This window comes from Acipenser ruthenus, chromosome 32 (genome assembly GCF_902713425.1).
Source record: "Acipenser ruthenus chromosome 32, fAciRut3.2 maternal haplotype, whole genome shotgun sequence".
NCBI lineage: Eukaryota > Metazoa > Chordata > Actinopteri > Acipenseriformes > Acipenseridae > Acipenser > Acipenser ruthenus.
Window position 1 is genome coordinate 2,129,636 of NC_081220.1, and position 72,089 is coordinate 2,201,724.

The 72,089-nt window shown below is 43.1% G+C and overlaps 1 protein-coding gene across 1 annotated transcript; it reads right to left on the reverse strand.

The window, feature by feature from the left end:
* Positions 1-1,598: 1,598 nt before the first annotated feature.
* On the reverse strand, positions 1,599-9,103 carry LOC131703164 (E3 ubiquitin-protein ligase TRIM35-like). Its single transcript, XM_059006125.1, has 6 exons — positions 8,247-9,103; positions 7,793-7,888; positions 7,469-7,699; positions 6,312-6,334; positions 6,107-6,225; positions 1,599-3,517 (listed from the first exon to the last, which is right to left on the reverse strand). The coding sequence occupies exons 1-6, from the start codon at positions 8,649-8,651 to the stop codon at positions 2,961-2,963; spliced, it is 1,431 nt and encodes a 476-aa protein (XP_058862108.1). The 5' UTR covers positions 8,652-9,103; the 3' UTR covers positions 1,599-2,960.
* Between the last annotated feature and the right edge of the window lie 62,986 nt (positions 9,104-72,089).

Sequence of the window (72,089 nt, forward strand, 5' to 3'; positions counted from 1 at the left end):
GTACTAGCTCTCCCCTCCCCTCAATCCTCAGTACTAGCTCTCCCCTCCCCTCAATCCTCAGTACTAGCTCTCCCCTCCCCTCAATCCTCAGAACTAGCTCTCCCCCCTCAATCCTCTGTACTAGCTCTCCCCCCCTCAATCCTCAGTACTAGCTCTCCCTCCTCAATCCTCAGTACTAGCTCTCCCTCCCCTCAATCCTCAGTACTAGCTCTCCCCACCTCAATCCTCAGTACTAGCTCTCCCTCCCCTCAATCCTCAGTACTAGCTCTCCCCTCCCCTCAATCCTCAGTACTAGCTCTCCCCCCTCAATCCTCAGTACTAGCTCTCCCCTTCCCTCAATCCTCAGTACTAGCTCTCCCTCCCCTCAATCCTCAGTACTAGCTCTCCCTCCCCTCAATCCTCAGTACTAGCTCTCCCTCCCCTCAATCCTCAGTACTAGCTCTACCCCCTCAATCCTCAGTACTAGCTCTCCCCCCTCAATCCTCAGTACTAGCTCTCCCCCCTCAATCCTCAGTACTAGCTCTCCCTCCCCTCAATCCTCAGTACTAGCTCTCCCCACCTCAATCCTCAGTACTAGCTCTCCCTCCCCTCAATCCTCAGTACTAGCTCTCCCCTCCCCTCAATCCTCAGTACTATCTCTCCCCCCTCAATCCTCAGTACTAGCTCTCCCCCCCTCAATCCTCAGTACTAGCTCTCCCCACCTCAATCCTCAGTACTTTCTCTCCCTCCCCTCAATCCTCAGTACTAGCTCTCCCCTCCCCTCAATCCTCAGTACTAGCTCTCCCCCCTCAATCCTCAGTACTAGCTCTCCCCCCCTCAATCCTCAGTACTAGCTCTCCCCCCTCAATCCTCAGTACTAGCTCTCCCCTCCCCTCAATCCTCAGTACTAGCTCTCCCCTCCCCTCAATCCTCAGTACTAGCTCTCCCCTCCCCTCAATCCTCAGTACTAGCTCTCCCCTCCCCTCAATCCTTGGCACTTTCATTTTTTAAACAAAACATCCCCCTCTCCTCAGGCTTTATGCCTAATTACAATCTTAAAGGGACATGCACCACTAAAGACTCTAGCCTGCATTAAAGTATGTTCATTACAGATTGAAAACAAACATGGTTTAAACTTTATCACAGGATATAAGAACATAATGAAATATTTACCTGGCCAGGCATAATATCAGTTTAAATTAAACACTGGCAAGTGATGCAATTCTAGCACCACACATTGTTTTGTGATGCCACTTCATTACCATCCTTTAACCATGGCTCCATGAAAGAGCGAACTCGCCCCCACCAGATAATAGGGTTGACAATTGCAGAATCGGGAATGAGAGTGTTGTGGTTGGACAAAGAGGTACTAGAATTGATTACAATCGAGGCAAATGACATTATTCAGAGTGTAAATGAGCCCTCCTTCGCAAAAAAATAAAAATATATTAGCCCCCCTCCCCCCTCACCTTGATTGTGTTTTGCATAAGCTGCTTTATATGTCCTTCTTCATTTGTTCAAAGGTTTTACTTAAATGTGAAACAATGTTTTAGAATGTTGTACTGATTTTTCTGCTTCCAACAATTTGACATTTTAACAAGGAACACTTGATACAGCACCAAACCTTACATTCTTTTAATTTCATTTTGGCACAAATTCCAGGGACTCTCGCAGACACGGCTAAAGTATTTTCATAAGTTTTGATGTGTAACGCAACTATAGGGTCTGCAAACTGAAAATGAATAGATTACATAATGACTTAACTTTCAAGTCTGCCGGGGTCCATGTAGAACTGCAGTTATCTGTGATCAAATGCAATGCATACAGAAAGAACTGGCACCATTGACCATAAGCACATTTTTACATGATTTCTACCCAAATATTTATTCTTTCTTTATTATGTTATAAATTCTACTCAATTTTTAAAAATCATTCACCTGAATTAAAAAAAACACCCAAAAATCAGAATTCCTAGTAATAACCCATCATTCTGATTTATCAGTAAACACTACCCCCTTGTGGACATATATAGACATGAAAATTCAAATAAATGTGTACTCATGTCAGCTTCATTTTTAAATACAAAATTACTTGTTTAATTTTTAAGTGTTTTGTTTTTCTAGTTGATTCTATATTCTCAAACAAAAATATTATTGGGTAAGAGATAGATGTGTCTGTATCAAAGAGGTAATACAAGACAATAGAAACTTCTGTCTCTAATTTCAGACAGTAAAACACAGGTTTTCCATACATAGATTGATTTTATGTTTTCTAGTCATAGTTTGAAAAATTGACATGAACATCTGCACAGGTTTAGTAATCACTTTTCAAAATGTATCAATGTAGTAATAAGTAAACAAAATATATTATTTAACAATTGGTAATATATTAAGTGCTGTTTTCTTTAACATTCACTTAAACCAAATCGAAACCCATTTCACTCATGTGATGAACTTGTTTAACCTGGAAATGATAAACACAATGCTGTTTAAAAAAATCCAACAAAACATTAAACTAATTTTTGTTTACATGTTAGTAAGCTAGTTATGAATGGTACTAATGCCCTTTGTTAGTGTGTTGTAAATGAACTCCATACACACCTGCAGAATATTTACCAAATAATTTAAATGATAATTTTCTTCACTCCATTGAGTTTAAAAGTTTAGATTAAAATAATCTTAATTTCTCTCACAATCCCCTGATATATAACAGCAATGACCCCCCCCCATATCCATACCCATATACACAAACCCCCAGCACCTTTAGTAAACTACAAAACAACTGAAACTCTTGACCTGGAACTGCCACACCTCACCCCCCCCCATCAGTGTGCAGCGGCCAGCAGGGGCACAGCTTCATTATTATTATTATTTATATTATTATTATTCATAATATTATTATTATTATTATTATTATTATTATTATTATTATTATTATTATTATTATTAGGCATCCCTTTTGTTTATACTGAACACAGTGGGCTAGTCCACTTTTATAACTGCCTTCACAGGGCAGATTCTGAGGGGGACAGAGGTAGGAAAGCCAGGACAGAACAATGGAAATATTCTCCCTGTAAATCTCTGTTTAAAAGTGTAGATGGGTGTCATATCACTGGCATCAAAGAATGCCACCTCCCCCCCATCACAGTCAAGCTGAACTCTGATCTTCTGGGGTTTCTTCTCCAGAGTGAGTCGTGTCCATGGTGAGGTCCTTGCCCAGTACTGATCCCCCTTCAGCAGGGTTATAACCCAGTATCCTGCTCCTAGGTTTGCAGTGAAATGCCCTTTCCTCTGGCTGGACTCTTCCATCACACCCAGAAAGCAGTCCATTTTGTTTCCAACATCGATTTCCCAGTAGTGTTTCCCTGAAGTGAATCCCTCAGAACCCAGCACACAAGGAAGCTCATTGAACCGCTCTGTGTTGTCAGGAAGCTGCTGCCACTCATCACATTTTCTCTGAAAGCTGTCTCGCACACCTGTTAGATCCTCAGACACAATCAATTTAGGGTGTGCTGTATTGGGATCCAGAGTCACTGGAGCTGAGAGAGGAAATAAGAGATTTGAATACATTAGGAGGCAGGAGTATGTATGTAGGTGTATTCCACTTAGCATTATAATACAACAGATATTATTCAACATCAATTATACCCTGTTAGCCAATTAGCCTGTTAAATCAGATTAATTCACAGTGTGTAAAAACCATGCCCTGATTGGCTGAGAGGAGGAACAGTATATTAATACTGAACTAATGGATTATTTGAGTAGAACTCTGTATCCTGTAGGTTTATTCCTGAAACTGTGAACTTAACGCAGGAGTTGGGCTGAGAATTTGCAATGTAAATAATTCACATGGAAACACATTAAGCTGTAAAGCACGATGTATCAGTCGTTCTTCGTACCAAACATGGATATGTAAATATCCCCTCCTGTATATTAATATTAATCAGGTCATTTGCATTGGTGTGTGCCGTTTCTCTTCTTAAAACAAAAATGCATGGAAACACATTTCCTAAAACGTATGAAAAAAGCAGTGTTTGTCCATGTAAACCCCAACAATGTCTTAAAGGAAAAGACAACCCTTCATACATACAGTATTGACCTCTATTGATAGATTACACTTTAAATAAGTTATTAAAATTAAATTAAGATATTGTTGGGCTCATGGAGACTGACGTATTTGCATTCTGTTGAAGTCAGTGGACCATTGCATGTCAGAGCAAATCTAAACAAAACAAACACACAGATTTGTCACAGACTTTAAACTGGGCTTAGCACCCCCAAACCTATTGCTAATTTCTAAACTTTTCTTTAGTCTTGGCACAAACAATTAGCTGTATTTCAGTTTCAGTACCATTTTTCACAGAATATTACTGACAGTATAAGCAACCAGTATTTTTCTTTTAATGCACAGATACTTGAGGTGTGTCATGATGTGAAAATAGTTCTTTTGTTTTGTGGCATCATTACTAAATTGGACTACACGTGTTGGATTTTTGGATTATAAATAACTGTGTCAGAGCTCTATTGGATCTAAAAATTGTAGTGCTGGGAAGAATATCCGAACAAATATTTTTTTAGATGTATTCGGACATAAAAATATGATGTTTGTATTCATCAGAAATTACAGAAATCAAAAATGCATTTTTTTTTGTAACAATATCCGAAGTGGCAGTGTAACTGCAACATTAGTGTCGGCTAGAAATGACATCATTCAAAACAGACGGAAATGAGCATCACATGTTTTCTAAAAAAAACAAAAAAAAAAACAACTAAGTCTTTTTTTCCAACATCTTTCTTGTTATCTATGGACTATAAAGTGAACAACTTAACAGTGAGTTTAATTCTACAAAGCCGTTTGTTAAACACTTGTTGCGAGATTAGTACATTTATATATTGGTTGTCCGCTTAGTCTTATCAGTTACACAAGGCCTGAAGCACTGCAGTAATGCTAAAAACACGCTAAGTGTAGAGTCCAATGCAAGTGCAGAGTCCAATGCAAGTGCAGAGTCCAAGGCAAGTGCAGAGTCCAAGGCAAGTGCAGAGTCCAAGGCAAGTGCAGAGTCCAAGGCAAGTGCAGAGTCCAAGGCAAGTGCAGAGTCTGTGGCAGTGTTCTTCACTAATTTTCAGAGGGGGGCCACTGTCACCGATAAGACATCAGTGTGAGAGCCACCACACCGCTTTTTTCACATTTGTGTATTGTCGGGAGCCGCACGTCAGGGGCCTGCACTGAAGTCCACCAGTGGCCCGCGGGCCTTGCAATGAAGAACACTGGTCTATGGCAAGTGTAGAGTCCAATGCAAGTGTAGAGTCTACGGCAAGTGCGTTTTTTTTTCTCTCAGAAATGTTTGTTTAGCTACTGTTTGTTAACCAACGAATATTCAAATGAATATTTAAATCTTGGCCAGATACCTAAACATGAAAATGCCATGTTCATCCCAGCACTAAAAAATTGCACCACTGACTAATGGTAAGTTTTTTTTTTTTAAAGTGCATTTTTTCCTTGTCATTGCAAAGGTTTTCTTATCTGTTGAAGGAAATGGTTCTTATAGTAATGGTAATTCTAACATAAATGGACTTAAACAGACATAACCAGAGATAGCGGCAAGTGGTCAAAAATAATATGCAGCAAACAAGAAGCCCTGTTGTTGGTGATGTTTACTATCAGTTGGTCTAATGTGGGGCTCAGTGCCAATACAGTGAATATTGTAAAGTGCACTGCGCGTTTAAGTTGAAGCATATCTAAAGTATGATGTCACAGAGAGCTGCAAAGTTTGAATAAAAACATTTCTGACTGGTTGAAAATAAAAGATGGTCACACCAACGAAAAACAGCAGATGACATCTTAAAGTTATAACATTTATAAATCTTTAATTTTTCAACTTTTATTAAATAAAAGGTTGTATTTAGTTTTCAGTTATAGTGTGTTTTAAGATAAGACCTTGCAAGGGTTGTTGAGCTTAAAGATGATCTCTTCGATGGATATAACTGTACTGCTACAGGTACATTTCATTGTGCATTATTATTAATTGTAGATAACTGTATCTTGCTAATACACACATTGTCAATTGTGCTTCTATGTATGCCCTCTCCTTCCTCCCCTCCTTTGTGATGCTGCCCACAGTACTCACTGTATTGAACAATCCCAAGCATGTTCTCCCACACTTTGTACTTGAGAGAGCCCAGGTGCTCGGCTACATCTATCAGCGCACCTGAAACACACTGTGGATCCTGCAGTGTGCACTCGGCTCTGCAATCATATTCAGGAGTTAGTGCTGCTCTGTGTTTGCATTCAATACAATACGAAACAGGAACACAGGCCAGATGCTTACATACCTGCTCTTTGTGCTTTTGTAGGTCTGAAATAAAGCAGAAAAAGAACTGGACTGAATACATTTCAAACCAAAACTCTCAGGAGATCTTTAGAGGAGCTGTTGTGCCTGTGTTGAACATTTTCAACTGCAGTTCCCTTCTGGTCCACTAGGAGGTGCTGTCCCACTCTGACACCAAGTTGTGGTAGAAAGGGTCCAGAACCACTTTCATTAGGCAATTAGGCAAACGGTTAGTTTAATTGAGTATTAAATAAAGAAATTGAGTTGAACAAAGTAACAGCAGACACAGGGGAGTCCCCAGGACTGAGGTCCACTCTTCTAAGGCAGTGGTTTTCAACCTATATAACCCAAAGACCCACCAGCAAACATAAAAATGAAATGTGTCCCACTTTAACTTTGACTAATGAGAAAATGTTATTTTAGAAGTCTGTTTTCTTTTGAATGTGACCTGAAGACTGTGCAGCAGACTGATTGGAACATGAATTACAGTGCTTTGGCTCAGGGCAACAAGGATTATTGCACAAGTCTGGGGTTGCCAAGAAATGTTAGAATTATATGGTAATAATAATTGTTAAATATAATCTTCTTAACAGCCAAATTGTGGTGACCCACCTGAGCATGCCTCACCACCCACAGGTTCAAAATCACTGTTCTGAGGCATATAGGCTGTTTCAGAGGACCTTTGAATCCTCAGCAACCCGCTGATCTGCCTAGTGGTGATGAACTCACCTTCTGTACCAGTTCAGCAGTGTGTGCTGGAGAGCCTGGTCAGAACATGGGTGAGGTAAGAGTAAAGTGGCAGTTTTACCTGACAATTTCCCATCTTTTTCAACTTTGTCTGCTCTTCCTGTCACTTAAAATGTTGTTTTTTGTTTTTAATAATACTTTTCATTGTACTTGAGCTGAAAACTGAATTTGGTGTTACTGTAACTTCAATAAAAACTAACAAAATGCCCTTGGCTTAGACTCCTGATAATTAGAAATACCGATCAGATACAATGTTTTATTATCCCTCGAAGTTCATATTAATCAGAGTTGACTATATATTCCACAATAAGGAATGTAATAAAACTACTTTAAATGATCACTTACGAACATTAGATACAACCTCGTCATAAAAGTTTGAAAAATTGAAAGCAAATTAAGTTACGTGATCAATACCTGCAGGAATAAGATGTCTTCAGCTTCCAGCTCCTGTTCTATCACTCTGATTGTGTCTGAAAGGGATGAGATTTCTCTTGTAAGTTTTTCAATCTTCTCTTTCATGATTCTTCCCTTTTGTTCCTCTTCCCCCCTCAGTGCAGCTATCCTGGACTTTTCTTCATCTCGTAGAAACTGGTGAAGTTTCTCAAACTCCTCCTTTATCTGCCTCTCTGTTTGCTGGGCTTGTTTCTAGAACGGGACAAAGAAAAACACTTTAGAATTGGACTGGGTGTCCAGTGAAAATGGATGTTTTGTATTTTTTAAATCAGTAATCTAGTTTACCTTGATGTGCTCTGCTGTTTTATCACATTCTTCATTAACTTTATTAACATGTTCAAGCTTGTCCTGCAAGGGCCTCAGTGCAGTCTTGAGTTTTCCCTGAAATGAAATGAGGAAGAAGAATGTAGTGTCTGAGAATTATATTGTGTGTCTGAATTATACTGTGTATCTGTGAGATGCTTTTGTAAATAGTTTGCACTAAATAATATTTAAACCTGATGAACTTGATATAAACTAGTGGTCTGTATTGAATAATTGATATAGTACTTACAGGTAATATTTCAACACACATGTGAATAAACAAAAAAAAGATTAACAATACTTAACTGTAGGACCCTCTGTTTTCACAACTTTTTAACTTATATTAATGTTCCACTGTAAACCACACTCACTGTCCCCCAGTTCAATCAACCACAAGGCTTAGCTGGTGTTTAAAGATAAAAATAGTGACTTTTACCTTATAATCCTGAGCAATTTCCTGGACTGGACGGAGCTTGTGATTCTCATGTTTCTCTGAAGTTTGACAAATAAGACAGACGGGCTCTTCATCATCCACACAGAACAGCTTCAGTTTTTCATCATGTAGACTGCAGAGTATTCCAGGAGGAGCTGCAGGTTTGTGACTGTGTTCTTTTAGGAAGGACTCCACAATATTCCTGAGCCTGAAATCCACAGCAAGCCACTCAATTGAAGATCTTCTCCTGCACACCGGACACTCCCGAGCTCCATTCTCTTTCCAGCACTGATTCAGACATGCTTTACAGAAACTGTGGTTACAATGAAGAGTTACAGGATCCTTGAAAATCTCACAGCACACAGCACAGGAGAGCTCTTCTTCCAGACGAGGAGTGTTTGCTGCCATTTCTTTACAAAGTCACACCCTGTTTTGCTATCTCTAATGCGAAGGATAAATATTACTCAACATTTAAGACACTTTCACTTCCACTTTTGAGTTTCACTCAGATGTATTTCACACCAGAGAATTCATCAGAACATTCTGTGTCAACTGAAAACATGTCGTAACACACTTGTTTTTGTTATTTTATTCTGATAAAATAGTTTACTGTTTATTTTTTTTTCAAAACAGCCTGAATGTTACTGCCGCGTCTGATTGAGCCACCCCTACTGGATTATGGGATTGGTTTGAAATCCAGGAGATTACCAACAGTACTGGGGCAGCAGGTGTAACGTCTCACGGTCTTCAACCCGGTTGTCTGTCCCCATTCACTGGTCTTCTTTCACACAGCAGACAGTCTCAGCAATCCCCTGCGGCAATAAATCACAGACGCCAGGTTTGTTTGTGATCTGACCGGTGGAAACATATAAAAGTGACTGGACATGAAGGCACACACAACTACAGGGGTGGGAGAGTGAACTAAAATAAAATCACTAAACAATAATATGCCACTACACGATTCAAAACCCCACTTATTTACACCAATACATTTTATAAGCTCTGTTTCATTAGTGAGACACCTAAAAACAGTTAACATATTATTTTCATCCATTACTTTGTTCATAAACTAACCCCTTTTTCTTAGATGATAGGTTGGTACATTCCAGTCAGTTGCATATGTAATACACATATTCCACCAGCAGGTGTCTCTAAACCCAAAGTCTGTTGGAAAGCTACTGATTTGCAGCAGAATTTAACAACATACAATATACTTTAATACAGATATTTTATCTCCGTTACACAAGCATTGGCTTTGCTACCTGTGAATCTATTAAAGAAAAGACTGCAAGTCCTCCTATGGCAGCAATCCCAGTGCAGACCCTGTTACTGACACTTGGAACTAAACTGTGATCTGGAAGAATCTGGTAGAACTCCTCGATCAGAACAGCTGCCAGTTCACCAAGGGATTGAGGGGCGGATAGTTCTGATCTTCAAACGGGATCTAAAACATCCCAGTGTGTTTCATTGGGATTGAGGAAAGGTTCAGAACATCCCAGTGTGTTTCATTGGGATAGAGGAAAGGTTCAGAACTGGCCTCTTCACATTTGCAATCAGTAGTAGTAGTAATATTTGTTTCTTTATTTTCATAGCAAATACTTTTTACCATGGTAACCTATCAATTCCAAAGATGAACTGTAAAAGCTGTCATTATTTGACATTATTTGTTTTGATCCCAAGATAATATATATTATTTCTTCTATAAGTTTTCTATTGACCGAATTTTCCTTTCTGTAAATATTATTTTGGATAATCTTTTATTGTCTGAATTAATGGCTAATTGCTTTTTCTTGATATCTTGCTTAATTGAAGAACACAAATGAATTCATTAAAGAAGTATTCCTCATTTCCTTATTTACTAACATGCCTAGGAGTAAATGTTATGTTTTAAGTTGTATTAAGATCTCTAAAATAATAAGTAGGGTTTCATTTGAAAACTGTGGTAGGATTTACTTACCTGGCATCCGAACATGAATTAAACGCTGTAAAAAAATGAGCAAAATCATTACACAGTGGTTACAAAATATCATATTAAAGTTAGGAGGAAGTACAAATACAAAGTACAGTAATAGTCAGAGCCAGTGCAGTGTACAGCAAGTGTCGTTACACTTAAGAGCAATTTCCAGCAATTGAAATGAATTCCAAATACAGAATTAGTGTACTGAAATTCTTCCACTTACATTCAAATCTCTTCACAGCTCCGGCCCTGCAGACTTGTCCTCCTTGTATGTCTCCTCTGCTTTGTCCCACAGGTGACTTGAGATCCTCTGACTCCGGCCGGCCTCCTAGCTATTCCTAAATCAAAGCGTAGGTCTCTTGGTGGTGTTCTTTCAGCTGTGCAGCTTCTACGCTCTGGAATAACCTTTCCATCTCTGTCCATGCCACTACCTACCACCCTCTCACCGTTCAAATCCAAACTAAAACACACACTGGCTTTCTCTGAATCTTTTCATGCTGTAACTGCTTTGCTGTTTTTTTACTTAAAATGTTGTTAATTCTCCTTTTATCTTTTTATTATTCATTGTATTTAGGTTTTATTATATTTTTGAAGTCTTCCCATTGTACTGAACTGTTTTAATGTCAAGCGCTTTGTCAAGCTGGCCCACCTTGAAAGGCACTATATAAAATCAAGTGTGATTGATTGACAAGTGAGTGCAAAGTGAGGAGTAGAAGGGTCAGTGAGAAGGAGTTGCAGAGGGGGTGGGGAGGGAGCAGGCAGGGCTGGCTGGGGAGAGGGGAGGTGTGATTTTGGAGCAGTAGAAAGTTGTGATAGAGGAGGGAGGAGATGGTATAGTTCACAGGGGTGTTAGTAGGAGAATTGATGTTACTTTGGAAATGGGGGCATTTGGCAATTTTTTTCCTGGCATAATTGATCCAGGAAAAGATATTCATGTTGCACTTTACTTTAGTGGCTGATGATCATTGTACTGTACTTTAGTGGCTTATGATCACTGTACTGTACTTTAGTGGCTGATGATCACTGTACTGTAGTTTAGTGGCTGATGATCATTGTACTGTAGTTTAGTGGCTGATGATCATTGTACTGTAGTTTAGTGGCTGATGATCATTGTACTGTAGTTTAGTAGCTGATGATCATTGTACTGTACTTTAGTGGCTGATGATCACTGTATTGTTATGTGCTTTGTTTTGCTGGTTGATTCTATATTATTAAACAAAAATGTTACCAGATAGGAGATAAATGTCTAGTCTGTGTGGCATACGAGTGGATCAAACAGCTAATACAAGACAATGGAAGCATCTGTCTCTAATTTCAAACAGTGAAATTGCACAGGTTTTCTATGCATATACAGTACTGTGCAAAAGTTTTAGGCAGGTGTGAAAAAATGCTGTAAAGTAAGAATGCTTTCAAAAATAGACATGTTAATAGTTTATATTTATCAATTAACAAAATGCAAAGTGAGTGAACAGAAGAAAAATCTACATCAAATCAATATTTGGTGTGACCACCCTTTGCCTTCAAAACAGCATCAATTCTTCTAGGTACACTTGCACACAGTTTTTGAAGGAACTCGGCAGGTAGGTTGGCCCAAACATCTTGGAGAACTAACCACAGTTCTTCTGTGGATTTAGGCAGCCTCAGTTGCTTCTCTCTCTTCATGTAATCCCAGACAGACTCGATGTTGAGATCAGGGCTCTGTGGGGGCCATACCATCACTTCCAGGACTCCTTGTTCTTCTTTACGCTGAAGATAGTTCTTAATGACTTTGGCTGTATGTTTGTTTGGGGTCGTTGTCATGCTGCAGAATAAATTTGGGGCCAATCAGATGCCTCCCTGATGTTATTGCATGATGGATAAGTATCTGCCTGTACTTCTCAGCATTGAGGAGACCATTAATTCTGACCAAATCCCCAACTCTATTTGCAGAAATGCAGCCCCAAACTTGCAAGGAACCTCCACCATGCTTCACTGTTGCCTGCAGACACTCATTTGTGTACCGCTCTCCAGCCCTTCCGCGAACAAACTGCCTTCTGCTACAGCCAAATATTTCAAATTTTGACTCATCAGTCCAGAGCACCTGCTGCCATTTTTCTGCACCCCAGTTCATGTATTTTCGTGCATATTTGAGTCACTTTGCCTTGTTTCCACGTCTGAGGTATGGCTTTTTGGCCGCAAGTCTTCCATGAAGGCCACTTCTGACCAGACTTCTCCGGACAGTAGATGGGTGTACCAGGATCTCACTGTTCTGCCAATTCTGAGCTGATGGCACTGCTGGACATCTTCAGATTGCGAAGGGAAGTAAGCATGATGTGTCTTTAATCTGCTGCAGTAAGTTTCCTTGGCCGACCACTGCGTCTACGGTCCTCAACGTTGTCCGTTTCTTTGTGCTTCTTCAAAAGAGCTTGGACTGCACATCTGGAAACCCCTGTCTGCCTTGAAATTTCTGCCTGGGAGAGACCTTGCTGATGCAGTATAACTACCTTGTGTGTTGTTGCTGTGCTCAATCTTGCCATGGTGTATGACTTTTGACAGTAAACTGTCTTCAGCAACCTCACCTTGTTAGCTGAGTTTGGCTGTTCCTCACCCAGTTTTATTCCTCCTACACAGCTGTTTCTGTTTCAGTTAATGATTGTGTTTCAACCTACATATTGAATTGATAATCATTAGCACCTGTTTGGTATAATTGTTTAATCATACACCTGACTATATGCCTACAAAATCCCTGACTTTGTGCAAGTGTACCTAGAAGAATTGATGCTGTTTTGAAGGCAAAGGGTGGTCACACCAAATATGGATTTGATTTAGATTTTTCTTCTGTTCACTCACTTTGCATTTAATTAATTGATAGATATAATCTATTAACATGTCTATTTTTGAAAGCATTCTTACTTTACAGCATTTTTTCAAACCTGCCTAAAACTTTTGCACAGTACTAATATATATATACAATAATTTGACTACACCACCTCGTGTTTATTGAGGACAAGGACCTCGAGTGGTTGGTTCCCACAAATTATTTTATCCAGGAGAAACCAAACAATCATACATCAAGCGTAACCTTTACAAGTTTTTAATAGTAATAATTGTTTTAAAAAATCTCTCAAACACATTAACAATAATGTAAACCATATGACAATGCCACCTTCAGTTCACAGTCTATAACAATTGTCTTATATATAGGGAAGATACAATAAAACAAACTCTAATCTGTTTCTTGTAGTGAAGTTAATTAAACTAGTTACAACAGATTGTATTATTGCAGCTTGTATAAAATACTTGGATCTATCAGTTTCTTATAGTAAAGTTAATTAACCACTACAGCAGATCTGTTCCCTTTTTGATGCATACAAAGCGGACAACAACGTCAGCAATTGAATGGCCTCGTTACAAACTCGATTTGTAAAGTACACAGTACCAAAGTCCCCCAATCTATTTAAAAGTAATATATAAAACAGCTGTGTGCACGCAAGAATAAAATAAAATATAACAAATAAACCAGAGGACTCCTTGCTGCAGGAGCGGGACAGCTATCAAATAAACCACACAACGTTAACAATAAACTAACAGGCTCGCTGACCGGGGAACCCCAACACGCTGCACCTCGTGTTGGAAATGATACCCTCACGGTGAAACACATCCTTCCTGGTGTGGTACACAAAATTATAAAGTCTCTCCATGTTCCAGCTCCAATCTGCAACAAGGAATCTCCTTCACAAATCAGGATCTAATTTCTCTCACAGTCGTCTTCCACATTTTTAAAGGCAGTAGATAATTGGCAGGGCGGGGTGTTCGAACAGCATGTATTGATTTATTTATTGATAAATAAATAAATACATACACAATACACATTTATCAAATAATAATCTAAGAACACAATCCACACTTAAATTATTATAAAATAATAAGACCCTACTACGTGTATGTGTGTATTAATTCATTCATTCATTCATTACAGAATGGTATATATAATTTTATTTTATGTTTGTCTCAAGTTTTGTTCAACAGTTGAAAATTTATCTTTTCAATCGTTGATGGTATTATGTGCACTCTCTTTTATAGGTTATTAATCGACCACACATACAGATAAAATGTAAAAGTCCTTGAATGTAATATCTTTTATTTCTGGATCGTAATGTATTTTATTTCTGTAAACATGCATACATTTGCATCTTAGTCACAGAAGTGTGGGCAGCAGTGTGGAGTAGTGGTTAGGGCTCTGGACTCTTGACCGGAGGGTCGTGGGTTCAATCCCAGGTGGGGGACACTGCTGTTGTACCCTTGAGCAAGGTACTTTAGCTAGATTGCTCCAGTAAAAACCCAACTGTATAAATGGGTAATTGTATGTAAAAATAATGTGATGTCTTGTAACAATTGTAAGTCGCCCTGGATAAGGGCGTCTGCTAAGAAATAAATAATAATAATAATAAAAGTACATTTAATAAAATACTCCCGGTATAATTGATGGGAAAAAGCCGGAAGGAGACGGAACGGCACTTTAATGAATTCAATTGCTTTAAAAAACAGCAGAAAAATTTACAGACACATGAGGAGAATATTTTAGCAATCAGAACTGATTAATAACGCGCTGTCATTAACCCGTTCCGGGCCAGAACCCTCTTTTTATCACCAAAAAGATCCCGGAACACTGGGTTCCGAAGGTGCAAAGACGACAATACAACTAAGTGAGGGCATCATAACACTATTGAAAAAAACCCACCGAACAGACCTTTCATTTCCCATTCCGTGCAATAAACAGCTGTATAGAAAAAACCGACCGGAACACACGGTTCCGAATCTGCACAGAGTATGAAAATGATACACAAAATACAACTAAGTGAGAACAACATAACACTACTGGGGGGAAAAAAAAAAACACCGAACCGACCTTTAACTGCCCATTCCGTGCAATAAACAGCTTGATTAATAAAGCTGCACAGGAGACGAAAAAAAGATACATCTGACACAATACAGTTAGTAACATACTTAGAAATCATACTTAGAGTGTTGTACTCTCAGGAAAACAAAATTGAGCAAAAACGATTCTATGTCTTAGATGTGGAAACGTTTAGAACATAAGAACAGAAAGTTTACAAACGAGAGGACGCCATTCAGCCCATCTTGCTCGTTTGGTTGTTAGTAGCTTATTGATCCCAGAATCTCATCAAGCAGCTTCTTGAAGGATCCCAGGGTGTCGGCTTCAACAACATTATTGGGGAGTTGGTTCCAGACCCTCACAATTCTCTGTGTAAAAAAGTGCCTCCTATTTTCTGTTTTGAATGACCCTTTATCTAATTTCCATTTGTGACCCCTGGTCCTTGTTTCTTTTTTCAGGTCAATAAAGTCCCCTGGGTTGACATTGTCTACACCTTTTAGGATTTTGAATGTAATCAGATCGCCGCGTAGTCTTCTTTGTTCAAGACTGAATAGATTCAATTCTTTTAGCCTGTCTGCATATGACATGCCTTTTAAACCCGAGATAATTCTGGTTGCTCTTCTTTGCACTCTTTCTAGAGCAGCAATATCCTTTTTGTAACAAGGTGACCAGAACTGAACATAATATTCTAGGTGAGGTCTTACTAATGCATTGTAAATTTTTAACATTACTTCCCTTGATTTAAATTCAACACTTTTCAGAATATATCTAAGCAACTTGTTGGTCTTTTTTATAGCTTCCCCGCATTGTAGACATTTGAGTCAACATAGACTCCTAGATCTTTTACATAGATTCCTTCATTAATTTCAGTATCTCCCATATGATATTTATAATGCACATTTGTATTGCCTGCGTGCAATACTTTACACTTTTTCTGTACTAAATGTCATTTGCCATGTGTTTGCCCAGTTCTGAATGCTGTCTAGATCATTTTGAATGACCTTTGCTGCTGCAACAGTGTTTGCCACTTCTCCTATTTTTGTGTTGTTTGTAAATAACAAGTTTGCTTACTATATTATTATTATTATTATTATTATTATTATTATTATTATTATTATTATTATTATTATTATTATTATTATTATTATTTATTTCTTAGCTGACGCCCTTATCCAGGGCGACTTACAATTGTTACAAGATATCACATTATTTTTACATACAATTACATTATTTTTTTACACATTATCTTTACATACAATTACCCATTTATACAGTTGGGTTTTTACTGGAGCAATCTAGGTAAAGTACCTTGCTCAAGGGCACAGCCTATTTAATGGCCGGTAATAAACTGCGCCGGCCGCCTATTGGCAGTCGGCGCACCAGCTGCCCGAAGGCAGCCGGTGAAAAGATTCAGTTTGGCACCCCCTATTCAAAAGGGGGTGCCAACAAAAAACGGCCGTTAATTAAGCCAGTTTTTTTTTTCAAAATTAAATATTCAAAACAAAGGGGGGGGTGGTACAGAGCACGCCACCCAGAGCCCACTGGTCGACAAAAGCCGCCATGTCGCCAGTGGACTCCGCGTCGGCGTGCTCCAACGCCACCCGGGAACGAAGGAGGGCCCTGAACATGGCCCCACAGTCAAAGAGACCCTCCCCGGTGATCTTACGCTTCCTGGTCTTGTAGATGGTAAGTTTGCCAAGAGCCAGGAGCAGATTCACCAGGAGGTCCCTCTTCCTAGTGGAGCCACGAACAGGGTGCCCGAAAATAAAAAGGGTGGGGGAAAAATGCAGCCAGAACTGCAGCAGGAGGTTCTTTAGGAACAAAAAGAACGGCTGCAGCCTGGCGCAAAGGAAATAAATGTGGAAGACCGACTCGGACTCACCGCAGAAAGGGCATGCAGGGTCCGAGTCGGTGAAGTGACGCAGGACCTCTCCTGACGCGAGCGCTCCATGTAGCACTCTCCATCCCAGGTCCCCAGCGCCTCTGGGGACCAGCGGGGAGTACAAGGCCTCCCACTGGGTACTCTCGCCCTCCGGGGGTTGGAGGGGCTCCCGCCAAGCAGTGTCTCGGCGGGAGACGAGGGCGAGGAAGTGGAGGGTGTGGAGCGCCATCGCGTACAGGGTCCTCCTCGACACGGAACGAAGGGGGGTCGAGGAGAACTGCGAGATCCTGCTCAGGTGATTCTCGAGGGGAGGCTGAGGGGGGGCCCGATCCTTTGGTTTGATCAGCAGGACCGGAGAGCCGGGGGTAGGGAGGGACGATGGCTCCCCGGTCCTGAGGACCCCCTCGAGATACCCGACAGAGTCTGGGTGCAAAGCTGCTTTGCACTCCCGGATCGCTCGGCGGGCCGTTCTGACGGTCCCCCGAGTCACCCTGGCGACCAGCGACTCAGCCACGCCGAGCGTTGGTGGTCCAGGAGATCCCAGACTCTGGTCACCTTGGCCGAGATCAACAGGCTCCGCACCGCGGGGGATTCCAATGCCTGCGCACCTAGATGGGGGTTGTGCAGCAGGGGCTCCAGAAGGAATTCCTCCCCCTCGGTCGGAACCGCGTCTCGGCCGATGTCGAACATGCTCCGGGTCTTGAGCAGGTCCCTGTAAAAGACCGGCAGCTCGGGGAGACGGATCCCCGGGAGGTCGAGCCAGAACAGCTGCCGGTCGTAGCCCAAGCGGTGCAGCTGGCGCAGGAGGAGGGAGGCCAGCGCGCACCACTGCGGGGCCGGGTCTGCGTACAGGTATCTCTGCAGGGTCTGGAGGCGGAAGGTGTGCACCTGAGTCCTGATGCACACCAACCCTTGTCCTCCCTTGGCCAGAGGGAGGCTCAGCACCCCTGCAGAGACCCAATGCTTTCCGGCCCAGAAGAAGTCCGTCAGCTTCCTCTGGACCCTGGCCACAAACTCAGGGGGCGGGCTCAGGACGGTGAGTCGATGCCAGAGCATCGACGCCACCAGTTGGTTAATCACTAAAGCCCGTCCCCTGAAGGAAAGCAGTTTCAGCAGACCCGACCACGACCTCAGCCTAGCAGCCACCTTATCCTCCAACTCCACCCAGTTGGCTGCGACCGAGGTCTCCGCGGGGCTCAGGTGGACTCCCAGATATTTAAAACCATCCACGCTCCACTGGAACTGCTGGAGCGCGACAGGGAGGGAGTCCACCCGCCAGGGACCCACCAATAACCCGGAGCACTTGTCCCGGTTGATCCTGGCAGAGGAAGCGGCAGAGTAGACGCTCTGGCAGCTCTGCATCCTCTCCAGGTCAACCGGGTCGGAGGCCACCAGGAGCACATCGTCAGCGTAGGCCGACAGGACCACCCTCGTGTCCGACGCGCCGAGCGCCAACCCCGTGAGCCTCCTGCGAAGGAGGCAGAGGAAGGGCTCGATGCACAACGCGTACAGTTGTCCGGACAGAGGGCAGCCCTGACGCACTCCTCTCCCAAACACGAGGGGCGCGGTCAGGGACCAGTTGACCTTCACGAGGCACTCGGCAGAGGCGTAGAGCATCCGGAACAGGCCGACAAAACGCGGCCCGAATCCGAACGCTCGCAGGGTTCCAAAGAGATACTCGTGATCCACCCGGTCGAACGCCTTCTCTTGGTCGAGAGACAAGTCCTCCTGCAGTAGTGCAGCAGGTCCCGAACCAGGAAGATGTTATTGAAAATCGTCCGGTTCGGGACCGTGTAGGACTGGTCGGGGTGGATCACGTCTGCCAGCACGGACTTGAGCCTCAAGGAGGCGGCCTTGGCCACGATTTTATAGTCCGTGCATAGCAGCGAGACCGGGCGCCAGTTCTTCAGGCAGCGGAGATCCCCCTTCTTGGGCAGGAGCGTGATCACCGCCCGCCTCATCGAAAGGGGCATCTCCCCGGTCTCGTAGGCTTCCGCCAGGACCCGCGCAAAGGCGTGCCCCAGCAAGTCCCAAAACTTCTTGAAGAACTCCACGGTCAGCCCGTCGATGCCCGGCGATTTGTTATAGGGCATCTGACTGAGGGCGTCGGAGAGCTCGGCCAGGGTCAGCTGGCCCTCGAACTCATCCCTGACGCCCTCGCTGACCGTGTGAAGCCCATCCCACAGAACCCTGCACGCGTCGGAGTCGACGGGATCCGGAGAGAAGAGGTCAGAGTAAAAGGCTCTGGCCCTCTCGTTCACGCTCTCCGGATCCGTCAGAAGAGAGCCGTCGTCTGCCAGAAGGCAGGTGATGTTCCTGCGGTCTCCCTTCTTTTTCTCCAACGCGTAGAAGAAGTGTGAGCCGCGGTCCATCTCCCGAAGGAACTGGATCCGCGAGTGCACAAACGCCCCCCGGGACCGCTGGAGCTGCAGGTCCCGCAGGGTGCTCTTCTTCTCTACGTACGCGCTCTGCTCGAGTGGGTCCCCGTGAGCCAGGCGGCTCTCCAGATCGAGCAGCTCCCTTTCCAGCCGCTCGATCCGTGAGTCCCTCCGTCTGCTCGCGCCCCTCGTGTACTCCTGACAGAAGATCTTGATCTGCGCTTTCCCCACGTCCCACCACTGACGCCACGTGGGGAAGCGAGATCGTCTGCCGTGCCAGACCGTCCAAAAGTCCCGGAAAGACCGCTCAAAGCGCTCGTCCTCCAACAATTCGTTGTTAAAGTGCCAGTAGGCGGAGGCGTGCCCGACTGGCACCAGGGCCACCGCCACGGCCACCAGGTTGTGGTCCGTGAACGGCGCCGGCCTGATGTCAGAGGAGCGAACGCAGTGAGCGTGGTTCCTGGTGACATAGAACCTGTTGATCCGGGACTGAGACACCCGCCCCTCCCTCACCCTGGTGAAGGTGAAGGCGGGGACGTCCGGGTGATGCCAACGCCAGATGTTGACCAGAGAGAGCTGAGCGGTCAGCTCTCTCAGAGCTGCCGACGAGAGAGGGTAGTGTTCTTGACCCCCCACCCTGTCCGCTGCCTCGAGGGTGCAGTTGAAATCACCCCCGAGGACCACGCACTCGTCGGCGCTGATGTTGTTCATGTAGGTCGACATCCGGCGAAAGAACTGGACCCTCGCCAGACCCGTGGACGACGCGTACACGTTCACCAGGTGAACGATACTGTCGCCGTCCCGGATCCGGTGGTGTAACAGACGGCCCGGCTCGACGTCTACCACATCGAGTACCGTGGGAAGAAAGGACCCGGAGAAGAGCGTCGCCACCCCACAGGAGGTGCCGGTGAGATGGCTGAACGACACTCTCCCCCCCCACTCCAGAAGCCAGTTGGCTTCCGTCTCTGGAGTCGTGTGGGTTTCCTGCAGGAAGCACACAGAGTAACCCCCTTTTTTCAGGAAGGAGATTACCTGGGCCCTGCGGAAAGGGTCCCTACACCCGTTGATGTTCACGGTACCGATGTGATACATGATCCTCTGTCAGGAGTTGTTGGTGACGCTCACGGGAGATCCTGAGTTCTCCCGAAGCTCACCAACTGGTCGTGTAACTTTTGGGCCCGAATGTGCACTTCCGAGCCCGAAGTTTTGTTGGCGTGGCTGGCCCTGAGGAAGGACCTCACAGAGGTTAGGATCCTCTGGAAGTCCCCCCATTTGTCCAGGGCCAGCTGTACCTTGTCCCTCCGGTGGATGGTGGCCTCCAAGAACTCCAGGAGATCCGCCGCAGGGATGTCAGGGAGAGAGACGGACGGAACCTCCGAGCCCACGCTGCCCGTGGACTCAGTATCCTCCTCCCTCTCCCTCAGCTCTCCATCGCCCCCCTCGCGATGGTAAAGCACAACGCACTCCCGTTGGTGGGTGAGCGCGTTGCGCCTTATCTTGAGCTTCACCGGTCCTCCCAGCGCCCCACCCCCTGGGGACGCGATGGGAGAGATCGGCGGAGGGATCCTCGCGGAGACCGTCTGCACCCTGGATTTCGGGGGCGCAGACGGGCGCTCGGCGTACGCCGCCGAGCCAGATGGTTTGGTCTCAGGCCCGTCCTCTTTCCTCGAAGGAAGGGGATCCACCCTCTCGGGTCCTTCCCCTCCCTCCCCTAGAGAAAGGGGATACACCCTTTCGGGTCCTTCCCCTTCCCCTGCATCAGCCACCGGGACCGCCTCGGGCGATGTTTCCCTCCCGACGGACGCGCAAGGGCCGGAGCCCTCGTTGCCGCCGGAAAGGGAAGCTCGAGGCGGTTGGTCTTTCAGGGGCTCCTCCCGCGCCCCCTCGGTGACTGGAACCGGTCCCTCGGTGTTGGGTCGGGGACCGGTTTTTTGGCCCCGTTGCACTTGGGGGAGGGGATCTACCTCGAGGGCACCACCTTCTGCCCTCTCTGGTTCTTCCCCTCCCTTCCGCGCTCCGGAGACCAATGTAAGCACGGGCTCCGCAGAACCCGCTTCTGCCTCAGGGGGTATTTCCTTCTCCCCCTCCGCGGCAGCACGAGGGCCGAAACCCCCGTCGCCGCAAGAGAGGGAAGTCTGAGGCAGATCTTGTTCTTGGGGGGGCTGTTCTTCCCCCCCTCCGACCCCTCGGCGGGGGTCGCTTGCATGGGCTCCACGTTGTTTGCGGAGCCCACGCTTGCCTCGGGGGCCGGATCCGCCTCCTCCCCGGAGACGGGAGCCAGAGGCAGTTCTTTTTATGGGAGGGGTTGTTCTTCCCCCCCCTCCGGCCCCTCGGCGGAGGTCGTCTGCATGGGCTCCGCGGAAGCTGTTTCCGCCGCCCCCTCCTCGGCAACACAGGGTTCCGGACCCGTGTCGCCTCCGGAGGAAGGCGGTGCCCGAGGCAGCTGTTGTTTCGGGGGCCCCTCCTGCGCCCCCTCGGCGACCTCCGCTGCGGCCGGCCCCTCGATGGTACAGTCGGGGCCGGCTTCCGAGTTCTGTTGTGTGACGGGGAGGGGATCTACCCGAAGGGCTTCACTTGCCCTCACGGGTTCCTCCCTCCCCTTTGGCCTCTCGGCGGGGGCCTCTTCCATGGGCTCCGCTGTTTCTTCCGCGGAGCCCCGGACCGCCTCGGGGGATGGATCCTTCTCCCCCTCTGTGGCATTACGAGGGCCGGGGCCCTCATTGCCGGCAGAGGGGGGATGCCGAGGCGGTCGCTTTGGTTTTAGGGGGCCCTCTTTCGCCCCCCCGGGGACCCCCACCAAGAAGCCTGTACGTGTGCACTTGCGTGCACACGGGTGGAGGCGCGCCTGCGCCTTCCTCTTCCCCCTGAGGCCGCCGGAGGCTGTCCCCTGCCCTGCCACGGCGACGGGGAGCCCACCTCCGGCAGCGCTTCTCTCCTCGCCCTCTGGGGGGAGGAGGTGTTTGGTTTTACGGGCGGCTTTGCCGCCCTGCCTCGCGGGGGGTGCCGTGGGGGGAGTCTCCTTATCAGGGACTCCCCCTAACCCACCACCAGATGGTGTGGCGGCGGGCTTCATCTCCCCCCGCTTGGCCTCCCCCGTGGACCTGGCCGCCACCTTCTTTTTGCGGCGGGCGACCAAGGTCCATTCAGCGGCCTTCTCCCCCTGCGCGCTTTCAGGAGGCGCGGAGGGTCCGGCCACCTCGGGGGCCTTCTCTCCCTTTCCCCCCTCAGATGTTCCTGGGAGGGGGGTGGGTACTGTTTTGCCCCCCCCTGCGGGCCTTTTGGAGGGCCCCGGGGGCGAGGTGGACTCGGAGGGGCGCGGTGCGGGCGCGGGTGGTTTTGCGCCCTGCTGGAGCTTGGGGCACCTCTTTTTCTGGTGCCCCAGCTCCTTGCAGTGATAGCACCGCACCTCCTCCGAGGAATAAAAGATTACATAGTTGGTCCCCTAAAAGGGGACCACAAAACTGCCCTCCACGGCGTCCCTCCCCGCCAGGTGGATGGTTACCTGGCGTCGGAAGGACAGCACGTGGCGGAGGGGTTGGTCCTTGCAACCTAGGGGGATTGGGGTGGATGCCTGTTTTTAACTCCCCTAGGGCCTGAAGATGGGGCTTCAGGAGGTCATCTTTCAAGAATGGCGGGACGTTCGAGAGGACGACCCTGCTGCCCAACCCCTCCAAGGGTTCAATGGGGATGTATATCCCCCCGACCGCGAGACCCCTCTCGATAGCGGTGTGCGTGGCGGCCTCAGATTTTAAAAAGAAGACGGCCTTGCCGTACATCTTTGAGGCCGCCACGATGGTCGATGGCCCGACCACCTTGGCCATGGCTTTCACCATGGCCTCTATCGAGAGGGTATCTCGGAGGAGGCACCTGACCCAGTGCCTCCTCGTCATATTTTTAAAGGGGGCTGCAGTCTCCCCTGCAGCCACCTGTGCCCACTTTCTTGGGGCCTGTGGAGCTTGCCCACTCATGATTTTAATTTTATTTGTTTATTTATTTATCTATTTATTTATTAAAAAAACAAACAAACAATAAATCAAAATAAAACAAACAGAATTGCACACCCCTGCACTCCAATAGTGCAGGGCACACAGAACACAAAGGTTTTTTTTTTTTTTAAATAATTAAATAAATGAAAAAATAAAACAAACAAACAAAAATGATTTACTTACTTTTAAAACAACAGAAAATAAAATTCACACACCCACCCTGCACTCCAATTGTGCAGGGACACACTCACACAAAAATAAAGAAAAATAAAACAATCAAAAACACAAAGTTTTTTTTTTTGTTTGTTTTTTTGTTTGTTTGTTTTTTGTTTGTTTTTTTGTTTGTTTTTTGACCAAACAAACGTATTTTATTTATTTTTTAATAAATAAACAAATACAAAATCACACACCCCTGCACTCCAATAGTGCAGGGGTAAAAGAAAAATTCAGAAATAAATTGAAGTTCAAAACTAAAAAAAAAATAGTTCTAAACTAAAAAAAGAATGAAAAAACAAACTAAGGGCAAACAAAGGAGCACATGGCCTGTGCTCCTTGCCTGCCCTTCCCCCACTCTGCACAAGGCAGAAGCAGGGGATTAAAACAAAAGGATTTTTAAAACTAAAACTAAAACAGTGTAATTATTAAAAATGATTTTAAAATAAACTAAAGAAAGTGTTCTTCAATAAAAAATTAAAAAGCAAAGAAAATAAACTAGTTTAAATGAAATAAAAATAAAAGAACAAAGCAAACAAAGCAAGTGTATGAGAACAAAAGAAATAAATGTGTTTTAAAACAAAAAATAAAAGTTTTAATTAACAAAAAAGGTGCCCTGCTGCTTTAGAAAAAAGATTAAATAAAAAGATTTTGAAAATAAAAAGTTGAATACACTGTTTTATAAACTCTGAGCAGGAGCTCTCCTCACACACGTCTGCTCTTGCTCAAGGGCACAGCCTATTTAAGGGCCGGTAGAAAACTGCGTCGGCTGCCTATTGGCAGCCGACGCACCAGCTGCCCAAAGGCAGCCGGTGAAAAGATTCAGTTTGGCATCCCCTAATCAAAAGGGGGGCCAACAAAAACCAGCCGTTAACTAAGCCAGTAAATTAAATTAAACGTTCAAAACAAAGGGGGGGTGGTGCAGAGCACGCCACCCAGAGCCCACTGGTCGACAAAAGTCGTCATGTCGCCAGTGGACTCCGCGTTGGCGTGCTCCAACGCCACCCGGGAACGGAGGAGGGCCCTGAACATGGCCCCACAGTCAAAGAGACCCTCCCCGGTGATCTTACGCTTCCTGGTCTTGTAGATGGTAAGTTTGGCTCAAGGGCACAGCAGCAGTGTCCCCACCGGGGATTGAACCCACGACCCTCCGGTCAAGAGTCTAGAGCCCTAACCACTACTCCACACTGCTGCCCTATACCAGAATCTAAGTCATTAATGTAGATCAGGAATAGCAGAGGACCTAATACTGATCCCTGTGGTACACCACTGGTTACCTCACTCCATTTTGAGGTTTCTCCTCTAATCAGTACTTTCTGTTTTCTACATGTTAACCACTCCCTAATCCATGTGCATGCATTTCCTTGAATCCCTACTGCCTTCACTTTGAGGATTAATCTTTTATGCAGGACTTTGTCAAAACTTTCTGGAAATCTAAATAAACCATGTTGTATGCTTTGCAATTATCCATTGTTGATGTTGCAGCCTCAAAAAAATCAAGCAGGTTAGTTAGACACGATCTCCCTTTCCTAAAACCATGCTGACTGTCTCCCAGGATACTGTTACCATATAGGTCATTTTCCATTTTGGATCTTATTATAGTTTACATATAATAGAACTCAGGCTTATTGGTCTGTAGTTACGTGGTTCGTTTTTGTCCCTCCCCTATGTATTTATTTATGTCTCCCTTTTTGTTGATTGATGGGCTACATTTGCGTTAAGTGTCTGATTATTACTAATACCTTCCGGGAATTTTCTTAAATATATTTGTGAGGTTTAAAAATCTTACACTCTTGAAAGTTATTTCAAGAAACCGTATTTCAGGGGTTCCAAATAGTATAAAAATAACCTTTTTAAACAGCAGGCTAAACAACCAGAAATAAACGTTGAAATCTCAAAGGATTAATAAGAAACCGTAAAACTACCAAAAATAACCCCCAGGGGTTCTAATCTATATAGCCTTCTAATACTGAAAAGCCATGCAAATTGATTAAAAATCACAGGTTTTGTGCATGGCTCCACATTTGAAAGCCATATATTCAATTAGACTTCAACAGTAAATACCGCGTTGGTGACTAAACATTCCCCTACTTACTAGCAATAAAGGCCACACTGTAGCGAGGGCTAAACTGGGTTTAAAATATAATTTATGGTAGCAGTCTACACCACTGAAGGCACTACCTTCAGATTAAGTTAAATATTTTAGGTTGTTTGCACCAGGTTCTTTTATTTGGGCCAGAGGAAAAGGTCTTGACCAAGTACAACACAAACACACAATAAAAATGCCAGGGATGTCAAATTTATTTAAAACACTTTCGTTTCAATTCTCATATTGCACAAACTAGTGCTGTCTGTTTGTTACAGCCTTTCAGCCAAATACTTCAATTCGATACATTGTTTCAAGGGTTCTGTTCTTTCTCAGGGATTACACTGTTCATAATTTAATATAGCAGCAACTCATTTAGAGCAAGAATACATTGTTTTATTTCTCTCTCGTATTCACACACACACACCACTAGACAAGACAGGAGGTTCCCAAATTAAACAGACATAAAAACAAAACTGTTTGTTTGTTTATTCATTTATTCTGTTTATTATTTTTTTATTTATGTATGACACACAATGTAAACTAATTTTTTTGAAAAAGAAAATGGGAAATGCATCAAGGTTTCTGTTTTTGAAATCATCCTGCGTAATATTAAAATCTAAACTGTTTTGCAGTGTTTGCTCATTTTTCCTTACATGTTGTAAACTACATAATTGTAAGGTAGTGTGTTTGCTTGCCTTTGCACTGTAATTGCATTGTATCCATTTTGTATCAAATATAGCCTATGTACATATATGAATATGTTAAATACATTTAAATATTTTTTTTATCATTGTAAGAAAGAACCAAAAAGTTGTGCAAAAAATAAATGTTGTGAAACTGTTGCAGCTATATACATTTTTTATTATTATTATTATTATTATTATTATTATTATTATTATTATTATTATTATTATTATTATTATTATTATTATTATTATTATCACATACAACTTTTAGAGTTAGGGGCTACCAGCAATTCAGTAGCAAACCTGGTCTCACTAGAAAAGCGTCGACTCAGTAGCACAATTTGTCTTTCAATTTACGTTTCTGTGAGCACGCATTCTTGCCGCTACCAACAATGCATCTGTTTTTACCACGGAATCTTCCGATGTACTGCGAAATGAAACGAAAATCTTCTCCGAAAATCAGCCATTTTCCAATCTAAAACAAAAACATTGTCAATGTAAAAAAAACAAGTTAGAAAAACGCAACAGCCGTTTTAAAGTGGTGATATCAAACACAAAAGTCCAAGTTAGGAGAAGCAATTGGGGCAACCTTGTCAAGCATCAAGCAAATAGGCACAATTGGAAAGGTGCTGGAGCCCAAGATTCACACAATTCTTGTTTCTAACTTGGCGCCTTTTTTGATCGCTTTGCTCCACTTTATCGCTCTACTTGAAATGCTCTTTGTATGACTTAAAGTGACTGAGACACACATTCACACACTGAGACACACTCGCACACTCACACACTGAGGCACACCCACATAAACTGACAGTCACAATGACACATACACACACTGAGAAACACACACACACACTGAGACACACACTGAAACACACACACATACACTGAGAAACACACACACTACAACACACAAAGTCTCAGTGTGTGAGTGTGTGTCTCAGTCACTACAAGTCATACAAAGAGCATTTCAAGTGGTTTGAACTTTCAACATGATGTTCTTGAAGAGCACACAACTTTAGCCCGCTGCGCCACTGAGCATTTCAATTGGAGCGATAAAGTGGAGAGAAGCGATCAAAAAAAGGCGCCAAGTTAGAAGCAAGAATTGTGTGAATCTTGGGCTCCAGCACCTTTCCAATTGTGCCTATTTGCTTGATGCTTGACAAGGTTGCCCCAATTGCTTCTCCTAACTTGGACTTTTGTGTTTGATATCACCCCTTTAAACGGCTGTTGCGTTTTTCTAACTTGTTTTTTTTTACATTGACAATGTTTTTGTTATAGATATCACTTCTTTTTTACTTCATCAAATAATGAATAAAGTGAGGGAAAAATATTCGAGTGTGTATGGTAAATAGACAGACAAACATTACAAGAGAATAATAAGTAGAGTAATATAAGAGAAATGAGAAAATATTTGAAAGTAAAATAATGGTAGAAGGGACTTTTGGACAGTATTGAAAGTGTAAACATTGTATTCTTATAGTTGCATGAACAATATGTCTATTTCGGTAGGTATTGATATTTACGTAGGTACAAAACTACATTGTTATAAATGGTTCAAAAGGTACATATGTGGGGCTCCCGAGTGGCGCATCCAGTAAAGGCGCTCCACGTGAGTGCAGGATGCGCTCTATAGTCTGCAAGTCGCGAGTTCGAATCCAGGCTATTCCTTTGCCGATCGAGGACGGGAGCTCTCAGGGGGCGGCGCTCAATTGGCCGAGCGTCGCCCGGGGGGAGGGAGGGTTAGGTCGGCCAGGGTGTCCTCGGCTCACCGCGCACCAGCGACCCCTGTAGTCTGGCCGGGCACCTGCAGGCTTGCCTGTAGCTGCCCGAGAGCTGTGTTGTCCGCCGACGCTGTAGCTCTGAGGCGGCTGCACGGTGAGTTTGCAGTGTGAAAAAAAGCGGTCGGCTTGACGGCACAAGCTTCGGAGGACAGCGTGTGTTCATCTTCGCCCTCCCGAGTCAGAGCAGAGGTGGTAGCGGTGAGCCGACCGTAATAAATAATTGGCCATTCCAAATTGGGAGAAAATAATAAAAATTGGCAACTACTAAAATTAAAAAAAAGGTACATATGCATGTCTATGCTAAAGGGTAGTATACAAACACATTTTAATGCTGGAAATAAAAACATAATTCGCCTTCATATATTGGTATTATGAACTTGGGCTAAGCCATATAAAGGCCATATACATTTCGTTTGCATTTCTTGACCATGGTTTGACTTCAATAAGTGCATCATTTGCATGCACCATTTTCCAGTAGCACCCACAGCAAGAACAGACACATAGTGTCCTGAAGTAACATCCTGTCCTTGGTGTATGATAATGGAAGCTAATTGGTAATTCCTGTTGTCCACAGTAATTGTGCTCTTCTGTACAGCAGTAAACTTAGCATTGTGTCACTTTGTAACGGTCCCATCTGGTTTGGTTTCCCAAACCATAAGTTGGACTGCAATCAGTCTCCCTGCTCATTGAATAAGTCCACGTTTCATGATTGGAGAAGTTTTGCATTGCCTACATATGCTACCAGGAATCATTGCCCATTTGTCATTTCTATAAATGAGTTCTTCCAAACACATAGAATCTGTACCAGCAGGTACATGTAGAGGATAAACATGCAATACCTCTTGGTTTGATGAGCAGTAGTTACATGTAGTACATAGAATGTCATGACTTATTGTGACTGAAACCATGCAAGATACTTCAGGACAAATTTCAGACAATTTGGTGAGAAACTCTGCAACATGTTGCTGCTCATGTTGCTGCTCACAACATGTTGCTGCTCACCTCTATTGAAAGGTTCTCCTAAGTGACAAATATCCACAGTAGTTAGAGATGCAGTGGATGGCAAGTGATCATATTTGTGAACAAAGCTCCTGATAGCCTCATGTTGACTGTGTTTTAATGAATCCTTCAGAGGTTGCAAGTGAAGAAGGCACTGCAATGTTGCATTTGCATAGCATGAGGTGAAATTGGGGTTGCTCAAGCCTCTGAATGGATGTGTAAGTGCAAGTGTTCTCTTAGAAGATTTGAGGCTTTTGCTGTTCCTGAACATTAATGATGGCTCAGTGAATGAAATGCGCATGATCTTTTACCTTGTGTCCCTTGTGCGTGTTAGTCTCCTTCAAGCTTTTTAACTTCGGACAATAAAGCCCTCTGAGCCGGTGGTAGTCTTCAACTGCAGTTTGACATGCATAGATGCAGGTGGGGTCAAAGTTGATAAGGTGGATACCGCTTAAGGAAGTAACTGTGGAAAGTGCAATGAAACTTTGTCCATAGGAGAAAATGGAGTTACCACAATCCATCATAACTGTTTTTAGAGTCATCCCCTGACATTTGTGAACGGTGATTGCATGAGCACCAATGACTGGGAACTGCTCTCAAACAATGTAGACTCTATCCATGATTTCAAACTTTGAGCATAAATGTTGAAAGGTATGGGTGACTCCATTGTTAAATGTGATGGTTATGGTTTTGAGCATACTTGTGTTTTCCAGATAGTAGGACACTGATGAGTCCAGTGGCAATGTCAATGTTCTTGTGAATTTGCTTAATACAAATGCAAATGTGATACATTTACTACCAAACTAAACACAAATGCAAATATGTGACAAATGCTGAATGGACTTCAAATACTTTCCCCATATAACAAATGTTAAATTTGGCAGAGGCCTTTATCCAAGGTGATACACAAGGAAAGCAGTTTATATAATAACAACATGAACACAGTAATCACGTAGTTCATAATAATGAACAGGTATGTACCAATATAGGAAGCAAGTTACATAAAACAGTGTTTCCCAGTCTTGGTCCTGAGGACCCAGTGTTTGCTGATTTGTGTTCCAGCTGAGCTTTAAATTATGAATTGAACCCTCAATTAAATGAATAAAATGTCTAATCAGAGCATTTGAATTATTTTTAGAAATGGCTGGCTGCACAGGCCTCAATTAACACTAATCTAGGACTACCTAATGTTAACTCAGGTTAGATAGTCCAAGATTAGTGCTGATCGGGGTTTGTGAAAGCAGCCAAAAGAGTTGGATATTTCAAGTTATTTCTAACATTGCATTAAGTCACTAATTGTTAGTTCAATTGGGGGATCAATTTAATAATTGAGAACTCGGCTGGAACACAAACAGCAGACACAGTGGCCCCGCAGGACCAGATTTGTAAAAAACTAACATCAATGATGAGCTATATGTATATATTTATATATGTGTGCATTGCATAATTATTATTTTTACTTGTTTTCTTTGTTATGTTTAATAAACATGAAGTTCTCAAAAGTGTCCTTTAGTTTGCATCTTTCAGGTTAATCAACTTTACCAGCAATACTGAAAAGTGTCTCTACTTTATTATGAGCATTATTTTTGAAAAGTGTTTAAAATTGAAATATTTGTGAAGCTTTTCCATGATTTGAATTTCAAATGCAAATTATATTTCAGAATATACAAATACCAGGTCAAATGCAAATAGTTCAGCAGATTGCATTTAAATTATTTATTTTTTTAGCAGTCACCCTTATCCAGGGCAACTTACAATTGTCACAATTATCTCACATTATGTTTACATACAATTACCAATTTATCCAGTTTATACTGAATCTATGTAAAATACCTTGCTCAAGGGTACAACAGCAGTGTCCCTCACCTGGGATTGAACCCACAACCCTCCGGTCAGGAGTCCAGGTATAATGAGGTATAAACACTGCTGTTTAGGAATAGAGCACTTTGTTTTTTACTATACACACATTCCATTTACATACAAATGTTTCACACGTCTGGTTTTACAGACGAGGCTGAAGTTGGCTTCTTAGTCGCCAGCTTCTCATTCGCTCAGAATCTCATTCGCTGGCTTTTAGTGCATAAATGTATTTGTCTATGTTGAAGAAGTAGCCTAGAATTTAACTGGTTAAATCACTTTAGGCCACCGATTTCTCTGCTGGTACCTGACAAGGGGCAACCCCTCTGCAAGCCCCACTTATATTTCGCCCGGCCCAACGTGGTTTACTGGGGAAGAACAGCGTGTAAATATGCCACATATGCCAATTGCTCAGCATCTTATTTGCTCTTTATGTATCTACGTTGAATATGTATCTTTACATTTAACAGGTTAAATCATGTTGGATCGCTGATTTCTCTGCAGGTACCCAGCGAAGGGCATCCCCTCTGCAAGCTACACTTGTATTTAGCCCAGTCCAACGTGGCTTACTAGTGCAGAACAGAGGGCAAACATGCCACATATACCAATTGCACAGGTTCTTCGCTGGAAAAAGCCTTGCATTTAAAGGGTTAAATCACTTTGGGCCGCCGATTTCTCTGCCGGTACCTGACAAGAGGCAACCCCTCTGCAAGCCCCACTTGTATGTAGCCCGGCTCAACGTGGTTTACTGGGGAAGAACAGCGAGTAAATCTGCCAATCGCTCAGCTTCTTATTCGCTTTATGTATCTATGTTGAATAAGTAGCCTTGCATTTAACAGGTTAAATCATGTCGGGCCGCTGATTTCCACTAAAAAAATATCCTAAACTTTGAACTTCCCCTGAGCACCGTTAAATCCATTAATAAATGAAAAGAATTGTGGGATATGTTGTTTTAAAACCTTGAAATATACCTTCACTTCTGACTCGCTCCCACATATCCTACAATTCTTTTCAACGTCCCGTCCCTGCCTATTGGCTGAGCGCCGCAGAGCAAACAGGGGTGGCAGTTTCAAATTTCAAACTACGCAGAAACACGGAGCACTTAGCTTAAATGTGTTTAAGATACTGACTGTCTCTAAACCGAATACTGGTTTGTTGTTACCTGTATTTTTATTTTCATCGGCGGACGCGCTCTGGATGCAAGTACAGTGCTGACACGTCTACAATTGTATTAAGGGAGGTTTCGTGTAAATGTATAAAGAAAAAATGCAGTGTATATTTTAGCACTAGTACAACAAGCCCATGTATGGAATTAAAATGAAAGGACAAAGAATAGTCTTTTTTAGATTTTTTTTTTGTAAAAATTTAATTGGTTTAAAATCAAACAAATTGGGCATTCTAAATCAGATAATCGGTATAAATGCAACAATTGGAATATACCTTTCGAAAACATTCTGCTGGGAAAATGGCTGATTTTCGTTTCATTTCGCAGTACATCGGAAGATTCAGTGGTAAAAACAGCCGCGATGCATTGTTGGTAGCAGCAAGAATGCGTGCTCACAGGAACGTAAATTGAAAGACAAATTGTGCTACTGAGTCGACGCTTTTCTAGTGAGACCAGGTTGGCAATTCTATACCTTTGCAATGGTTCTACTTGTGCAAATACTGTTACTTTATCACCTCTTTCCCTGCAAAGTAGAAAGAATGCCTCACTATATTCTGCTATAAAGAAAAGAGAAAAACTATGTTAAATATGGTTCTACTAAAATAATAGAGAGAAGATCATATAAAAACAAAATAAATACATTAATAAATTACCCGGAATGGGCAGTTAAAGGTGGGTTCAGTGTTTTTTTTCAGCAGTGTTATGTTCTCACTTAGTTGTATTTTGTGTATCATTTTCATACTCTGTGCAGCTTCAGAACCCCGTGTTCCGGACGGTTTTGTCTATACAGCTGTTTATTGCACGGAATGGGCAGTTAAAGGTTGGTTCGGTGGTTGGTTGTCGTTCTGGTGAGACGCTGATTTTGGTACCCCATGGAATTCAGTATCCCCTGTAATTTCACGCTTGCGCAGATGCGTTTTTGTTTTTTTCTAAAGACGGCTGAATTGAAAAGTCAAATATATCTGTGTTTACGAGCCACACTATTTCCTCCCAATAAAACCGTGATGTAGACGACAGGCTTGTTGTTTGACTTCGTTTGAGGCATGAAAGCATCACATTATATTTATTTTTAGCAATTCTATATATTGTTTTTGACATGTGAAATTGTAAATGTAAACTAATAAATGAGGTATCACTGTCCAAAAAGACTTCGATAATATTTAATAAGCAATGAATAGAAGTCAAACCAAGTAAAACATAACATAAATACTGGGCAGCATGTCTTTTTTATTGGTTTTACTCTTCTGTTTGGTTAAAGCTCTTTTTATCCCTCAGTGTAGACTGCAAAGAAATATTTGGCTGCGTTCACATTACTCCTAAAAAGTCTGCGTTGCAGTCGGGAGTCATGTGTTTTTGTACAGACTGTCTAGTGATGTATGTATTCAATTGTATTAAACACTGGGGTCCCCCAATATTCTACATGGGTGGTAGTACAGTATTCCATAGCTATTGAGAAGCCATAGAATTCTGTATCCCCTCACCATGTAATCAAAACACCAGTTTAATGGATCATGGTATATGTTTTTTGTACAGATTGTACTCAATAGCTATCTGCGAGGCCCTACAGACTAGGCTGAAAGAGGCTCGTCTGGAGAGAGCCAGGAGAGAGAGCTCCTCGTCCTCTGCGGCAGGGCCGTCGGTGGCCGTAGGTGCCCCAGACTCCCGGTCCCAGGACTCCCTGCCCAGATGGCCCAGGTCCTGGAGCTACTGACCAAGCAGGCTCCAGCAGTCCCGGCCCCCGTCCAGGCCCCGCTGCAGCCTCTGGTACCATACCCCCCTCCCTGCAGGGAGCGCAAGTGGGGTGTGAAAGGTCGCCTCAGCTGGCACAGGAGGACATGCTATCCATAGCGGCCTCAGGTGATGCAGCATCGTTCTCCTCCGACATGCAAGTGGGGGACACCCTTGCGGGGGAGGAATCCGGCTCTGAGTGTGTCAGAAGCCAATACCCAGCTCGGGCTCGGCTCTCATGGAACATGCTGCAGCGTTCCTGCAGGTTCCCTGTACACCTGCGGAAGAACCACGCCGGTCCGTGTTCCAGATGCAGGCGCTGGCTCCTTGCCCGCAGAGATTCCCAGCCTTCCCAGACTTTATGGAGGAAGTACGCTCCTCCTGGGATAGGCCAGCTTCGGGTCCTAGCGTTTTCAAACAGACTACACCGCTCGCCTCCTTGGAGGGTGCGGATAAGCTCGGCCTGGCGGGGTTCCCCCCGGTAGACTCCACCGTCGCGGCCCTGGTGAGGGCCCCGCCGGTGGGTGGGCTTGCTAGAGACCCGATGCCTCCTAACCCTCAGTGCAGGGTGACAGACACATTTAAACAGAGCGTACGCAGCAGAAGCGCAGGCAACCCGCTTGGCTAACACAGCGAGTGTGCGCGTATTTGGACGGAGTGTTGCAGGAGGCCCCGCTCCTGGAGCCAGTGGCCTCAGAGCTGCGTCTCCTGTCCGATACACTGCTGCAGATCTCCGGTCTTCAAGGGCAAGCCCTGGGCAGGAGCCCGGCTAATTTAATTGTGGCGCGTTGACACCTGTGGCTGTCACAAGCCAGGGTCCCTGATGCAAACGAGGCTGCGCTGCTGGATGCACCCATATCCCCGGGACACACGTTTGGGCCAGCTGTGGAGGAGATTCTGCAGAAATCTCACTGGGAACGCGAGGCGTCCCATCAGGTGGCTGCGCTGCTCCCTCCCTGTGCTCCGGCGTGGGGTAGGTTGAGCTGTTGGCAGGCTCCCCAGACTCGAACTGTCACCAGAACAGTTCCAGTTCCCACAGCTCCGCGGGGTGACCTAAGGCATCGCCTTCAGGGTAACTGAGCCCAAGCAGCAGGCAGAGGGAACGCAGGTCGTGGTTGATCCACATACCAGCGTCCCAGGGGTCGTTTTCAGGGCCAGCGCGCTACGTGCTCACCCCAAACTGCCCAGCCTCAGCCTCAGCAGCCCCAGCAGGGCCCCTGAAGGCTGACAGCCTCAGACCCCTGTTCGGCAAAACAGCTTCAGTACTGGCGTGCTTGCACCACAGATGCCTGGGTGCTCACAACCGTGCAAACTGGCTATGTGCTTCAGTTTCGCTTGGGACATCCTCCCTTTCGAGGTGTCAAACACCTCAGTACTTCAGGAAGAAGTGGCTGCCTTGCTGGAAGTGGCTGCCTTGGTTCACAACTGTGGACTTATGGGACGCATACTTTCATATTTCCATTCGTCCAGAGCATAGGAAGTATTTGCACTTTACCTTTCTAGAAAGCGCGTACGAGTTTGCTGTGCTGCAGCACAACAGAAGTAGCATATATCAACCACCAGGGAGACCTTTGGACCCCGGGGTTGCATCGCATAGCTTTCAAGCTGTTAATATTGGCTCAGAGGAACCTGCTGTCCCTGCGGGCAACGCACATTCCGGGAGTGGTGAACTGGGCAACGGATCTCCTCTCCAGGAGAGGTCCGCATCCTTCAGAGTGGCGTCTCCACCCTCAGATGGTGGAGCGCATTTGGGAACGGTTCGGGAAGGCGCATATACCGACATATATATATATATATATATATATATATATATATATATATATATATATATATGAATTTGACCGGCGTATTCAAAACAACATAAATATTATAATGAAAGGGCAAACAATTGAATACACGTCACAGTTCTATTCAGGAATGTCATATAAAGCATCTACACAACCAAAGCATTGTAAATAAACGGACATTTGATCAGAAATGTGTTTACATACAGACATATTACATAACGTGCATCCTCAAAAAACAGTAAAAATGAAATTAACAATATTTGAAAATAAATGTGTGTATATACAGATATATCATGTACATACAACTGAAACTATGTAAATAAGTATCACATTTTTTAAATAAATTGTGTTTATATTGCCTACATAACAAAGCGCATACACTCAACTGTAGCTATGTGTTTATACACAGACATACTATAGTCGAAATGACATGAATAAATAAGCATTTGAACAGAATGGGCTTCATTTACAATCGTTTACAAAGTCTAAGTCCTGGCACAAATCACACAGATCTTGCGCTTTTCAACATATCCAGTCCCCTTACCGCAGACTGTCTTTGCGCATTTGGCACAGCTATCAACAGTAACCCAGGCTTCTGGCACCAAATGCTCCACAGGCATGTACTAGTGCAATGAAAGCTTCAATTCCTCCATGGACATTGACCAGGATTCATCTTGTAATTGTCGGTGGGCTTCTGCTTCAGTGCAGCGTTGCATGTGGTGAAGCGTATGCATGTCAATCAATAGGTGAAAAACACTCAATGCGCTCTCATCAACGTTGTGTTTTGCATATGCTGTGGGCCTGGAACTTCCCTCAAAATATTATGTTCACCCCTTCTACCTGCAACTTAACACCAGGATTTATAGTGTTCCAAACAGTGCCATCATCACCATCCTCTTGAGTGCTAGGTGGTGCTGGCACTACTGCTGGAGAAGCGGCTGCCTCAGGTCAAGTAGCAGCTGGATCACATGCAGAAGCTGATGCAGTGAAGTGGCTGGCATCTTTGCAGGGGCTGCCACAGGATTGCTTCTTCTCCCACAGGATCTCCTACACTCTTGGTGTCACTGCTGCTGGAAGATTCATCTTCGTTAACCCAGTCTGCTTCAGAGCCAGATTCATCATTATCCATCTCTGCTGCATCACAATCGTTATTTGCTAAAATTTGTTGGAAGCTGAAAGTGGGACAGTTAAAGCCCCTTCCACCTCTGCATGAATCCAACACAGTAAAGCTGCAGACTCTGAGGCTATCGGAGGTCAGAGGTAGTGATAACTCCGACTGTAAAAACACTCTTTATTTACTCCTAAGACATGTATTGAATCACTTGCATTTTACAATGGTTGTAGTCAATGTATGCAAGCGCAAAAGGTGGTATTTTTGGGACAGTGAACAACAATCTCTTTTTCGAATGAAGTGATGTCACACGGCAGTCCGAAACATGAAGGAAGTCTTTGATGAATCCAAAGCAGCTGGAAAACTGTCAGAAAACCATCCTTAATAGATTGATTAATAGAAGTCATGACAGCATATCCTTAACTTTAACGTGATGTGTCATATTTTTTCTTATTTATAGAACAACATTCTGTAAGATTTCAGTAAAAAATGCAGATACTCAAAGCCTTTTCAGTGTTTCTCATATTTTAACTGTTACTTTCTAAAAATACTATTTTCATTAAACAGTTTTAACCATCATAGTAATGCTGTATTACAGAACATGTACAGCCATGGGCATTCCATAGTTCCGAGACTGATGATTGACAAGCTCTGTTGGGTTTTGGAATGTTCATAACACAAGTGTTCTAATCTGGGGGCTGATGATTTGAAGAAACACAGATTACATTTTTAAAACCTTAATATCTTAAAAAAAAAAAAAAAAAAAAAAAAAAAGAATTGCCAATAGGCTCGATTCCTGCATGTTTATACACCTCGCAGTTTTTGAGCTATGGGTGGCAGAAACAGGAATTTTACAAATCTTTAGGCGCCCTCTTTAAGTCAAAGTACAAAACGGAGAGTTCAACCCTTTTCCAATTTCAGAGACAATCTGGATGACTGTGTATTTACTGAGTTTCATACTTAAACTGCTTTTAAACCCTATTCAGATCACAAATGTCATGTTTATAATGGGAGCTTCAACACAATTTACCAACAGAGGGACTACCACGCCTCTATGACAATGGTACTTAAGCTATGATTTAAATATTCTTGAAATATAATAACTTGCACGAGTGCTGCAGTTACTTTAAAAACATAGTTTAAAAAAACTAATAAAAAAATATCTTCATTTCCAGGTGGTTTTATTTTTTTAGATGAAAAAGAAGAAGCCTTCACACTGCCATTTAATGAAAACAGCTGCAACTGGCAGAAAAATAACACCTGCAACAAACTGAAACAATACACTGAAAGGGAGGGAAGCTTCTGGAACAAATAAAGTGCAAAATGCAAATACCATCTCGCAAATACCATCTCCAGCCCCGGCTCTCCTTCGTGCTCCACTCGGCTCATACCGAACTGCGCTCTGCTGAAAGGAAATGAAAGAAAACCAATCTCCCTGCTGCCTTGGATCTCTATCGCTCGCTCCTCTTTTCTCTTCTACACTCACCTCTGCCAAAAGCTCCTACTTCCACTATCATTCAGTCTGCTATCTCGTAAACTTTTCTCTACCTTCTCCTCCCTCCTTAGCCACCCCCCCTCTTCCACACTCCTCTATCTCGGCTGATGACTTTGCCTCCTTCTTCTCCTCCGAAATCACCGACATTCGCAAACTCTTTAATACCTTGCCTCCTTCCCCACCCCCCCACTGTCCTCTGCTCACTTACTTCCCATCACCATATGCAACCCCTATCAACCTACCCTCCTTCTCACCCCTCTCAGAATCTGATCTTTGTTCCCTGCTCCAGAGCCATAAACCCACCACGTGTGCTCTGGACCCCTTCCCCACTCACCTCTTCCAGGCAGCTGCCCCTGCTCTCCTCCCTTTCATTTCCTTTCTTCTCAACATCTCTCTACTCTCTGGCTGTTTCCCCTCTGCCTTCAAACAGGCCTGCATCACCCCCATCTTAAAAAATCCCTCCCTTGATCCATCATCCATCCAGAACTACTGTCCTGTCTCCCTTCTCCCATTCCTCTCTAAAACCCTTGAGCAAGCGGTACACTGCCCTCTCTCTGCTTTCCTGTCAACACACTCTCTTCTTGACCCCCTCCAATCTGGTTTTTGCCCAGCACACTCCCCTGAAACTGCTCTTCTCTGTCACAAACTCTCTGCTCTCTGCCCGTGCTGCCTCTTTCTCTCCTCTGTCCTAATTCTCCTCAACCTCTCTGCTACATTTGACAGTCAACAATTCTATTTTCATGTCCTCCCTCGCTGACCTGGGACTCTCTAGCACTGCTCTTGTCTGGTTCTCTGCCTACCTCACTAATCGCATGCACGATCCGCCTCTTGCTGTCTTTCGACAGGTGCCACCCCCCCCCAAGGCTCAGTCCTGGGACCCCTCTTGTTTTCTCTCTTCACCCGCTCCCTGGGTCCCCTCATCAACTCCCATGGTTTCTTGTTTCATTTCAATGCTGACAATGCCCAGATCTTCCTCTCCCCCCCTCTGACTCTGTGTGACAGAAATATAATGAGTTCTGGTTGTAAATCTCCCTCCCGACCTGTGAGGGCGCTAAGCAGTGAGGACAGAGTTCTTTTGACGGGCTGGACTGACAGTTCTTTCCTGGGTCAGGGAGTTGGCCAGTCTGGAAGAAGGCGAGTCTCTGTTGCAAGAATGTATTGACCCGGAAGGTAAACAATGTAGCACCCGCTGATTGTAAGGCAGCTGCATTAGTTTACCAAGGGGTCATGCGTGACAGCATAAAAAGGGGACAGAGACTTGTAATCGGTTCTTTCGCTTGGTTTCAGAGACGCACAGACCTGGATGGACCGGGAGAATTCCCAAAAATAAATAATAAATATTCGTGAGTGTTTTGTTTGTTTGTTGCATGGTTAGTAATTGTCTTTTGTTTGTAAATTCACTAAACGGCTAACACGTCTCCGGAGCTGTCGCCTTGGGCCAGCACTACCCGGAACAACAACACAGTGGGATTATGGATCACGCAGCACTTACAACACTGCTGGAAGCACTGGACAGCAGACGCGATGCTACAGAGAGACAGAGAGAGGAGCGGTACACAGCGTTGGTGGAGAAAATCACTCTGGCGATCCAGACAACAGTACCAACGGCACCCGTGATGATGCCCCCGAAGGCGAGGGCACTGAAAATGACGGCGGAGGACGACACTGAGACTTACCTGGTCGCTTTCGAGCGGCTGGCTACCATCGCGTCATGGCCCAGGATGTACTGGGCAAGCCAGCTGGGATCCTGCCTGATCGGGGAGGCTCAGGCAGCGTATCAAGCCATGACGGACACTGAAGCCACAGACTACGACCTGGTAAAGCGAGCCATCCTACGCCGGCTCAACATCACAGGGGAAACGCACAGGGTACGATTCCGGGAGTACCGAAGTTTCCCAGATACACGCCCCAGGGTGGTTGCGCAGCAGTTGTATGACCACATGGTTCACTGGCTAAGCCCCACCCAGAAAAAGGGTCTGCAAATGGGCGAAGCTATAGCAGTGGAGCAATTCTGCCATGTGGTTGGCGCCAAAACCCAGGTATGGATACGGCGCCACAACCCCGCCACCCTGGAGGCAGCAATAAAGCGGGAGGAGGATTTTGAGGACTCCTTGGTCTCAGCCCACCCCAACCTGGCCACAGCTCCCGTCCACCAGAGCAGCGGCACACCACCTCCTCTCTCTGCTCCATCTACAGCACCGGGACCGAGACCTCCTAGATCTCCGGCCCCTATGGGCAACCTTGCCCCCTCTTCATGGAGATCAAGGTTGGCCCCCAGCTGGGGTAGAAATGTTGCCCCTGCCCCATTGTCATACCAACAACGGGACAAAGATTTAACCATTGTTCCCTCTGTCCCCCCAACTTGTTTTAGGTGCAACCAACAGGGACATCTGGCCAGGTCATGCCCCGCTGCCATGGAGTGTGACGTGGTCTCATATAATTGGGCACCTGAGATAGGTAAGCGCGGGGAAAACGGTCGGGAGGGGCCTTGTATGATTGATGTGGTTTTAGGCAATGCGAAAACCCACGCATTAGTGGACACAGGATGTGAGCAAACCTTAATTAGAACAGCTCTCTTGGGCGGTGTGTCGTCGCGGCCACAAGGTCAGATGGCCATCTCCTGTATCCATGGAGACATGGCGGCATACCCCACACTAAAAGTATATTTATCGGTAGGACCGATAAAACGTCACCTGGTAGTAGGGGTGGTGGAAAGGTTGTCACATCCAGTTATTCTGGGCCGAGACTGGCCAAAATCTAAAGAATTAGCTTAATTAATGGCAGTCTCGACCAAGGACATAAACGTGGCAGAGAAACAAGAAATGGAAATGATTGGAGATGTTTTTCCCTTTCAAGCTGAAATGTTTTCCTCTCATTTTTGTCCCAGAAAAACTAATAGAGAGAGATGGATTGAAAAATGGGATGATGCATTAAGAAGACAAGGCTGGGGTTTGATGGGAGACTATATTAATGTTAACAAATGCAAGTCAAAGAGGGTTGAAATGCAGTGTAACCGAGAGGGCGAGGTTACTGGGCCATCCAGGGCAGATGTTACTCCTGCCTCTCTCAATATACCGGACATGTGGCACTCAAGCGCAGACATAGTGTTGGGCCAACATAATGACCCCTCACTAGTGCACGCTTGGGGGCAGGTCCGGTCTATAGAAGGTAAGGATGTTGATGGTGCTGGGGCGCTAGTATATCCACACTTCAGTATCAAGGGGCAATTACTATATAGGGTGAATCTAGCCTCGGGCACAGGACAGCCTGTAACACAATTATTGGTTCCCCCGTCTTGTCGGACCAAGGTCATGAGGCTGGCACATGATATCCCTTTTGCGGGGCACCTCGGAGCTGACAAGACAAGGGAATGGATATTTTCTTGATTCTATTGGGTAGGTCTTCAAACTGATGTGTTGAAATATGTAGCCACATGCCCAGACTGCCAACGAGTAGCGCCGGGTCGAGTGCGCCCTGCCCCTTTGGTTCCACTGCCGATTATTTCAACTCCTTTTGAACACATTGAAATGGACATAGTGGGCCCTATGCTACCTTCTGACTCTGGGTATACGCATATATTAGTAGTGGTAGATACAACGCGATATCCAGAGGCAGTTCCATTGAGGTCCACTAGTGCTGCTGCAATAGCCACCGAGTTAGTACAGATTATGGCGAGAGTAGGGATTCCCAAAGAGATCTTGACTGATCATGGAACCAATTTTCTGTCTAACACGTTACAGCAGGTATATAAAATATTAAAAAAACGTCTCATCAGGATGTCTGTTTATCATCCACAGACGAATGGTTTGGTGGAACGTTTTAATCAGACCTTGAAGTCGTTGGTTTGTAATGCAAGAGCAAAAACATTGGGCATTGCTCCTTCCCTACCTCTTTTTTGCAGTGAGAGAGGTGCCGCAGAGTTCAACAGGGTTCTCCCCCTTCGAGCTCTTGTACGGCTGACAGCCTCGCGGCATTCTCGATCTGTTGAGAGAGGGGTGGGAGGAGCAAAAAAGATCATCCAAAAATATAGAGAAGCATGTGGTCCTACCTAGAGATCACCTAGATTTGGTCGGTTGTTTGGCCCAAGACAACCTCAGATCGGCTCAGCACCGACAATAGCAGCATTACAACAAAAAATGCACTAATTCGAACCTTTCGACCAGGAGACAAGGTAATGCTGCTACTTCCCTCATCAGAATCCAAGTTATGTGGTAAATGGCAGGGGCTGTATGAAGTGATTCGGGCTATAGGAAAGGTGAATTATGAAATTAGACAGCCCGAACGCCATAATGAACGTGAAATTTATCATATCTGATAGGCAAGGGAGGTCTTGTTTATAGTCCCAGGCAACACAGAGGGTGATTTAGGCCCCCGTCCAGATACTCCTAGCACAAAAATAATTCCGATGGGGGAACAGTTGGTTCCAGATCAGCAACGGGAACTGCGTAAGCTTATTGAGGAATTCAGCGATGTTTTTGCTGACTTGCCCGGCAGAACTAATTTGGTTGAATATGAAATTATCTCTCCACCAGGTGTCATCGTGCAGGAGAGACCTTACCGTATCCCAGAAAGTCGACAAAGTGGCATTCGCAAAGAGGTATGGGACATGCTTGAGCTTGAGGTGATTGAACCTTCCAGGAGCGAGTTGTGCAGTCCTATTGTCATAGTGGCTAAGAAAGACGGCACCAACCGCTACTGCATGGATTTCAGGAAGGTAAACGCTATTGCCAAGTTCGATGCGTACCCTATGCCTCGGGTTGACGAACTTTTAGACAGACTGGGTAAGGCGAGGTTTATCTCCACTTTGGACCTGATGAAGGGATACTGACAGATCCCCTTAACCCGCAGTTCTAGAGAGAAAACCACATTTTCAACACCAGAGGGGCTGTTTCACTTTAAAACCATGCCGTTTGGGCAACATGGTGTGCCTGCTGCTTTTCAGAGACTGATGGACCAGGTTTTACGCCCACATCATGAATATGCAGCAGCGTATATTGATGACGTGGTCATTTACATCTCCAACTGGCGAGAGCATTTGGCTAGGATTGCAGCCGTACTTCAGTCTCTAAGGGTAGCCCGGCTGACAGCTAACTTGAGAAAATGTGCATTTGCCAAGACAGAGACTCAATATTTGGGATTTTTAATGGGGAATGGAAGGGTGAGACCTGTAGTCACTAAAATCCAGGCTTTGGTTGATGCAGCGATCCCCAAAACCAAGACTCAGGTGAGGTCACTACTGGGATTAGCCGGTTATTACCTCCGCTTTATCCCCGAGTATGCCACAGTGGTTAACCCTTTAGTTGACCTCACCAAAAAGAGTGCTCCAAATTTAATTAAGTGGTCAGCTGAGTGTCAGGGGGCGTTTGATACTATTAAGCGTAGACTTTGCCAGGCCCCCACTCTTATCACACAAGATTTCACCAAAAGATTCATCCTGCACACCAACGGTTCAGATGTAGGTTTGGGTGCTGTCTTGTCTCAAAAGGTAGATGGAGTAGAACACCCGATACTGTACATCAGTAAAAAAATGCTACCTCGGGAACGCAACTACTCCGTAGTCGAAAAGGAGTGTTTGGCCATCAAATGGGCTACTCACTCTTTACGATACTACCTGCTGGGACACTCATTTGATCTTGTCACAGACCACGCCCCACTCAAGTGGTTAAGCACAATGAAGGACAGCAATGCCCGGCTAACTCGGTGGTATCTGGCGTTGCAGCCCTTCATGTACCATATGGTACACCGTGCAGGGAAAGACCATCAAAATGCAGATTATTTTTCGCGGGGGGAGTAATGGGAAAGATAGATTCAGCCGAGTGTTCCTTCGGCTCCACTCTGAGCGGTGGGATATGTGACAGAAATATAATGAGTTCTGGTTGTAAATCTCCCTCTAGACCTGTGAGGGTACGAAGTAACGAAAGGGAAAGGCTTTGGACAGTATGTCCTGACAGTTCATTCCCTGGGTCGGGAAGTCAATCAGCCTGGAAAAAGACGAGACTCCAGTGCGGGAATGTATTGACCTGGAAGGTAAACGAGGTAGCAGCTGCAGGCAATAGAATCAGGTGCAATCGTTTACCAAGGGGTCATGCATAACCGCATAAAAGGGGCTGGAGAATTGTAAATCTTTTCCTTCGCTTTTGGTTTCAAAATAGACCCGGAAGGACCCATGCACTGTGTATTAAGAATATCGTGAGTGTTTGTTTTGTTTGTCTTGTCTATAATTGTTACTTGTGTGTTTATAGACGGCTAACACGTTCCGGAGCTGTTGCTAAGAGCCAGCACTGAACCTGGAACAGCACTGCACTATTTGTCACTCTTTAAACTGTATCACCCACCACGAGCACTACAGCACGCACCCAGGACTGGTGACCGTGGTTGTATATTGTGGGAGAGATACTGTGTTTATTGTTTAGGGCTGCAATCCCTGTTACTATTCTCTGTGTTTTACGCATCGTTGTGTATAACCAACGTGGGGAAGCTATAAAAAAGGCCAACAAGATGCTTGGATATATTGTGAGAAGTGTTGAATTTAAATCAAGGGAAGTAATGTTAAAACTTTACAATGCAACTTTACAAGACCTCACCTAGAATATTGTGTTCAGTTCTGGTCATCTCGTTACAAAAAGGATATTGCTGCTCTAGAAAGACTGCAAAGAAGAGCAACCAGAATTATCCTGGGTTTAAAAGGCATGTTGTATGCAGACAGGCTAAAAGAATTGAATCTATTCAGTCTTGAACAAAGAAGATTACGCTGCGATCTGATTCAAAAGTTCAAAATCCTAAAAGGTACAGACAATGTCGACCTAGGGGACTTTTTTGACCTGAAAAAAGAAACAAGGACTAGGGGTCACAAATGGAGATTAGATAAAGGGGCATTCAGAACAGAAAATAGGAGGCACTTTTTTACACAGAGAATTGTGAGGGTCTGGAACCAACTCCCCAGTAATGTTGTTGAAGCTGACACCCTGGGATCCTTCAAGAAGCTGCTTGATGAGATTCTGGGATCAATAAGTTACTAACAACCAAACGAGCAAGATGGGCTGAATGGCCTCCTCTCGTTTGTAAACTTTCTTATGGTCTTATGTTCTTATGTTCTAAAATCCCAGCCATCAGGACCCACATATCAAAACACAAAGGCAACAAGAACAGCTTCTATCAGAGGCAAAGAGACTTCAGGAGTGTGAAAGCTACCATAAAAACCCAGAGTCAAAGAGACTTCGGGAGCACGAAAGATACCATAAAAACTTAGAGGCAAAGCGACTTCAACAGCGGGAACATTACCAACAAAACCCTCCCTGCAATCAACCCGTCGCCATAGTTTCTCCAATAGACGGCCGTCCCGCAGCTGATTGCAATAGAGTCTTTCCGGGTACGTGCAACTACACGCTCCCCCTGATATGGTCACCTTCCGGTTTCCACCTACCGTCAAGGCAGTCCATCTAGAAGGCAGCATACCACCGTCCTTACACAGGGTCCTTTCTGATTGGGAGGGAGATTTACAACAACAATCCTTTCTCTCTTTATCACAAGACCATATTATGCTGACAAATGTATCCTTGTAAGAGCTAAAAAAAAGACAAACCTACAATATTTGCTACAAAGTGAAACAATTAGTAAACACATACAAAAGGAAAAACATTTTAAGACAGCAACGCCAAAAACAATACTACGTCACACGACTAGTGAAAAACTTAAAAGGCAGGAGTCATGCTTCAAAACTCATGACAGCAACATATCTTGTTGACCTTTCCATCAAGGTTTCTTTGAAAATGCAGAACAGTCTACAACGTCGATTTACTGCACTACAAAGCAACACACATGTCCTTCTTAATCAAATACTTGTACAGGACAATGTCTCCCAAAAAGAAGAGATGATATGTGGCCCAAGTCAACACACACCTCACACTGAGGCCTACTTTTGGGAGGCCACATATAATAGCACTGTTCTATCATGCATTCCCATTGATGAGACACACACACACACTGAGATACACACACACCCTGAGACACACTCACACACACTGAGACATACACACACACTGAGATACCCACACACCCTGAGACACACTCACACACACTGAGACACACACACACACTGAGATACCCACACACCCTGAGACACACTCACACACACTGAGATACACACACACACTGAGACACACACACCGAGACACACACACACTGAGACTGTGTGTGTTGTAGTGTGTGTGTTTCTCAGTGTGTGTGTGTGTGTTTCTCGATGTCTCAGTATGTGTTTGTTTCTCAGTGTGTCTGTGTGTGTCTCAGTGTGTGTGTGTGTCTCAGTGTGTGTGTATGTCTCAGTGTGTGTGTATGTGCCAGTGTGTGTGTCTCAGTGTATGTGTGTGTATCAGTGTATGCGTGTCTCAGTGTGTGTGTGTGAGAGTGTGTGTGTTTCTCAGTGTGTGTGTGTGTGTTTCTCGATGTCTCAGTATGTGTTTGTTTCTCAGTGTGTCTGTGTGTGTCTCAGTGTGTGTGTGTGTCTCAGTGTGTGTGTATGTCTCAGTGTGTGTGTATGTGCCAGTGTGTGTGTCTCAGTGTATGTGTGTGTATCAGTGTATGCGTGTCTCAGTGTGTGTGTGTGAGAGTGTGTGTGTGTCTCAGTGTGTGTCTCAGAGCCTGTGTGTTTTTCAGTATATGTGTGTGTCTCAGTGTGTGTGTGTGTCATTGTGCGTGTGAGTGTGTCTCAGTGTGTGTGTGTCATTGTGTGTGTGTGTGTGTGTCTCAGTGTGCGAGTATGTCTCAGTGTGTGAATGTGTGTCTCAGTCACTTTAAGTCATACAAAGAGCATTTCAAGTGGAGCGATAAAGTGGAGCGAAGAGATCAAAAAAGGCGCCAAGTTAGAAGCAAGAATTGTGTGAATCTTGGGCCCCAGCACCTTTCCAACTGTGCCTATTTGCTTGATGCTTGACAAGATTGGCCTAATTGCTTCTCCTAACTTGGACATTAAACGCAACCCCTTTAAACGGCTGTTGCGTTTTTCTAACTTGTTTTTTTACATTGTTATAGATACACTAAGCACGAGTTAACATAAGCATTTATAAAACTCGGGTACCCCAAGCCCCTTGATTACATAAATGTCTTCTTATTAAACACTGTTTTTTGTACGTATCATAAGGACATATGCAATTAGCAATAAGTTTATAGACGTGCTTGTGTGTGTATATATATACTGTATATGCTGTATATATATACATACACATCTATATTCAATAAGCAATAAGCATATAGGTCTTATAACAACCATAAATATCTATATTCCATACTCATAAGTATATATATATATATATATATATATATATATATATATATATATATATATATATATATATATATATATATATATATATACATATATATATATATATATATAAAACATGGCCCCTCATTAGATATTCATATATTCACAAACAAGGTCAAAAGGTTCATTAAAAAGTCAAAGGTCTCATCAATCAAACTTTTGACATAAACTATAGTAATATTACTACTAATAGCATTTTTCATAATAATTACATATTGTCATAATTTGCTAATGTTGCCGTTTTCTTCAAAAGGCCTTGGGCAAATGTGAAATCTACTTCAAAAATTTGATGCATTTTTTTTAATATGAAAAAACTAGCACAAGCCAGCAAAATTTCTTATGCCTCCATTGACTCTCCATAGAAAAAATTCTGCCAAGCTCTCTGTATATACAACAATGCTGTGCGCGCAGTGAGACGGAAGACTCCATTGAAAATCAGCAGAGTCGCGTATCTTTTTTAAATAGAATATCTTTGATGCAGCTACGATCTGACCCTAAAATATGGTCAACTACCATCGAGTCTGCCCATCTAGGAGGAAGCATACCATCAACCTTCCACAGCGCTTCGTCTAGTTGGGAGGGAGATTTACAACTCAAATTCCTTCTCTCTCTGTCACAGACGCCCTTCAGTTTATTGACCCAGTAGATACATTAATACACAATCTTGTTGTTGTTTTTGTCCTGCAAACTAGCATAATTTGCTTTTTTCATTTATCATTTTTTTAAAGACATAGGCATTTATTAACTGCTTCTGTAACAGAGTTAAGTGCCATTAAATTCTTGCTGAAATTGTATGATCACAAACTGGTAGCCACGAGTTGGCATTGAAAGGGCGTCCATGTTGTATATTACGCTCTGTTACGTTGAGCCTGCAGCAGTGTAATGGATTCCAGCTGCAGGTAAGATATGCAGGGCGTCGCTCGTCTCTTTAAAATGTTTAAATAGAATATAAAACTTGGTTTATTTTGTTGGTAAATAGCTTTAAAATGTATTTCAATCTGTATTACAACTTTGTAAATTATTATTTTATTATTATTTGTTTATTTAGCAGACGCCTTTATCCAAGGCGACTTACAGAGACTAGGGTGTGTGAACTATGCATCAGCTGCAGAGTCACTTACAAATACATCTCACCCAAAAAACAGAGCACAAGGAGGTGAAGTGACTTGCTCAGGGTCACACGATGAGTCAGTGGCTGAGGGGGGATTTGAACCGGGGACCTTCTGGTTACAAGCCCTTTTCATTAACCACTGGACCACACAGCCTCCTACAATATAGTAACGATATAGTATTTAATATAGTAACGAGCGATATACAGTACACCCTTCTCTTCAAAGGAGCCATTTCCCAGAATTGTGTTCATCAGTTTAATTATGATATTACAGTACGCCCTTCTCTTCAAAGGAGCCATTTCCCAGAATTATGTTCATCAGTTTCACTATTACACCAGTAAATTATAATGAATTTTGTCTGTGCACATAATGGGGTGCATTTTCAAAGGTAGCACAATTTTGTTTGGCCTGCTAAAGTAAAAAGAAAAAAAATAGACAGGCACAGAGACGTTTAAATTCCCTCATAAGGTGCAATTGGATTCAGATATGAGAAAGTGTGGGTGATTTTCAGAATTTTAGGGCACAATGCTGATTATCGGACACGGCAAAGGTCTAAGGGATCTGATTATGGGTGCTATGTGGGCACAAATGGGTGCAATCAGGCTTTTTTTTCCCTGTGAAGTGATTTTGGTTTCATGTATTGCCCCACGTTTTTAAAGTGTGTTTTTTTAAGTGTTTAAATGAAATGTACCAAGGCTGTGCTGAGCAACGAGTACAAAAGAATAATCTTAACAAGTACGGCAATTTTGCTGAGTTATGAGTGATAAGGAGTCATTTTGCTATTACTTGTTATTTGGAAAAAACAAAAGAAGTATGTAAGAAACACATTGAAACAGCTCCTGTCTCCAATAGGGCAGTGATGACTGTCAGTACATTCTGTTAAAAGCAAAACAATCGGATATATCATCGGTCCTGTAAGAGGACAGTGCTTTTATCTGAACAAAGGTAAGATATTTTCAAGGTATATTTTCTTCTGGTGTGTTTAGTAGTTGTTGTAAGAAGTCTCTGATGTACAGTCAGCATCTATTTTGAGTGTCTTGTAAACACTTTGAGGAAAGGTCACTGTCACGTGGACGTCACAGTAGTGACCCACCGTTCTGTAGTCGTGTCTACGCCACCTAGTGATTTATGGACACTAGAAATCCAATTAACTAATTCTGAACAAGTTCTAATTCCCAGGTGTAGACCCTTCACAGGCAGCTCAAAACCATTTCACAGGACAGGGCAAACAGTAATACAAAATGTACAAAGTTTATTCTATTTACATCAATGATAAAACACATCATGCAAGTACAGGGTCAAACATCTCATAAAAACAGCATAAAAGCATAACTCCAGCTTCCAGTTGTCAGTCCCGTGTCTGGCTCTGGGTTTCTATACTTCAGATCACGTGCAGTCCAAGCAGGCCACAGCTACCGCCAGGTCATCAAAAGAACAAAAAGAAAACAAAGAATAATAATAATAATAATAATAATAATAATAATAATAATAATAATAATAATAATAAAAGAGAAAACCATAAGTGACTATTTAAATACAACCAAAACAAAAAGTAAATAATAAATACACACTCAAAATCTCAAAATCAAACAGTTAACAAAAGCAAAATAATACAGTGCACAGTAGTCACGCATGTGACAGAAACACAATCAAGTTGTTTCCATTTGCTCTGGATTGCGCATCCCCTTCATGTTGTGATTTTGAAGGGAGTTTGAACTGGACCGCGGCAGAACTCAGGAGCGACTGACATTCCCTTTAAGAAAACGAGAGCTTCTTCTATTAATCAGCATTAATTGCTTTTATATTTTCAGCCTTTTCAATAAAGAGCTTATTTATGATCTGGGAACTACGATTTGGAAAGTGGCTTCATTAACTTTAATGCTGCTGTGAAAAGTAAAGATTTGCATGAATCATAAGACTACACCTCATATTTTATCACTTCTGGAAATAATTTGTCTACGTGTTTTAAACTTCAATATGCACTTATTATTTTGCTGTTGGTCTTCTAAATATCTGCATATATGTTTCAAACCCGACACACAAAGAAAAGGTATATTAAATATCAAATGATCAGAATAAATTCACAGACAGGTATGAAATATGGGCTATATATTAAGAAAACTGTCTTTTTTAGAAACCTTTAATACATTAGATCAGCACTAAACTTTATGAAGCCAATGGCAGGTGTGTAGTGGCTAAACAAAGCACTGGAGCTTACCTAAAATCAATACTGGTACATTATAAACAGTTAACCTTTACAGAATTGAACATTTAATTACATTGAATATCAATTGAGTCAACCAATACACATGACTAATGTTTACTAACACTTAAAGTATTCAAAAAACGTAGTTGGCATGAATAATGTAATGAACCTGCTCGTTCACGGCTACTGGATTAAATATGCAATTGCGTGCCGCTGACAACACCTTTGTTTAACCGGAGGGTCCGGTAACTCAGAGCAAACAATTTATTAATATAGTTAATTAAAACAGAGCAGTTAGCGATCTTAAACCATACCAATAAATTAGACCAATTAAACTAGATTAATTATTCTCTGCAAAATAGGGAACGCAAAGGGGGCAGACACACCCACTGCAAATCCCGTGCAGTAAGAAAATAAATCAAAAACAATAATTCATTCGTGAACACAAATCACACTACAATCAAAAATAGTGATAAAATCCAATTCATTAACTACAACAAGGTAGCTTAAAGAAAACTATAAACAGATCAATCAAATCATTAATAGTAACCCAAAATAGACAATAACCATATAACACAAACAAACTCAAATACTCAAAATAAACCTCCACCAAGGATTGGAGTGAGGGTGTCTGTCCCCTGCAGATCCACGCAGTGTTTAAATAAAGTGTAATAGTTTGAAATTTAAGTGTGGTTAAGATCCATAAAACACCAAGATTTACAAAGTAGAAAATACAGCCGCACTGTGGTTGATACCCAGAGCCAGCATTATTATTATTATTATTATTATTATTATTATTATTATTATTATTATTATTATTATTATTATTATTATTTAGTAATTTGGCTGACTTTACTCAAGATGACTTAGAAGTATTAATCATAGGGAGGGATGAAACTAGCAAAAGCGTGGGTGGAATGTACAGTAACGTCATCTGCCTCCGACGTAAAAAAACAGAAACCCTCAGAAAAAAGGTTTTTGAACATGCCCGAACCAAGCGGCAGCAAGCATTGTAGCCTAGGCTAAAGATGACACCTTAACACAGGTTATAGTTACATTGTCTGGCTACATTGTGTTTGTCACTTTTTTGTCATGCGTTCCGGTACCTCAGAGCCCCCCGGAACACCCCCCCCCCTCTCATGCTCACTATGTGTTCCGGGACCTCCCAATGTACAAATTAAGCACTGGATAACTCCGACTGTAAAAACGCTCCTTATTTACTCTTGAGACATGTATTGAATCACTTGCAGATCTGCTTGTGATGGACGACCCTGAGGTGTGAGCTGCTGGAAGTAACAACAGAAAACAACAGTTGAACTTTCATTTCAGGATGAGCTGAAATGTAGCCGTTATGATAAAGTTGGAATCAAAATCGGTTCCAATTCATTGGAATCCATTAAACAGAAGTCACGCCCACCATCCTTCTCAAGGCGCAGTGCAAATGCTCGGATGATGGTGTCCTTGGAAGATAACGGCTCCAGATAGTGCACTGCATTGTCCATGTTCTGGGATATCACATGTTAGGCTAGGTAATAAAATGCTAAATAAACAGGGTAAGGCTTACTGGAAATGTTGTGAAGTTAATTATTTATAAATAATGTAATTAAATGTTCAATTCTGTAAAGGTTAACTGTTTATAATGTACCAGTATTGATTTTAGGTAAGCTCCAGTGCTTTGTTTAGCCACTACACACCTGCCATTGGCTTCATAAAATTTAGTGCTGATCTAATGTATTAAAGGTTTCTAAAAAAGACAGTTTTCTTAATATATAGCCCATATTTCATACCTGTCTGTGAATTTATTCTGATCATTTGATATTTAATATACCTTTTCTTTGTGTGTCGGGTTTGAAACATATATGCAGATATTTAGAAGACCAACAGCAAAATAATAAGTGCATATTGAAGTTTAAAACACGTAGACAAATTATTTCCAGAAGTGATAAAATATGAGGTGTAGTCTTATGATTCATGCAAATCTTTACTTTTCACAGCAGCATTAAAGTTAATGAAGCCACTTTCCAAATCGTAGTTCCCAGATCATAAATAAGCTCTTTATTGAAAAGGCTGAAAATATAAAAGCAATTAATGCTGATTAATAGAAGAAGCTCTCGTTTTCTTAAAGGGAATGTCAGTCGCTCCTGAGTTCTGCCGCGGTCCAGTTCAAACTCCCTTCAAAATCACAACATGAAGGGGATGCGCAATCCAGAGCAAATGGAAACAACTTGATTGTGTTTCTGTCACATGCGTGACTACTGTGCACTGTATTATTTTGCTTTTGTTAACTGTTTGATTTTGAGATTTTGAGTGTGTATTTATTATTTACTTTTTGTTTTGGTTGTATTTAAATAGTCACTTATGGTTTTCTCTTTTATTATTATTATTATTATTATTATTATTATTATTATTCTTTGTTTTCTTTTTGTTCTTTTGATGACCTGGCGGTAGCTGTGGCCTGCTTGGACTGCATGTGATCTGAAGTATAGAAACCCAGAGCCAGACACGGGACTGACAACTGGAAGCTGGAGTTCTGCTTTTATGCTGTTTTTATGAGATGTTTGACCCTGTAATTGCATGGGGTGTTTTATCATTGATGTAAATAGAATAATTTGTACATTTGTACATTTTGTATTCCTGTTTCCCCTGTCCTGTGAAATGGTTTTGAGCTGTCTGTGAAGGGTCTACACCTGGGAATTAGAACTTGTTCAGAATTAGTTAATTGGATTTCTAGTGTCCATAAATCATTAGGTGGCGTAGACACGACTACAGAACGGTGGGTCACTACTGTGACGTCCACGTGACAGTGACCTTTCCTCAAAGTGTTTACAAGACACACAAAATAGATGCTGACTGTACATCAGAGACTTCTTACAACAACTACTAAACACACCAGAAGAAAATATACCTTGAAAATATCTTCCCTGTGTTCAGATAAAAGCACTGTCCTCTTACAGGACCGATGATATATCCGATTGTTTTGCTTTTAACAGAATGTACTGACAGTTATCACTGCCCTATTGGAGACAGGAGCTGTTTCAATGTGTTTCTTACATACTTCTTTTGTTTTTTCCAAATAACAAGTAATAGCAAAATGACTCCTTATCACTCATAACTCAGCAAAATTGCCGTACTTGTTAAGATTATTCTTTTGTACTCGTTGCTCATCACAGCCTTGGTACATTTCATTTAAACACTTAAAAAAACACACTTTAAAAACTTGGGGCAATACATGAAACCAAAATCACTTCACAGGGAAAAAAAAGCCTGATTGCACCCATTTGTGCCCACATAGCGCCCATAATCAGATCCCTTAGACCTTTGCCGTGTCCGATAATCAGCATTGTGCCCTAAAATTCTAAAAATCACCCTCACTTTCTCATATCTGAATCCAATTGCACCTTACGAGGGAATTTAAACGTCTCTGTGCAAACATAATCATCTAAAAACTATCTACACCCCCCTGAGCCTGTCTAATTTTTTTCTTTTTACTTTAGCAGGCCAAACAAAATTGTGCTACCTTTGAAAATGCACCCCATTATGTGCACAGACAAAATTCATTATAATTTACTGGTATAATAGTGAAACTGATGAACGCAATTCTGGGAAATGGCTCCTTTGAAGAGAAGGGCGTACTGTAATATCATAATGAAACTGATGAACACAATTCTGGGAAATGGCTCCTTTGAAGAGAAGGGTGTACTGTATATCGCTCGTTACAATTTTAAATACTATATCGTTACTATATTGTAGGAGGCTGTGTGGTCCAGTGGTTAAAGAAAAGGGCTTGTAACCAGAAGGTCCCCGGTTCAAATCCCGGCTCAGCCACTGACTCATTGTGTGACCTTGAGCAAGTCACTTAACCTCCTTGTGCTCCGTCTTTCGGGTGAGATGTAATTGTAAGTGACTCTGCAGCTGATGCATAGTTCACACACCCTAGTCTCTGTAAGTCGCCTTGGATAAAGGCGTCTGCTAAATAAACAAATAATAATAAAATAATAATTTACAAAGTTGTAATACAGATTGAAATACATTTTAAAGCTATTTACCAACAAAATATTCTATTCTATTTAAACATTTTAAAGAGACGAGCGACGCCCTGCATATCTTACCTGCAGCTGGAATCCATTACACTGCTGCAGGCTCAACGTAACAGAGCGTAATATACAACATGGACGCCCTTTCAATGCCAACTCGTGGCTACCAGTTTGTGATCATACAATTTCAGCAAGAATTTAATGGCACTTAACTCTTTTACAGAAGCAGTTGATAAATGCCTATGTCTTTAAAAAATGATAAATGAAAAAAACAAATTATGCTAGTTTGCAGGACAAAAACAACAACAAGATTGTGTATTAATGTATCTACTGGGTCAATAAACTGAAGGGCGTCTGTGACAGAGAGAGAAGGAATTTGAGTTGTAAATCTCCCTCCCAACTAGACGAAGCGCTGTGGAAGGTTGATGGTATGCTTCCTCCTAGATGGGCAGACTCGATGGTAGGTGGAATCCGGAAGCTGACCATATTTTAGGGTCAGATCGTAGCTGCATCAAATATATTCTATTTAACAAGATATGCGACTCTGCTGATTTTCAATGGAGACTTCCGTCTCACTGCGCGCACAGCATTGTGGTATATACAGAGAGCTTGGCAGAATTTTTTCTATGGAGAGTCAATGGAGGCATAAGAAATTTTGCTGGCTTGTGCTAGTTTTTTCATATTAAAAAAAAATGCATCAAACTTTTGAAGTAGATTTCACATTGCCCAAGGCATTTTGAAGAAAACGGCAACATTAGCAAATTATGACAATACGTAATTATTATGAAAAATGCTATTAGTAGTAATATTACTATAGTTTATGTCAAAAGTTTGATTGATGAGACCTTTGACTTTTTAAGGAACCGTTTGACCTTGTTTGTGTATATATGAATATCTAATTACGGGCCATGTTTTTTATATATATATATATATATACTTATGAGTATGGAATATAGATATTTATGGTTGTTATAAGACCTATATGCTTATTGCTTATTGAATATAGATGTGTATGTATATATATACAGCATATACAGTATATATATACACACACAAGCACGTCTATAAACTTATTGCTAATTGCATATGTCCTTATGATACGTACAAAAAACAGTGTTTAATAAGAAGACATTTATGTAATCAAGGGGCTTGGGGTACCCGAGTTTTATAAATGCTTATGTTAACTCGTGCTTAGTGTATCTATAACAATGTAAAAAAACAAGTTAGAAAAACGCAACAGCCGTTTAAAGGGGTGATATCAAACACAAAAGCCCAAGTTAGGAAAAGCAATTAGGCCAATCTTGTCAAGCATCAAGCAAATAGGCACAATTGGAAAGGTGCTGGGGCCCAAGATTCACACAATTCTTGCTTCTAACTTGGCGCCTTTTTTTGATCTCTTAGCTCCACTTTATCGCTCCACTTGAAATGCTCTTTGTATGACTTAAAGTGACTGAGACACACATTCACACACTGAGACATACTCGCACACTGAGACACACACACACACACACAATGACACACACACACTGAGACACACTCACACGCACAATGACACACACACACACTGAGACACACACATATACTGAAAAACACACAGACTCTGAGACACACACTGAGACACACACACACTCTGACACACACACACTGAGACACGCATACACTGATACACACACATACACTGAGACACACACACTGGCACATACACACACACTGAGACACACACACACACTGAGACACACACAGACACACTGAGAAACAAACACATACTGAGACATCGAGAAACACACACACACACACTGAGAAACACACACACTACAACACACACATTCTCAGTGTGTGTGTGTGTCTCAGTGTGTGTGTGTCTCGGTGTGTGTGTATCTCATTGTGTGTGTGTATCTCAGTGTGTGTGAGTGTGTCTCAGGGTGTGTGTGTATCTCAGTGTGTGTGTGTGTGTCTCATCAATGGGAATGCATGATAGAACAGTGCTATTATATGTGTCTTCCCAAAAGTAGGCCTCAGTGTGAGGTGTGTGTTGACTTGGGCCACATATCATCTCTTCTTTTTGGGAGACAATGTCCTGTACAAGTATTTGATTAAGAAGGACATGTGTGTTGCTTTGTAGTGCAGTAAATCGACATTGTAGACTGTTCTGCATTTTCAAAGAAACCTTGATGGAAAGGTCAACAAGATATGTTGTTGTCATGAGTTTTGAAGCATGACTCCTGCCTTTTAAGTTTTTCACTAGTCGTGAGACGTAGTATTGTTTTTGGCGTTGCTGTCTTAAAATGTTTTTCCTTTTGTATGTGTTTACTAATTGTTTCACTTTGTAGCAAATGTTGTAGGTTTGTCTTTCTTTTAGCTCTTACAAGGATACATTTGTCAGCATAATATGGTCTTGTGATAAAGAGAGAAAGGATTGATGTTGTTAATCTCCCTCCCAATCAGAAAGGACCCTGTGTAAGGACGGTGGTATGCTGCCTCCTAGATGGACTGCCTTGACGGTAGGTGGAAACCGGAAGGTGACCATATTAGGGGGAGCGTGTAGTTGCACATACCCGGAAAGACTCTAATCAGCTGCGGGACGGCCGTCTATTGGAGAAACCATGGCGACGGGTTGATTGCAGGGAGGGCTTTGTGGGAAGCAGCTATGTCAGTACGCCGCCTTGCGCTGATGTGTACAGATGGCTGGAGCCTGTACTGTTTACCTTTTGTTTTGTGGTTTGTGTTTTTTTTGTTGCAGAGGAGGAGTGAGCCGCGGACTGGCAGACACGAGCACTTCCCTGCACAGCACAGCACAGCACCGCACCACACCACACTCACTGGCGCTACGCTTCCCAGGACCCGAGCGCGCACACTACCTTGCACGGAGGACGCGGGGGGATGGACAAAGTCTGGTTTGTTTATTTTTGTTTGTGGACTGAAAACCTGCCGTGTACCCCCCAATACCATCATTAGTAAAGAGGCGGATTATTTGTGCTGTTATTATTATTTATTATTATTAAATACACTGTTTTCAATCCCCAGTGGGGGACACTGCTATTGTACCCTTGAGCAAGGTACTTTACCTAGATTGCTCCAGTAAAAATCAAACTGTATAAATGGGTAATTGTATGTAAAATAATGTGATATCTGTATAATGTGAAATAATATATAAAGTAATATCTTGCAACAATTGTAAGTCGCCCTGGATAAGAAATAAATAATAATAAATTGGATTTTCTTTGCAGTTGTTTGTAAAGCAGGATTCTTGTTTCTTTTTGGTTCTGTGTGGTGTTTGTAGGTTTCGCGCTCCCGAAGTCTCTTTGCCTCTGTGTTTTGTTGATAACGTTCCCGCTGTTGAAGTCGCTTTGCCGCTGCGTTTTGTTGGTAACGTTCCCGCTGTTGAAGTCGCTTTGCCTCTAAGTTTTTATGGTATCTTTCGCACTCCTGAAGTCTGTTTGACTCTGGGTTTTTATGGTAGCTTTCACACTCCTGAAGTCTCTTTGCCTCTGATAGATGCTGTTCTTGTCACCTTTGTGTTTTGATATGTGGGTCCTGATGGCTGGGATTGAAAAACATAAGAACATAAGACCACAAGAAAGTTTAAAAACGAGAGGAGGCCATTCAGCCCATCTTGCTCGTTTGATTGTTAGTAGCTTATTGATCCCAGAATCTCATCAAGCAGCTTCTTGAAGGATCCCAGGGTGTCAGCTTCAACAACATTACTGGGGAGTTGGTTCCAGACCCTCAAAATTCTCTGTGTAAAAAAGTGCCTCCTATTTTCTGTTCTGAATGCCCCTTTATCTAATCTCCATTTGTGACCCCTAGTCCTTGTTTATTTTTTCAGGTCAAAAAAGTCCCCTGGGTCAACATTGTCTGTACCTTTTAGGATTTTGAATGTTTGAATCAGATCGCCGCGTAATCTTCTTTGTTCAAGACTGAATAGATTCAATTCTTTTAGCCTGTCTGCATACAACATGCCTTTTAAACCCGGGATAATTCTGGTTGCTCTTCTTTGCACTCTTTCTAGAGCAGCAATATCCTTTTTGTAACGAGGTGACCAGAACTGAACACAATATTCTAGGTGAGGTCTTGTAAAGTTGCATTGTAAAGTTTTAACATTACTTCCCTTGATTTAAATTCAACACTTCTCACAATATAGCCAAGCATCTTGTTGGCCTTTTTTATAGCTTCCCCACGTTGGTTATATGCAACGATGTGGAAAACACAGAGAATAGTAACAGGGATTGCAGCCCTAAACAATACACACAGTATCTCTCCCACAATATACAACCACGGTCACCAGTCCTGGGTACGTGCTGTAGTGCTCGTGGTGGGTGATACAGTTTAAAGAGTGACAAATAGTGCAGTGCTGTTCCGGGTTCAGTGCTGGCTCTTAGCGACAGCTCCGGAACGTGTTAGCCGTCTATAAACACACAAGTAACAATTATAGACAAGACAGACAAACACTCATGATACTCTTAATACACAGTGCACGGGTCCTTCCGGGTCTATTTTGAAACCAAAAGTGAAGGAAAAGATTTACAATTCTCCAGCCCCTTTTATGCGATTATGCATGACCCCTTGGTAAACGATTGCAACTGATTCTATTGCCTGCAGCTGCTACCTCGTTTACCTTCCAGGTCAATACATTCCCGCCCTGGAGTCTCGTCTTTTTCCAGGCTGATTGACTTCCTGACCCAGGGAATGAACTGTCAGGACAACCTGTCCAAAGCCTTTCCCTTTTGTTACTTCGTACCCTCACAGGTTGAGAGGGAGATTTACAACCAGAACTCATTATATTTCTGTCACATATCCCACCGCTCAGAGTGGAGCCAAAGGAACACTCGGCTGAATCTATCTTTCCCATTACTCCCCCACGAAAAATAATCTGCATTTTGATGGTCTTTCCCTGCACGGTGTACCATATGGTACATGAAGGGCTGCAACGCCAGATACCACCGAGTTAGCCGGGCATTGCTGTCCTTCATTGTGCTTAACCACTTGAGTGGGAGGTGGTCTGTGACAAGATCAAATGAGTGTCCCAGCAGGTAGTATCGTAAAGAGTGAGTAGCCCATTTGATGGCCAAACACTCCTTTTCAACTACGGAGTAGTTGCGTTCCCGAGGTAGCATTTTTTTACTGATGTACAGTATCGGGTGTTCTACTCCATCTACCTTTTGAGACAAGACAGCACCCAAACCTACATCTGAACCGTTGGTGTGCAGGATGAATCTTTTGGTGAAATCTGTTGTGATAAGAGTGGGGGCCTTGCAAAGTCTACGCTTAACCCTTTGCGGTCCATTGTCGGACTGGGTCCGACATTGCAATTATTCCTCACAGGTCCTTTGTCGGACTGGGTCCGACATCATTATAGCAACGCAATAAACGGGTGTTTAGTCGTTTTTTCTCCGGAAAAAGCCGAGAAAACCATTCAATTGCTGAGTGGTAGCGACAGGAGCCGAGACAAGTCGGAAAAAAAAAAAAAAAAAAAAAAAGGCGTATTTCATGAATAGTCATACATGGTATCAGGTATCAGATAATGGGCGTCCATAGTAAACAAGCTGGCTAAGTGCGTCAGCGCACTGAGACTATCATGGACATTTGCAGAGCTTTTTTCAGATGTTATAGTAATAAAATAATGACTTGGATCACATTATTGAGGAGTTTGGTGATAAAACGAGTGATCTGGAGATGATCGATCGGTATGTACGACTATTATTATTATTATTATTTATTTCTTACACAGCTGAACGCTATAGCAAACAAAAGGCTGGGGAGGGGCTGGAGATGCCTAGTGTGTGCTTTGTTGATATGCAGGGCCATTTAAACCCGTTTGACTGTAAAAAAAAAATACTTTTAAACAGCGCGTATAAAATTAACTGCGCGTGTGAAAATTAATTAGACCTGGCGTGCCTGACGCGCGATTAATAAATGGACCGCAAAGGGTTAATAGTATCAAACGCCCCCTGACACTCAGCTGACCACTTAATTAAAATTGGAGCACTCTTTTTGGTGAGGTCAACTAAAGGGTTAACCACTGTGGCATACTCGGGGATAAAGTGGAGGTAATAACCGGCTAATCGCAGTAGTGACCTCACCTGAGTCTTGGTTTTGGGGATCGCTGCATCAACCAAAGCCTGGATTTTAGTGACTACAGGTCTCACCCTTCCATTCCCCATTAAAAATCCCAAATATTGAGTCTCTATCTTGGCAAATGCACATTTTCTCAAGTTAGCTGTCAGCCGGTCTACCCTTAGAGGCTGAAGGACGGCTGCAATCCTAGCCAAATGCTCTCGCCAGGTGGAGCTGTAAATGACCACGTCATCAATATACGCTGCTGCATATTCATGATGTGGGCGTAAAACCTGGTCCATCAGTCTCTGAAAGGCAGCAGGCACACCATGTAGCCCAAACGGCATGGTTTTAAAGTGAAACAGCCCCTCTGGTGTTGAAAATGCAGTTTTCTCTCTAGAACTGCGGGTTAAGGGGATCTGCCAGTATCCCTTTGTCAGGTCCAAAGTGGAGATAAACCTCGCCTTACCCAGTCTGTCTAAAAGTTCATCAACCCGAGGCATAGGGTACGCATCGAACTTGGCAATAGCGTTTACCTTCCTGAAATCCATGCAGTAGCGGTTGGTGCCGTCTTTCTTAGCCACTATGACAATAGGACTGCACAACTCGCTCCTGGAAGGTTCAATCACCCCAAGCTCGAGCATGTCCCATACCTCTTTGCGAACGCCACTTCGTCGACTTTCTGGGATACGGTAAGGTCTCTCCTGCACGATGACACCTTGTGTAGAGATAATGTCATATTCAACCAAATTAGTTCTGCCGGGCAAGTCAGCAAAAACATCGCTGAATTCCTCAATAAGCTTACGCAGTTCCCGTTGCTGATCTGGAACCAATTGTTCCCCCATCGGAATGATTTTTGTGCTAGGAGTCTCTGGACGGGGGCCTAAATCATCCTGTGTTGCCTGGGACTATAAACAAGACCTCCCTTGCCTACCAGATATGATACATTTCACGTTCATTATGGCGATCGGGCTGTCTAATTTCATAATTCACCTTTCCTATAGCCCGAATCACTTCATACAGCCCCTGCCATTTAGCACATAACTTGGATTCTGATGAGGGAAGTAGCAGCATTACCTTGTCTCCTGGTCGAAAGGTTCGAATTAGTGCATTTTTGTTGTAATGCTGCTATTGTCGGTGCTGAGCCGATCTGAGGTTGTCCTGGGCCAAACGACCGACCAAATCTAGGCGATCTCTAGGTAGGACCACATGCTTCACTACATTTTTGGATGAGCTTTTGTGCTCCTCCCACCCCTCTCTCAACAGATCGAGAATGCCGCGAGGCTGTCGGCCGTACAAGAGCTCGAAGGGGGAGAACCCTGTTGAACTCTGCCGCACCTCTCTCACTGCAAAAAAGAGGTAGGGAAGGAGCAATGCCCAATGTTTTTGCTCTTGCGTTACAAACCATCTCAGCATCGACTTCAAGGTCTGATTAAAACGTTCCACCAAACCGTCCGTCTGTGGATGATAAACAGACGTCCTGATGAGACGTACTTTTAATATTTTATATACCTGCTGTAACGTGTTAGACAGAAAACTGGTTCCATGATCAGTCAAGATCTCTTTGGGGATCCCTACTCTCGCCATAATCTGTACTAACTCGGTGGCTATTGCAGCAGCACTAGTGGACCTCAATGGAACTGCCTCTGGATATTGCGTTGCATAATCTACCACTACTAATATATGCGTATACCCAGAGTCAGAAGGTAGCAGAGTGCCCACTATGTCCATTTCAATGCGTTCAAAAGGAGTGGAAATAATCGGCAGTGGAACCAAAGGGGCAGGGCGCACTCGACCCGGCGCTACTCGCTGGCAGTCTGGGCATGTGGCAACATATTTCAACACATCAGTATGAAGACCTACCCAATAGAATCAAGCCAATATCCGTTCCCTTGTCTTGTCAGCTCCGAGGTGCCCCGCAAAAGGGGTATCATGTGCCAGCCTCATGGCCTCGGTCGGACAAGACGTGGGAACCAATAATTGTGTTACAGGCTGTCCTGTGCCCGCGGCTAGATTCACCCTATATAGTAATTGCCCCTTGATACTGAAGTGTGGCTATACTAGCGCCCCAGCACCATCAACATCCTTACCTTCTATAGACCGGACCTGCCCCCAAGCGTGCACTAGTGAGGGGTCATTATGTTGGCCCCACACTATGTCTGCGCTTGAGTGCCACATGTCCGGTATATTGAGAGGGGCAGGAGTAACATCTGCCCTGGATGGCCCAGTCACCTCGCCCTCTCGGTCACACTGCGTTCTGACTCCCGTTGACTGGATTTGTTACCATTCAAGCACTCTCCCACCAGACCCCAGCCTTGTCTCAGTGATGCTCCCTCCCATTTTGCAGTCCTCTCTTTATTTGTTTTTCTAGGACAGAATAAAGGAGAAAACATTTCGGCTTGAAAAGGAAACACATCACCAATTTGTTCATTTTTCTTTTTTCCTGCCATGTTTACGTGTGCAGCTCAGACTGCCATTATTTGCATTAATTCTTTAAATTTTGGCCAGTCTAAGCCCAGAATAACTGGATGTGGCAACCTTTCCGCCACCCCTACTACCAGGTGACGTTTAATCGGTCCTACCGATAAATATACTTTTAGTGTGGGGGTATTCTCCAGGTCCTTCCAGGTCTGTGCGTCTCTGAAACCAAGCGAAAGAACCGATTACAAGTCTCTGTCCCTTTTTTATGCTGTCACGCATGACCCCTTGGTAAACTAATGCAGCTGCCTTACAATCAGCGGCTGCTACAATGTTTACCTTCCGGGTCAATACGTTCTTGCAACAGAGACTCGCTTTCTTCCAGACTGGCCAACTCCCTGACCCGGGAAAGAACTGTCAGTCCAGCCCGTCAAAAGAACTCTGTCCTCACTGCTTAGCGCCCTCACAGGGAGGGAGATTTACAACCAGAACTCATTATATTTCTGTCACACAGAGTCAGAGGTGGGAGAGGAAGATCTGGGCATTGTCAGCATGGAAATGATACGAGAAACCATGGGAGGAGAAGAGGGGACCCAGGGAGTGGGTGTAGTGAGAAAACAAGAGGGGTCCCATGACTGAGCCTTTGGGGGGGTGGCACCTGTCAAAAGAGAGCAAGAGGCGGATCGTGCATGCGATTAGTGAGGTAGGCAGAGAACCAGGCAAGAGCAGTGCTAGAGAGTCCCAGGTCAGCGAGGGAGGACATGAAAATAGAATTGTTGACTGTGTCAAATGCAGCAGAGAGGTTGAGGAGAATTAAGACAGAGGAGAGAGAGAGGCAGCACGGGCAGAGAGCAGAGAGTTTGTGACGGAGAGAAGAGCAGTTTCAGTGGAGTGTGCTGGGCGAAAACCAGATTGGATGGGGTCAAGCAGAGAGTGTGTTGACAGGAAAGCAGAGCTGGCAGTGTACCGCTTGCTCGAGGGTTTTAGAGAGGAATGGGAGAAGGGAGACAGGACAGTAGTTCTGGATGGATGACGGATCAAGGGAGGGTTTTTTTAAGATGGGGGTGATGCAGGCCTGTTTGAAGGCAGAGGGGAAACAGCCAGAGAGTAGAGAGATGTTGAGAAGAAAGGAAATGAAAGGGAGTAGAGCAGGGGCAGCTGCCTCGAAGAGGTGAGTGGGGAGGGGGTCCAGAGCACACGTGGTGGGTTTATGGTTCTGGAGCAGGGAGCAAAGATCAGATTCTGAGAGGGGTGAGAAGGAGGGTAGGTTGATAGGGGTTGCAGATGGTGATGGGGAGTAAGTGAGCAGAGGACAGTGGGGTGGTGGAGAAGGAGGCAAGGTGTTGAAGAGTTTGCGAATGTCGGTGATTTAGGAGGAGAAGAAGGAGGCAAAGTCATCAGCCGAGATAGAGGAGGGTGGAAGAGGGGGGGTGGCTAAGGAGGGAGGAGAAGGTAGAGAAAAGTTTACGAGATTGTTAGTAGAAGACTGAATGTAAGTAGAAGTAGGAGCTTTTGGCAGAGGTGAGTGTAGAAGAGAAGAGAGGAGCGAGCGATAGAGATCCAAGGCAGCAGGGAGATTGGTTTTCTTCCATTTCCTTTCAGCAGAGCGCAGTTCGGTATGAGCGGAGCACGAAGGAGAGCCGGGGCTGGAGCGGGGAGGGGTGGGCAGGTCGAAAGGTGAGGAGGCAAAGGGAGTCGAGACAGGAGGTGAGGGAGGAAAGGTTGGAGGTAGCCAAGTCTACAGAGAGTTGACATTTGACATCTGAATAGGGTTTAAAAGCAGTTTAAGTATGAAACTCAGTAAACACAGAGTCATCCAGATTGTCTCTGAAATTGGAAAAGGGCTCAACTCTTTAATCTGTGTTTCTTCAAATCATCAGCCCCCAGATTAGAACACTTGTGTTATGAACATCCAAAACTCAACAGAGCTTGTCAATGGTCAGTCTCGGAACTATGGAATGCCCGTAGCTGTACATGTTCTGTAATACAGCATTACTATGATGATTAAAACTGTTTAATGAAAATAGTATTTTTAGAAAGTAACAGTTCAATGTTTTCACTGAAAAATAGGCAACACACTTCAAATGCTTCATCAATATGTTAACTAGAAGCAGCTGTGTCTCCATCAGGAAATATGAGAAACACTGAAAAGGCTTTCAGTATCTGCATTTTTTACTGAAATCTTACAGAATGTTGTTCTATAAATAACTAAATATGACAAATCACGTTAAAGTTGAGGATATGCTGTCATGGCTTCTATTAATCAATCTAATAAGGATGGTTTTCCTACAGTTTTCCGGCTGCTTTTGATTCATCAAAGCCTTTCTTCAAATTTCGGACTGCCGTGTGACATCACTTCATTCGAAAAAGAGATTGTTGTTCACTGTCCCAAAAATACCACCTTTTGCGCTTGCATACATTGACTACAACCATTGTAAAATGCAAGTGATTCAATACATGTCTTAGGAGTAAATAAAGAGTGTTTTTACAGTCTGAGTTATCACTACCTCTGACCTCCGACAGCCTCAGAGTCTGCAGCTTTACTATGTTGGATTTATGCAGAGGTGGAAGGGGCTTTACTGTCCCACTTTCAGCTTCCAACAAATTTTAGCAAATAACTATTGTGATGCAGCAGAGATGGATAATGACGAATCTCGATTTGAAGCAGACTGGGTTTATGAAGATGAATCTTCCAGCATCAGTGACACCAAGAGCGCAGGAGATCCTGTGGGAGAAGAAGCAATCCTGTGGTAGCCCCTGCAAAGATGCCAGCCACTTCACCTGCATCAGCTTCTGCACGTGATCCAGCTGCTACTTGACCTGAGGCTGCCGCTTCTCCAGCAGTAGCGCCAGCACTGCCTGGCACTCAAGAGGCTGGTGATGATGGCACTGTTTGGAACACTATAAATCCTGGTGTTAAGCTGCAGGTAGATGGGGTGAACATAATATTTTGAGGGAAGTTCCAGGCCCACAGCATATGCAAAACACAACATTGATGAGAGCGCATTGAGTGCTTTTCACCTATTGATTGACATGCATACGCTTCACCACATACAACGCTGCACTAAAACAAAAGCCTACCGACAACTACAAGATGATCCCTGGTCAATACCCTTGGAGGAATTAAAAGCTTTCATGGCACTAGTACATGCCTGTGGAGCATTTGGTGCCAGAAGCCTGGGTTACTGTTGATAGCTGTGCCAAATGCGCAAAGACAGTCTGCAGTAAGGGGACTGGATATGCTGAAAAGCACAGGATCTGTGTGATTTGTGCCAGCACTTAGACTTTGTAAACGATTGTAAATGAAGCCCATTCTGTTCAAATGCTTATTTATTCATGTCATTTTGACTATAGTATGTCTGTGTATAAACACATAGCTACAGTTGAGTGTATGCGCTTTGTTATGTTGCCAATATAAACACAATTTATTTAAAAAAAATGTGATACTTATTTACATAGTTTCAGTTGTATGTACATGATATACCTGCATATACAGAAATTTATTTTCAAATATTTGTTTTTTTTGGGGATGCGCGTTATGTAATATGTCTATATAAACACATTTCTGATCAAATGTCTGTTTATTAAGAACATAAGAAAGTTTACAAACGAGAGGAGGCCATTCATCCCATCTTGCTCATTTGATTGTTAGTAGCTTATTGATCCCAGAATCTCATCAAGCAGCTTCTTGAAGGATCCCAGGGTGTCAGCTTCAACAACATTACTGGGGAGTTGGTTCCAGACCCTCACAATTCACTGTGTAAAAAAGTGCCTCCTATTTTCTGTTCTGAATGCCCCTTTATCTAATCTCCATTTGTGACCCCTGGTCCTTGTTTCTTTTTTCAGGTCAAAAAAGTCCCCTGGGTCGACATTGTCTATACCTTTTAAGATTTTGAATGTTTGAATCAGATCGCCGCATAGTCTTCTTTGTTCAAGATTGAATAGATTCAATTCTTTTGGCCTGTCTGCATACGACATGCCTTTTAAACCCAGGAAAATTCTGGTTGCTCTTCTTTGCACTCTTTCTAGAGCAGCAATATCCTTTTTGTAACGAGGTGACCAGAACTGAACACAATATTCTAGGTGAGGTCTTACTAATGCATTGTAAAGTTTTAACATTACTTCCCTTGATTTAAATTCAACACTTCTCACAATATATCCAAGCATCTTGTTGGCCTTTTTTATAGCTTCCCCACATTGTCTAGATGAAGACATTTCTGAGTCAACATAAACTCCTAGGTCTTTTTCATAGTTCCCTTCTTCAATTTCAGTATCTCCCATATGATATTTATAATGCACATTTTTATTGCCTGCATGCAATACTTTACACTTTTCTCTATTAAATGTCATTTGCCATGTGTCTGTCCAGTTCTGAATGCTGTCTAAATCATTTTGAATGACCTTTGCTGCTGCAACAGTGTTTGCCACTCCTCCTATTTTTATGTCGTCTGCAAATTTAACAAGTTTGCTTACTATACCAGAATCTAAATCATTAATGTAGATTAGGAATAGCAGAGGACCTAATACTGATCCCTGTGGTACTCCACTGGTTACCTCGCTCCATTTTGAGGTTTCTCCTCTAATCAGTACTTTCTGTTTTCTACATGTTAACCTGGCATGGTTACACATTACTTTCTGTTTTCTACAATGTTTTGGTTGTGTAGATGCTTTATATGACGTTCCTGAACAGAACTACGACTTATATTCCATTGTTTGTCCTTTCATTATAATATTTATGTTGTTTTTAATACACCGGTCAAATTGATATATATTGTCTATATATCATTTCCATATCTTGTATACAAACTATACCACACAATTAAAGAAATCCTAGTATGTGATATCCCAGACAACTTGAACAAGAATGGCATGAGGAGAAAAGATGCTGACCTGTGCATTGTTCCAGATAGCTACATGATTTGAAAGCCTAGACACTGAACTCCATTTCCAAATGCCATTTTATAAATAATTAACTTCACAACATTTCCAGTAAGCCTTATCCTGTTTAGCATTTTATTACCTAGCATGTGATTATTATTATTCTATTATTTGTTTATTTAGCAGATGCCTTTATCCAAGGCGACTTACAGAGACTAAGGTGTGTAAACTATGCATCAGCTGCAGAGTCACTTACAATTACATCTCACCCGAAAGACAGAGCACAAGGAGGTTACGTGACTTGCTCAGGGTCACACAATGAGTCAGTGGTTGATGTGGGATTTGAACCGGGGACCTCCTGGGTAAAAGCCCCTTTCTTTAACCACTGGACCACACAGCCTCCAGGCTCCATATCCCAGGCTCCAAGAATGCAGTGCAATATCTGGAGCCTTTATCTTCCAAGGACACAGAGGTGGCAGAGGTCAGAGGTAGTGTTAACTCTGACTGTAAAAAAACTCCTTATTTACTCTTAAGACATGTAACGAATTACTTGCAGATCTGCTTGTGATGGACGACCCTGAGGTGTGAGATGCTGGAAGAAACAACACAAACCAACAGCTGAACTTTCATTTCAGGATGAGCTGAAATGTAGCCATTATGACAAAGTTGGAATCAAAATCGGTTCCAATTCATTTTCAAGGGAATCCATTAAACAGAAGTCACACCCACCATCCTTCTCAAGGCAGAGTGCAGATGCTTGGATGATGGTGTCCTTGGAAGATAAAGGCTCCAGATATTGCACTGCATTCTTGGAGCCTGGGATATGGAGCCTGGAGGCTGTGGTAATAAAATGCTAGGTAATAAAATGCTAAACAGGATAAGGCTTACTGGAAATGTTGTGAAGTTAATTATTTATAAAATGGCATTTGGAAATGGAGTTCAGTGTCTAGGCTTTCAAATCATGTAGCTATCTGGAACAATGCACAGGTCAGCATCGTTTCTCCTCATGCCATTCTTGTTCAAGTTGTCTGGGATATCACATATTAGGATTTCTTTAATTGTGTGGTATAGTTTGTATACAAGATATGAAAATGATATATAGACAATATATATCAATTTGACTGGCGTATTAAAAACAACATAAATATTATAATGAAAGGACAAACAATGGAATATAAGTCGTAGTTCTGTTCAGGAACGTCATATAAAGCATCTACACAACCGAAACATTGTAGAAAACAGAAAGTAATGTGTAACCATGCCAGGTTTACATGTAGAAAACAGAAAGTACTGATTAGAGGAGAAACCTCAAAATGGAGCAAGGTAACCAGTGGTGTTCCACAGGGATCAGTATTAGGTCCTCTGCTATTCCTAATCTACATTAATGATTTAGATTCTGGTATAGTAAGCAAACTTGTTAAATTTGCAGACGACATAAAAATAGGAGGAGTGGCAAACACTGTTGCAGCAGCAAAGGTCATTCAAAATGATTTAGACAGCATTCAGAACTGGACAGACACATGGCAAATGACATTTAATAGAGAAAAGTGTAAAGTATTGCATGCAGGCAATAAAAATGTGCATTATAAATATCATATGGGAGATACTGAAATTGAAGAAGGGAACTATGAAAAAGACCTAGGAGTTTATGTTGACTCAGAAATGTCTTCATCTAGACAATGTGGGGAAGCTATAAAAAAGGCCAACAAGATGCTTGGATATATTGTGAGAAGTGTTGAATTTAAATCAAGGGAAGTAATGTTAAAACTTTACAATGCATTAGTAAGACCTCACCTAGAATATTGTGTTCAGTTCTGGTCACCTCGTTACAAAAAGGATATTGCTGCTCTAGAAAGAGTGCAAAGAAGAGCAACCAGAATTTTCCTGGGTTTAAAAGGCATGTCGTATGCAGACAGGCCAAAAGAATTGAATCTATTCAATCTTGAACAAAGAAGACTGTGCGGCGATCTGATTCAAACATTCAAAATCTTAAAAGGTATAGACAATGTCGACCCAGGGGACTTTTTTGACCTGAAAAAAGAAACAAGGACCAGGGGTCACAAATGGAGATTAGATAAATGGGCATTCAGAACAGAAAATAGGAGGCACTTTTTTACACAGTGAATTGTGAGGGTCTGGAACCAACTCCCCAGTAATGTTGTTGAAGCTGACACCCTGGGATCCTTCAAGAAGCTGCTTGATGAGATTCTGGGATCAATAAGCTACTAACAATCAAATGAGCAAGATGGGATGAATGGCCTCCTCTCGTTTGTAAACTTTCTTATGTTCTTAATAAACAGACATTTGATCAGAAATGTGTTTATATAGACATATTACATAACGCGCATCCCCAAAAAAAACAAATATTTGAAAATAAATTTCTGTATATGCAGGTATATCATGTACATACAACTGAAACTATGTAAATAAGTATCACATTTTTTTTAAATAAATTGTGTTTATATTGGCAACATAACAAAGCGCATACACTCAACTGTAGCTATGTGTTTATACACAGACATACTATAGTCGAAATGACATGAATAAATAAGCATTTGAACAGAATGGGCTTCATTTACAATCGTTTACAAAGTCTAAGTGCTGGCACAAATCACACAGATCCTGTGCTTTTCAGCATATCCAGTCCCCTTACTGCAGACTGTCTTTGCGCATTTGGCACAGCTATCAACAGTAACCCAGGCTTCTGGCACCAAATGCTCCACAGGCATGTACTAGTGCCATGAAAGCTTTTAATTCCTCCAAGGGTATTGACCAGGGATCATCTTGTAGTTGTCGGTAGGCTTTTGTTTTAGTGCAGCGTTGTATGTGGTGAAGCGTATGCATGTCAATCAATAGGTGAAAAGCACTCAATGCGCTCTCATCAATGTTGTGTTTTGCATATGCTGTGGGCCTGGAACTTCCCTCAAAATATTATGTTCACCCCATCTACCTGCAGCTTAACACCAGGATTTATAGTGTTCCAAACAGTGCCATCATCACCAGCCTCTTGAGTGCCAGGCAGTGCTGGCGCTACTGCTGGAGAAGTGGCAGCCTCAGGTCAAGTAGCAGCTGGATCACGTGCAGAAGCTGATGCAGGTGAAGTGGCTGGCATCTTTGCAGGGGCTACCACAGGATTGCTTCTTCTCCCACAGGATCTCCTGCGCTCTTGGTGTCACTGCTGCTGGAAGATTCATCTTCATAAACCGAGTCTGCTTCAAATCGAGATTCGTCATTATCCATCTCTGCTGCATCACAATAGTTATTTGCTAAAATTTGTTGGAAGCTGAAAGTGGGACAGTAAAGCCCCTTCCACCTCTGCATAAATCCAACATAGTAAAGCTGCAGACTCTGAGGCTGTCGGAGGTCAGAGGTAGTGATAACTCAGACTGTAAAAACACTCTTTATTTACTCCTAAGACATGTATTGAATCACTTGCATTTTACAATGGTTGTAGTCAATGTATGCAAGCGCAAAAGGTGGTATTTTTGGGACAGTGAACAACAATCTCTTTTTCGAATGAAGTGATGTCACACGGCAGTCCGAAACTTGAAGAAAGGCTTTGATGAATCAAAAGCAGCCGGAAAACTGTAGGAAAACCATCCTTATTAGATTGATTAATAGAAGCCATGACAGCATATCCTTAACTTTAAGGTGATTTTTCATATTTAGTTATTTATAGAACAACATTCTGTAAAATTTCAGTAAAAAATGCAGATACTGAAAGCCTTTTCAGTGTTTCTCATATTTCCTGATGGAGACACAGCTGCTTCTAGTTAACATATTGATGAAGCATTTGAAGTGTGTTGCCTATTTTTCAGTGAAAACATTTAACTGT

Coding starts and splice junctions, on each gene's coding strand:
- LOC131703164 (XM_059006125.1), bottom strand. CDS start 8,651: ATGGCAGCAAACACTCCTCGTCTGGAAGAAGAGCTCTCCTGTGCTGTG. Junction 6,335..7,468: donor AAGACATCTTATTCCTGCAG/GTATTGATCACG, acceptor GCTTTATTTCAG/ACCTACAAAAGCACAAAGAG. Junction 6,226..6,311: donor TACAAAAGCACAAAGAGCAG/GTATGTAAGCAT, acceptor ATATGATTGCAG/AGCCGAGTGCACACTGCAGG.